Raw genomic sequence first — 65,851 nt, forward strand, 5'->3', positions numbered from 1 at the left:
CAAACTTCTAGCCATTTCTACAACAGTTCGATTTTTTCCTTCGACAACACCATTTTGCTTCGGTGTATAAGGTGTTGTCAACTCCCTATGAATACCATGTTCTTCAAAAAATTTATTAAATTCTTTAGATAAGAACTCACCTCCCTGATCTGTACGAAGAGTCTTTATTAAAGTACCCTTCTAATTTTCCACAAGCGCCTTGAATTTTTCAAAAATTTCAAAAGTTCTTGATTTGTTTACTAGAAAGTATACCCAGCTCATTAAACTAAAATCATCAGTACTAAATATTAAAAAAATATTTACTCCCACCAAACGATATAATTCTCATAAGACCACATAAATCAGCATGAATTAACTCAAGGCATTCTGACACTCTCTATTATTGCCCACTTAGAAAAGACTTTCTCATTTGTTTTTCATAAATACATCCTTCATATAAACCAGGAGAACTAATTTGAGATAATCCAAAAATCTTACCTTTCTGATTTCAAAGTTACATGCCTTTGATGTTGAGATGCCTATATCTCAAGTGTCATCTTGGATTCATTATCTTCGTTAGCAATAAAAGTTTGGTTTCCCATATTAGAGATCTTCAATGGAAACATCTTATTTTATGTCATTTACATGCTAACAAAACACTTTCCAGAATCTTTGTCAGAAATAGCACAAACTCCATTATCAAATACAATAGCATAACCACCCACCATCAATTGCCCAACACTTAACAAACTTTGTGCCAAACTAGGAACTACATAGACATTGTAAAGCAATTTTACTTTACTATTGCTAGTCTCCACAGCAATAGTGTCTTTGCCTTCGACTTGTATCTGCTTATTATCTCCAAGTCTTACTAAAATCTTCTGTGATTCATCAAACTCTTTAAATAATGATTGATTGTCAGTCATGTGATTCAAACATCCACTATCCAAAAACCAAATATCATTTTGAACTTCGTTAGAATGAGAATAAACCATAAATAACTTACTTTCCTCATTTTCTTCTTTCACATAATTTGCTTGTGAGTTATTTTTGCAATTTGCCTTTATATGCCCAAATCTTTTGCAATCATAACATTAAATGGAATTTTTATTCCATTTTTGAACCCTGTTGAATTACTTCTCTTGTCAATTAAAATGGTTTCTTCCTCTGCCACATCTTTTACCATGAAAACCACCTTTTCCATGACCCCTAGTAGTGTTTTTTTTAATCTATCTCCCCCTTCACTTGAGAAGCTTGAAATGCATTTTCTTCATTCTTCCTAGTGGATCCATTTCACCTTGCCTCATGAGCTTGCAAAGAATCCATTAGTTCATCAAAAGATAAAATCGAAAGATCTTTTGCTTCCTCTATCATAATTACTATGTAATCATATTTAGAAGTCAAATTTCACAAAACTTTCAAAATAATAATTGCATCAGTGATCTTTTCTCCATAAGATCTCATTGGACTGATAATCGAAATTATTCTAGATAAAAAGTCTTGTAAAGTTTCATTACCCTTCATAAGCAAGACCTCAAACTCACTTATGAGAGTCTGGAGTTTCACTGCTATCACTTTGGAGGAGCCTTGGAATTCTTTTTGCAATATTTCCCATGCTTCTTTGAAAAATGAGGCAATTGCAATTCTTGAGAAAATCGTCTCATGTACTGCTTGTTGAAGAATGAATAATGCTTTCGAATCTTTCCTTATTTTCTCCTTCAATCGACCTTCATCGACATCCTCGTCGTCAAAGTCTTTCTCTACTAAATCCCAAAGATCTTGATATCTAAATAGAGTCTTTATTTTGATACTCCAAAATTCATAGCACTCTCCTTTGAAAATGGGAATGAGGGGTTGACAAACTCTGTTGATTGCCATTGCATGCAAACTAGGACACGTCAAACCTGACGCTCTGATACCACTGTGAGATAAATGGGAGGAGGATTAGAGGACAAAATGGACAAGCGGAACACAATAATTTTTCAGTTTCTTAATTCATAAAACATGTAGCCTATTTATAAGCTACTTACATGACTCATGACAACCCACTAACTCCATAATTCACCCAACTAACTCAACTATTCTACCTCACTAAGACAACTAATGAAGCACATTGAACATAGACATTTTTCATTTAACTACTACTAATCATTGCCACCTCATCAATCTACTAACTCAATTATTAATTTTGAGTCATTTTATCAACACTCACTTCCTGCTACAAAGCAACCAACAGTCAAACACTATAGTAGTAGTCCCCACTAGAAACCCTTGCTTGCGTGTAGTACGGGGAGTGTGCAAGATACAGAGTTACAAGCTGGCAGGAGGCAACCTATATTGCGATACAAGAGCACTCTATAAAATGTAGGGGCAAGCAACCTATTGAGCAATGTTGTCTAAACCCCTAATGCTAGGAACATTTTTATCAGTAACTAATTAATTAATCTGACACCAGACCATATCATCCTTCGTCACTTAATTGTAGCAAATATGAGCCAAACCTAGAGCAACAAATGAGAAGAAATGGAATGGCCACTGAATATGCTGCACAATCACCAATGGGCGCTGCTCAAGTACGACGTATTTTTTAAATGCGAGGAGAGAGGAGAGGAGAGAAAGGTGAAAGGAAAGGAGCTTTAAGATTTTCTCAAGGTTACTCTCTGCTGCAAATGACCTAGTTCTGATTATAGCCTTTTGGTCCAGTGATGGTGGCTGTCATATTGTGGGTCACTACCCTCCTTGCAGCAGATGAATTACCTGCTGACTCTTGGCTTTGTAAATTGCCTGCCTTTTGGGTGATGTATCATTTTGTTGCTATGGGCTATTAGCTCGACTACGCCCCTTACTTCTGGTGATGACGTGTTTAGCCTTGTGCTCCTTGATTGCGGGCTGTGCGTTGTGTGAGTGTGTGTTCATTGATAAGAAAAATAGACGAGTCGAGGACACAAGGAGGATAAAAAAAAGTTTTTACACACTTTCATTGATCATTACATATCCTATTTATAGGCTAATATATCACAGATATTAAAAAACTCATTAACTCTACTAACACCACAACATTAACCACTTAAACCACATTACAACCATTATCCTATTATTTCTCCACTACTAAGTACTCAACATGCCAACTCATTAACCCACTAACACCACATTATGACCATTATCCTATTATTTCTCTCCACTAACTCAATTAAAATATGCCTACTAACATATTAATTTTATCAACAATCTCTCCCTTAAATTGATATTCTAAATATAATAATCAGTTTAAAAAGAGTCAAACTTTTAAACTCCATGTAAAAACACCAAGTAGCTTTTCGAGCTTTTGAAATGTAAAAAATTTGAGAGACTTGGTTAGTATATCAGTAATTTGATGCTCGCTTCTGCAATAAACAAGATTAATGACTTCATCATTTGTGAGATTTCTCAAGATATGATACCTCACATCTATGTGTTTACTTCGACCATGTAGTACAAGATTTTTAGAAAGTTTTATTGTCGAACTATTGTTATAATAAATCCGAATAGGTCCATCCTCTTTGAAGTATAATTCTGTAAAAATTTTCTTTATCCAACTAGCTTGACATGCACAACATGTTGTAGCAACAAGCTCATTTTACGTGGATGATAATGTAACAATTGATTATTTTTTCGAAGACCATGAAATGACTCCCGTACCCAACATGAAAATGTACCCAGATGTACTTATTTGATCCTCTAGATCTCCTGCATAATCACTATCTATAAAACCAAATAGATATGACTTTTCTCCCTTTTATAAAATATCCCAAACTCTTTAGTACCTTGCAAGTACCGAAAAATTCTCTTTGTTGCTAAGAGATGAATTTCTGTAGCACAATCCATGTATCTACTAATTATATTTACAACATGCATAATGTCTGGTATGTCGCCGTTAAATACATTAAACTCCCCACTATCTATTTGTAAAGTGTGGCATCAACCTTCTTTCCTCCAATATCTTTATGTAACTTCACTCCAAACTCAGATGGAGTATTTACAGGATTATAATCTTTCATTAAAACTTGCTCAGAATTTCTTGCACATATTTTTTTTGAGAAATAAAAATTCCACCAGAAGCTTGCACCACTTCAATACCAAGGAAATAATGCATCATACCAAGATAAGATATTTCAAATTCTGTCATCATAGATTTTTTAAAAATTTCTAAATATAGATATACTATTTTCAGTGTAGATTAAGTCACCTACATATAAACAAACTATCAATATTTTTTCTCCATCATCAATCTTAATAAAAAGAGTATGTTCATAAGAGTATTTTTGAAAGCCTTCCTTCAAAAAATAAGTTTCTATACGATTATACCAAGCTCGTGGGGCTTGTTTTAGTCCATATAAAGCTTTCCTTAATCTATAAACTTTATGCTCATTACCAAATTTCACATAACCTGGAGGTTGATCGATAAATACCTCTTCTTTCAAATCTCCATAGAGGAATGTTGTTTTACATTCAATTGAAAGATATGCTATGAATTTTGTGCCGCCATCACTATCACCACTTTGATTGTATCATGTCTTGCTATAGGTGGAAAAACTTCTTTATAATCAACACCAAAGTTTTGCTTATAGCCCTTCACTACCAAGCGTATTTTGTACTTGTCAATCTCACTATGTTCATTTAGCTTTGTCTTATTAACCCACTTTACACCAATTGTCTTTTGCCCTTTAGGAAGATCACATAATTCCCATGTATTATTTTTTTCAATTGCTGTAATTTCATCATCCATAGCCTTTCTCTATTTTAATTCTTTAACAACCACTTCAAAAATAGTGTGGCCACAATCTGAAAACAAAACAAAATGTGTAAGAGGATCATCACCTTTACAATTCCAATAACCTCATAATTAGACATCCATGTTGGTCTTCTTCGAATGCATTATGACCTTTGTGATTCTACTTCAACTGAACTTTGATCTTCTATAAGAATATTTTGAGAGATTTTCTCACGTTGCTCATCCTCCATAGACTGTTATACTTTCTCATTATCATCAAAATCTACAGGGATAATTTTTTTAATGTCATTTTGATTCCATGGCCAAGTATCTTTTTCATCAAAAATAACATCATGATATAATGATTTTCTTAGTGCAGGGATTATATAATCTATAAGCTTTTGATGTATTACTCATGCCAAGAAAAATACATTTTTCACCTTTGCTATCTAGTTTCTTTCTCCTTTCATCTAGAATATGAGCATACGAGATACACCCAAAAATCTGAAAATGATCAATAGTATATTTTTTTTTCCACTCCAGGCTTCCTCCGATGTCACATTTTGAATAGATAATGTGGGACTTCTATTCAATATATGGATGCTCCAATTAACTGCTTCTGGCAAAAAAGTTTTTGGAATACCACTTGTCGTTAGAAGGGTTCGCACCTATTCATAATAGTGTGGTTCTGCCTCTCGTATACACCATTCTGTTGGGGTGTGTAGCTGTTGTAAGTTGACTCTTGATTCCATGATTCTCATAAAAATTTGTAAATTCATGTGAGCTATATTCTCCACCACGATCTGTATGCAGAACTTTCATAGAGTTGTCAATTTCTTTCTCGACAAGTGCTTTATAATTTTTGAAAGATGTAAATGCTTCAGATTTTTCTTGCAACAAATAAATCTATATTTTGCGGCTATAATCATCAATAAAGGTAATTATGTATCATTTACCTCCATTAGAATGTGGTGTTATTAGTTCGTAAATATTTGAATGAACAAGCTTTAATGCCACCTTTGCTCTCCAAGATTTTCCTTGTGGGAATTGATTGCAGTGTTGTTGCTAACAACACATTCTTCACAAACTTGAGAAACAGTTGTAATTTGAGAAAGATCGATTACCATATTCTTCTATTTTAGTGTTTTCAATTCACCAAACTTTAGATGTCAATAGTGAAAGTGTCATAACCATGTCTCATCATCAAATTTTGCTAAAAAATATGAATGTGATGTAGTATAAAGATAAAGTGGAAGCATACGATTTGCTATCATGTTAACTTGCGCAATTAAGCCCAACTTTACATCTTGAATCCAACAAACTCCTTCTTTAATAGCAATTTCATATCCTTTTTCTTGTAATTGATCCACACTAAGCAATTAGTCTTTAAATCTGGCACAAAACGAACATTAGAGATAATATGGGTAGAATACCCTTTTGCTTGTATGATTACCTTTCCTTTTCCCATAATAGAAATTATAGAGTTGTCACCAATTTGACAGAACTATGAAAGGATTCATCTAAGTCTGAAAATGTATCCTTTTCTCTACATATGTGATTGCTGTAGCCTGTATCTAAGTATCATATATTCCGTTGAGTTTTCTCTTTCTCATGACATACCATTAAAAGGGGCAGCCCCTCTTCTTTTTCTACAAAGTTAGTCTGATCTCTATTTTGTTTCTTCAAATTAGTATAACATTCTGATCTATAATAGTTATACCTATGACATCAGTAACATTCAACATTAGACTTGTCTGCTGACTTTGTTCTATTAGTTATAGACTAATGACCTCCACACCCTCTATCTCTTCTTTGAAAATGACTTTCTTGGTGTTGATTTTGTTATTGGTTCCCATGATCATTGTTGTTTCTACCACCTCTTCTTCTTCCTCGACCTCTACCTCTTCCTCGTCCTCTATCACGTTTACTATTTTTTGAGTGATTTTCTAATAAAGCCTTCAATGTTTGCTCCATTTTTTTATATTGATTGATTTTTTGCTCATGAACTAATAATAAACTTTGTAATTCATCAATTGAAAATAGACTTACATCATTTGCTTCTTCAATGACACAGATAACAAAATTAAATTTTTGTATCATACATAGAAGAATTTTTTCGATGATGAGAACATCCTCTATCTTGTCGCCAAGGATCCGTATTTTGTTGACAATTGCCATCGTTCTTGAAAAAAATAATCTGAAACTGATTCTCCTAATTTCATTCGGAGCATTTCGAACTCCGAACAAAGTGCTTGAAGCTGTTGCTTTTAGCTTTTGTCGTACCTTGATACTTCTTTTTCATATAATCCAAATATCTTTGGCGGTATTCTTGCAGAGAATGTTTTCAAAGATTGAGCGATCAATAACTTGGAAGAGATAGTTTTTTGTTTTAAGATCTTTCAATTGCGCATCTGTTAGCGCAACACCTTCTATCAGTTCTGCTATTCTAGAAATCATGACCGTCCAATATTCTTTAGATCTTAAAAAACTCGCCGTGAGCATACTCCACTGCTCATAGTGACTATCAAATCAAGGAATGACAAGGTGTAAAAAACTTTCAGAAGACATAATAACCTTCTTTGAAACCTTGCTTTGATACCATAAATCAAAAAAATAGACGAGTCGAGGATAAAAGGATGATAAAAAATAAGTTATTCACACACTTTTATTGATCATTACATATCCTATTTATAGGCTAATATATCACACATATTAAAAAACTTAACTCCACTAACACTATAATATTAACCACTAACACGACATTGCAATCATTATCCTATCATTTCTCCACCACTAACTGGACATGTCAACTTATTAAGCCACCAACACCACATTATGACCATTATCCTATTTTTTTCTCTCCACTAACTCAATTAAAATATGCCCACTAATTCATTAATTTAATCAACATTCGTTGCTTCTCAATTTATGTTTAGCCTTGCCCTCCTTGGTTTCCATGGGCTATCGCTTGGGGCTCTCTCTCTCTCTCTCTCTCTTATTTTTGCTCCACATTCTGTGCAGCTAAAAGAAGCCGAAGAGTTCATAGAGTACGGGGTTGTCGGCGCAAACTGTTGAATTGGCGGAGGATGTCTAAATGGAGGAGCTGGTGGGGGTGACAATGCAGGATAGTCATTTCTTGGACCTAAATTTGTGCTCGAGGATGACAAGGACGATGTCGCAGAATCTGGACGTGGTGGAGGCCGCCGGAGCATTGCAGTCGATGGCGATGTCATCGCTGGCACAGCAGTGGCAAAAGGCCATAGAAGACAAGGCAAGACATTTAGTCCCGCATTGTCTGTTTTTTAATTTGTACCCGCCTTATAATCTTTTGAAAAAGGTGCCTAGATACCTTCGGGGGGTGAAGCGGCTTGGGGCATGGTTATCATCTTTGGTAACCCTAAACCCGTCAACGTCTCACTCGAGTTCGTTGTGCTCTTGTTGGTGATCTCCCCAGCGTCTGCACCTAAACTAGACGCTGATGCCCTGATTGCCATGTCCTAGTGGCTGATGGGGGCGATCGCAGGCGACCATTAGCTTGGAGTGTTGTGATTGCCGAATTCCATGCCATTAAAAGTAGCTCCCATTTTGTCTTTTTCCCGATATTTTATCTTTATCATTTTTATTTCTCACATTTGCTATACAATCTAAATCAAATTATTTGCCACTTGATTGATTAAATTAGGCGACCCGTTGATTCCTAATTCTTTTAAATAAAAATAAGGTTTTCACTACATAATTAGTTAATTAACTTCTCATCTAAATTACATATCTAATAGTCTCAACTTAGTCTCGCTGGATCAGAAATTTTATCAAAACTTTAAATCAGTCAACTTTAGTTGTATTAATATATAATAATAGTATTAATATTAACTAAATTACATATCTAAAAGTATTTCACACATGCAAAATGAAGGGATGTTATTTTTTCCGAAGAGATATAGAGATGGATAAATATGATTATAATTTTTTTTGAAAAATTGATTAGATATAGATGAACTGATATGACTATATCGATATGCAGAAGAGCTGAAACAGATGAATTGATGTGTTGTGATATAAAAAAGATACGAAGAAGAAAATTGTAGTAAAAATTGAAAAGGCAGAGGGGAGGAGATAATGATGAAGAACCAATGAGAATTGAGATGACGAGAAAAAGTGAATCATATAGTAAAAATTAAATTATATATATGTGATTTGAGAAAGATAAAATGTTAAAATTACTAATAAGTCTTAAAATTATTTTCGATATGAAAAAAAGAATATCTATACAACCTAATTTTAGAATTTATCAAATTAATTAAGAGTTATTTATCAAACGGTCAAGATTTTTAATTAAATAGTAAAATATACAATTTTTAAGGTGACCAAACATGCACACCAACTTTAGAGCAATTTTAATCACTAACCATTAATTAAATCATCATAATTAAGTTGATTGATTCACATATCTCAGAATTCTTTCTAAAACCGCCATTGCTCGTCTAGTGGACTCAAACATGCATACTCAATTGCTTTCCAATCGACTCGCGCGTCTAAATCAACCTTTAACTCAGCCTGCTAGTCTATGATTAGTTCATTTGAATTGTGATTAGTTTTGTTGTGCCTACAAAATTAATTATTTACACAATTAGTCAACTAATATAGCTATTCGTGACTAATCTTTAAATGTTTATCTTATGTTAGTCAATTGTTTTATGATTTAATTTGTTCAGTTAAATGTTCTTATTATGTTTTTGTTTTGTATTTAATAATTAAGGGGCTTTCTAGTTTGATGAGCATGTTTAATGCCCAACGTACAAGAGGCTCAAAGGAAAGAATGATCTACGAGGATTTAAGTCGTATCTTTCTTATATTATCCATACCAAGCTACACTATTGATATTCCTCTCCATCTCTACTCAAACAATTGACATGATAAATTAGCAAATCAACATTCTTAGAACCATATATATTTTAATTCGGCTGAGGCTTAAGTACGTATGTAATCTTATAACTGAATTCAATTTAAAAGTCAGATAAGTGATAACTACATAGTTATAGGAACTTGATGATTAAATAGCTAATCTTATATTTAAATAGTAGATTTAGCTTTAGGCATATAATAGATTGATTTTGCATATATTCTACCAATTTATCCTTTGCTAAAAATGGTACTGATAAGTTATCTTATAATATGAAAGAACTATTTATATATACTAAGTGGTCGGGGTGTATTTAGAGGTGATCCGGACATCCCAAAGTGAATGTACTCAAGATTTGAAAATTCTATATATTAGAAGTGGCAACACTATGCTTACCAATACTAATATCCAGGGGCATTCATTATTCGGATCAATCCATTAACCTGTCTGATCCAAATAACATTCGGGTTATTTGATTTGGTTAAATGAAATTCGGATCGGTTGAATGAACTGACCCAAAATGTTAATTATGTTAAGGATTTGATTTTGGATTTAGCTCCCCATCCGAATAACCCGAATAAGGAATTAATATATTGATGCGGTGATAAGAAAGAGCCTACCTGCATGAGTCAATTGCCACGGTGTAGGTCAAAGTCAAGGCGGTCAACACCATGGCTTAAGTAAGGATCTACGACATCTGAGCGGAAAGAGGTTCATCGGCCGATCGGAGGGATCGTTGTCCGATCGACCATCTAAGTAAACAGTATAATTAGTCGGGTCGGCGGGAGAACAAGCTACACGGGCCGGGAGCCCAAGCCAAGCAGACCACTCGTCTGACTCGAAGAATGGAGTTGGCATTATACATTTAATAAAGTAATAAAATGGAGAATTAATAAAGGAAAGAGAAAATCAAATAGAACACTCTATCTATCATTAAATGAGAAAAAGTCAAGACAAAAATATCCTCTGTCGGTAATCAATATTATTAAACAGGGGAAGATAGAGGATCACCAGAAAAAGTATAAAAAGGGCACACTAGGTATGTGTTAAAATGTCTAGAATAAATGACATTAATTTGTAATCTCATTAAGTGTGAGTCAGTGGGTGAAGTTAATGGTGAGTCAGTGGGTGAAGTTAATGACCTAGGAGTAAAATGACTTCTCTAGGACACTATATAAAGAGAAGCATTGTTTGAATGTAGTGACAGATAAAAAGAAAGAATTTCAAGAGAAGTAAAAGGGTGGGTCGGTAGTTACCCAAAATTTCGTCTTCAAATTCCTTGTTCCTTATTTCCATAAAACATCTCGCTGTGTCTCAGCAATTCCACAAAACCCTTCCTGTGATACAGCAAAGCACTGCTTTCCAAACATCTCCAACAGTATGAAGAAGGCAAGTAAAATCTTTATCCTGAGTACTTACCATTTTCCTTCTCTGTTTCTGACTTGAGCGTCGGAGGGCCAACGCCAGGGACCCCTTCCCTGGTTTGGTTTTGTTTTGCAGAGAACGAGGTCTTCATCTAGTCAACGAAACTGCCACCTTCCAGGCTATCCAGCTTCGCGCCTTCAGACAGGATTATATATATTTTATAATTTTTTACTATAATCTTTGGAATCTTTTGAATGTGTAAGTTTTTTTTCTTACAGTGAATGAAACTATTTTATGAAATTTGGAGCTTATTTTTTGTAAATGTAAATTATTTAGAGTTTATTTATTTGAAGAAGATTGAAAATTTGAAATGAAAAGAAAATTGAGTTAATTGGTACCTGAATCAAATAACTCGAATTAGTTTCGGCTAATTTGGTTTGGTTTATAGTTAATTTGATTTGGTTCATAGTTGGATTTTAAAAGTTATAAAATCTGAGTAATCCAAATAATTTGAACCAAATCAAATGAATACCCCTACTAATATATGATGGATAGTCAGAAAGGATAGGAGTGATTACTGGAGCGGAAAGAAAGACGGTGTAGTGTTTAGTGTTTGGTAAGAGCATCTCCAATGTAAACTTTTTAAAAGGTTTGTAAAATTAAAAAAGCTTAACAAAAAAGCTCTAATGAGTAGGAAGATAAGCTTTGAGGTTTTTATTTTAAGAGCATGATTTTTCAAACCTACTTTTTTCTCTTCAAGATGGAGCTATTAATCATTGAAAAATTAATATTGCATGTTTGACTTTTTAAAAGAATTAATTATTTTATTTAATAATTAAATTATATACTTTTCTTTTGAAAATAAATATATTTGATAAATTTAAAAAAATATAAATGACTATAATTAAATTAAAATTCATAAGTTAATTAAATATTAAATAAAAATTATAAATTAAATTAAATTAAAAATCATAAGTTCATTAATTTATTAATTAAAAATTACAAATAAATTAAATGAGAATTAAATAAAATATTAAGTAAAAATTATATAGAGATATTAAATGAAAAAATAATAAATAAAGATGTGTGATTTGTAATGTAGGACCCACAAAAAAGTTGTATGGAAGTTTTTCGATTGTGGAGAGAGTAGTAGGGTTTTTCACTTTTGATGTGGCATATTGAAAATTACAAAAAAGCTTAAGATGAGATTTAACTATTGAAGATGCCTTAAGTAACGAAGCTCGTTCGGGAGTAATTAAGTAGCTAGAAAATTGAGTCCGAAGGTCAAATGGATATTTTTATGGGATAATGGCCTAACCCATAATTGATTAAGGATTATTGGAGTGCTCAACGTCCCACAATTTGTGTAAAAGCACAGTTGAAGGTTTTTAACAAATTTAGTACAAGAAAGTTTCTAAATATCAAATTTGTGTACTAACCAATGGCCTAACCCATAATTGAGTAAGGAGTATTGGAATGTTAAAGGTCCCACAAATTTGTGTAAAAGCATAGTTGAACGTTTTTAACAAATTTAGTACAAGAAAATTTCTAACCATCAAATTGTGTATTAACCAATGGAGCGTTAGTAGTTTTGATAAGCTGGGCAAGAAGGAAAGACAGTAAAAGGGTTTCATCAATAGTAGAATTTATAGCTCCATTATTGAGGAAAGCATGTAGAGTTGTTGGTATAGGGAGCATCAAATAATCGAATTTAGTTTAAATTTTAGTAAAGGTTTAAAGTTAAAGTTAATTGTTATCTAATAAACTTAACTAAGTGTGTAGGAAAATCCTAGTTGAGCCTAGACAAAGAAGTACTAGTCGAGTGGACTGGGCAAAGAAGTCTTGATCGAGTGGACTAGGTAAAAGTCTTATCAGATCAAGGATATCGGATAAAAGTTCTAAGGGGTCGAGGACACTAGACGGGAAGCCATGGGGGTAGTGAATACCAGGAAAAAGTCTAGACGGGTTGAGGATTAGATGTCTAGCGAGAAGTCTCGAAGGTCAAGATCAGATGCTGAGCAAAATTCCAAACCTGTCTGGAGGACCGGATATTTGGTAAACAGGTAAACTCTCTTGAAAGGAGTGTGTATGACCGTGTTAGGCTTACTAGAGGGGGGTGAATAGTCCTAAAAATAAGTTATAAAAATCTCTTACTATTTGAATTAAGCAACAACACAATATTAGCAAAAATAAATAACTAACATAAAAGAAATAACAAGAAAAAAGGTAAAAAAGCTCACAGAATTACTTGGTTGCAACCTATATAGTTGTTAATCTAATATAATGAAAAACTCACAAAAAAAACTCCTTTGTTGAATGCGGAGTAACCTCTTATAAGCGTTGATAGGTCAAGAAATTAACTAAAAAATGAATATAGTGATTGTTGTTGAATTTCTAACTTCAGGGAATTTTTTATAGCCTCCTAAGATAAGGTTCCTATTGCCAGACATAGCTTGGAGGCGCATCCAAAGGGATCTAGGGCGCCTCTAGAGTGGATAAAACTTTATCCTAAATACAACGGTCACCAATGTCTCTGCCATGTTGGAAGGCATCTTCATGCGAACTGAAGGCACCTTCACACTACCTCTGCTTAAGACACCTTCGTGCCTTTTCACCTGAGGCGCCTCAGGCACATTGGAGGTGCCTCGAGTCTCAAATACAACAACTTCTCTGTCGAAACTCGAGGTGTCTCCAACGTCATTGGAGGCGCCTCAAGAACTATTCATCCGAACTGTCTTTTTCCCGTGTTCGCTTGGGTGATGCTTTGGCTGTCCGGAATTGAGTTCACCCAAGCCCAACTCTTGTATTCTTCTCGAGCATGTTTCCTCCCCGACTTCTCTTCCCTCAGATGCGCCGCGCGCTTCCTTCGCGTCCTCCGATGTTCTTTTCGCAGCACCTCGTTCGACGGATGTACCAAGGTCATCGACTTGTTTTCCATGCTATCCTTCTCGCTAGTTGCGTCTTTTGCTCAACATTTTATGTTCCTAATTTTCTGCACACTTAGACACAAGACATCAAAAGAGCAGGATCTAACTTAACTCGGTTGACCATATCAAAACTAACCCAGGATACTTACAATCTCATACTTCTAATGTGTATCCCCAAGCTAAGTTAGGGTAAACAAAAAATAAAACATTTTAAGCAAATAAATTTGCAAGAATTACTATTAATAAGTTTGCAATAAAAACAAGTAAATACAAGTATAGAACATGAAATTTTATACTAAGTTTACCTCCCCTAACTTATTCCCATTTCCCTTTGATCAAATCAAAAAATAAATTAGGAAAAATCTGAAAGAATTAAATAAAAATATTGAAAAATATTCTCAGGGTTATAAATAGAATTTCCAGAAATATGTCATTTTACCAAAATTTATTTCCAAACGAAATAATTTTTATCAATTAATCCTCTGTTTTGATAAAAATAATTTAAAATTTATTTTTAAATTTCTAAAAATTCTGAATTTTTTTTTAATGACAAACATAAGTATTTGAAACATGAAAAATATTTTTATGAATAGAATATTATTAATTTAACCATAATAAACTTTTAAATAAAAATAATAATTTTTGAATTTAAATGTTTAAAAATAGATTTTTAATTCAAAAAATCTTATTAATTTTTCTCAATATTCAAAATATAACGTTCCTTAGATAAAAAATTATGTTTTTCAAAATTTATCTTTAAAATAATTTTAAATTTTAAATTGCATTTTTTTTTTCAAAAATTCATAAAAATTCAAATAATTACTAAAAAGATCTTGAAATTTTTATTCTAATAGAAAACCTAATTCACTATCATAAAAAAAATAAATTTTTAGAAAATAAATTTTTAAAATATTTTTAATTATCAAAGTTTATTTTTTAAAAGAAAACTTAAAAAAATAATATAACGGTCAGTAAATTTTGGAAAAAATTATGTTAGTAGATAACATTTTTATTTTTCACAAAATTTTTTTTTAATACAAAACATGAAAAGGAAGCATACAAAATAATTAATTTTAAATAATGTTAAAAATTAAAGTAAATTAAATTTAAAGCATGTGTAAAAAATTAATTTTAATCATACTAAGCATGATTTTAGAACATAAAATAAGTTCCTGAATTTATCAGTAATTTCTAGTAATATATTTTCTAGCTACTTTTATAATTTGACCCCTATGATTTTGTAAATACCAAATAAGTCTTTTATTGTTTCTAAAATTCTTTTGTGGAGCATATGAGTTTGAACATGCAGAATTTTCTAATAGTTTCATTTTACTTTTTAACTTTGCATTTTCATCCTGCAGTTTATCAAAATTTTCTTTTAAGCATGCATAATTATTTTTTGTATTGATATATTTTGTCCTATTTTTACACAGACATCTAGAAAGCATTTGAATTGCATAATAAAGTTAGTTAGGAGGTAAGAATCATACCTCACTTACCGTGTCAGACTCATTATTTGAAACTCTTCCTTCATTGATGCTCTCAATGCTCATCTCGAATGAGGTTTTGTCATTTTCTTCATCTTGGTGAGTTGCCATTAGGGCAAGTCTTGTGTATTGCTCTGTCTCGGATTTGGAAGATATTGTCTCATCCCAAGTTGCCTTGAGGTTTTTGTACTTTGACCGTCTTAGCCCTTTGTCCTTCTCTTCTTCCATTTTCTCCAGCTTTGGGTAGTTGTCTTTTACGTGTCCGTCATCGCAATTGTAGCACTTTATTTTCCCTTTTCCTTGAAGAAGCTTCTTGGCCTAAGACTTGTTAAATTTATTAGACTTAAAAAACTTTGAAAATTTTCTTACCATGTATGCTCTTTCATTTTCGTTGAGGGATGTGCCAGAATCTGATTTGTCCTTCTTAGCTTTCACGCTGATGTTGTTGTTCGACTTTTCTATGTCTTTAAGACCTGCACATCGAGACTCATGAATTTGAAAGTTGAAAAAAAAATCTCTAGAGTACTTACCTCGAGGTCCTTGGAGATATAGTAGGAGTCTACTATAGACGTCCATGTCGATATTCTTGGAAATGCATTTAGGCATACCTCAATGAATCCCTATTTGTTACTAATTCTTTGAGGTTATGTTGAGTTCTGTGATCAGTTTTTTGATCTTGGTGTGAAGTTGAGTGACCTTTTCCCCTTCTTCCATCCGGAGGTTGGTTAGTCGATTTCGGAGGATGCCTTGTTTTGCTAGTTTGGCCTCCGATGTTTCTTCATGAAGCTCCAAGAATTTCTTCCAAAGTTCTCTAGCTGAGTTGTAGCTGCCGATGCGGTTGGCTGCATGAGATGGTAACATAGTTAGCAAATAAAATTATACTTTTTCATTGGCCATAAAATCAACCTGCTCCTTGTTCCAAAGAAACTCTTCTTTTTCTTCTCTGTGTTGATCTTTGGGCACTGTAAAATCATATTTGATTATTATAAATCAAAATTTATTTTGAAAAATACCTCTATTTTCTTTTTTTCATGTTGTGAACTCCCCCTCAAACTTTAGCGGATGAATGTTAGATCTTACCATCTCCTTGTTACTTCGATTGGCGATTAGTCCTTCTAAAGCACACCTTGCTCTGATACAAATTGTAGGTTCACATTAGGCCAGCTAGAGGAGGGTGAATAACTCTAAAAATAAGTTAGAAAAAACTCTTGCTATTTGAACTAAGCAAGGACACAATATTAGCAAAAATAAATAACTAACATAAAAGAAATAATAAAAAAAGGTAAAAGGCTCAAAGAGTTGATTACAACCTAATTGGTTGTTAATCCAATGCAATGAAAAGCTCACTAAAAAACTCCTTCGTTGAAAGTGGAGTAGCCTTTTAAAGATGTTGACAACTCAAGAAATTAGCTAGGAAATGAATACAATGATTGTTGTTGAATTCCTAGATCTAGGGGGTTTTTAATATAGCCTCATGAGATAAGGTTACCGTTGGCTGACGTGGCTTGGAGGTGCCTCCAAAGGGATCTAGGGCGCCTCCAATGTGGATAAAGCTTTATCTTAAGTGCAACGGTCGCCAACGTCTTTGCCACTTTGTGCAGATTGAAGGCGCCTTCGCGCCTTTTCATCTGAGGCTCCCTAGGCACATTGGAGGTGCCTCAGGTCTCGAATATGGTAGCTTCTCTGTCGAAGCTCGAGGCAGCTCCAACACCATTGGAGGCATCTCGAGAACTGTTCATCCGAACTGTCTCTTTCCCATGTTCACTTGGGTGATGCTCTGACTGTTCGAAAGTGAGCTCCACTCGAACCCAACTCTGGTCATCTCTTCGAGCAGACTTCCTCTTCGGCTTCTTGTCCCTCAGATGAGCCGCACACTTCCTTTTCATCTACTGGTATACTCTTCCGTAGCACCTCGTCCCTCGGATGCACGCTACAAAAAAAACACCCATATAGGGGCGGTTTTTTTTTTTTTTACTTTCAAGAGTGGTTTTCAACCACTCTTACACTTTTACCAATGGTTTGAAAACCGCTCCTCTTGTCGCCATCCCTATATCCTATAGAAGCGATTTTCATAACCGTTGGTAAAAATTAAAAACCGCTCCTATTATACTTTATAGGTACGGTTTGAAACTGATCTTACACGTTGTACATATAAAAACGGATTCAAACCACTTCTATAGCTATAAATATAGGAGCAGTTCAAACCACTCTTAAACTCTTTAGGTGTTAGAATGGTTTAAAACCGCCTCTATATGTCATAGATATAAGAGTGATTTTGAAACACTATTAATGCTAGACATTAAGGAACGATTTTAAACCACTCCTATATGTAGGTATAGAAGCACATCAAAACCCTATTAAAGCTTGGAATTTAGGAACAGTTTAAACCGCTCTAAAACACGTTGGATGTAAGAACCATTTCAAATCGCTCCTATATGCCATATATGTAAAAGCGATTTCAAAATGCTATTGATGCTAATAATTTAGGAGCAAGTTCAAACCACTCTTAAATATGATGGCTATAAGAGAACTTCAAACGTTGTTAAAGAGCACTTTTGAAACGTTATTGATTCTTGAAAATTAAGAGCAATTTCAAACCACACCTAAATGCCATGAGTATAAGAACACTTCAAAACATTGTTAAAACTAAAATTTAGAAACATTTCAAACGACTCTAGCTTTAAAACCCATTAGATGTATACATAATTTTCAACTAGAGCCCAACAGGTGTAAATACAATTTTCAACTCATTATAGAAGAAAATCTAATTGTATATTCTTCAAAGATCTCTACTCAAATACATCTTGCAAACTTGATTACATAAGTCCAAATGAAATTCTCCATATGCCATTTTCAAATTAAAAGTTACAGCAAGTTAAGAAACTTCCATCCTCCAAAATAGTTTCAACATTTACAATATTGTTTGATTTCTGACTCCAATTGTTGCAAGAACATTTAGTTTCTTTATTGAGATTGATGACTTCTCGTGTTGTTTCCCTACCTTAGAGAGCCAAGATCTGCACATTTCCTCAAAGTTATTCATGTCCCAGTAATCATTTTTTGAAAATTCCCAATTTACCTCAGATTGGAGCTTCTTGTTGTGCTGTTTTAGGGTCTCATTATGTGATTTGAAGGCATCAAATTAGGTCTTGAGTAGCTCATAATTCATCTCCAACTGCTTGGTCTTCTACCTGGCCCTCCTGTTCTAGAACCAAATAGCCACCTGCCTTAGATGCAGCCCAAGCGCGGCAGCCAACTTCAGTTTCCTCTCTAACTCCAGTTTGTTCCCCTACAGATCAAGCTCCTTTCCAGTGCCCTCACCTATTCCATGATCAGCCGCCTCTTCTTCTCCCCTGATTGCATGCCGTCATCAGAGAGGTCATCAGAGAGCTCATCCTCGACCATTGTAATGTCGTGTATGTTGCAGTACCGATCCCGGCACAGCAAGGACATGGATCTTTTCCCCCACATGGGATAGAGTAGTGGAGTCACAGCTGCAGCAGGATTAATTGCTAGTGATTGAATTAAAATTTGAAGGAGAAAGCATGGCTCACCAGTGAGGTCTTGCAGGTTGTGGCATGGAGGCATGGCTAGTGCAGGGAGTTGCCAATGTTCAACTTTTGGGGGGCGGTTGGAATTGTAGCATCTGCTTCATCCGCTCTTGAAGTCCTACGCGATCTCACACACAAGGCACCGGAACAACAGTTTTCGGATCAGCAACTCCATGTTATTCTAGTACTTCCTGATCTCTCCCTCAGCGCCACTGTGCTCGGAAAGAAGCAGTGTGGCTTCTTTACGTCGTTAGTCGCTAGAGCCGACTTCCTCGGCGCCTTGTCGCCAGTAAACTTCACGCCATCTACTTAGTAGAAGAATGTGAGATTAGGGTTAGATCCGATGAAAATCAACGTGCGTCTGTAGAAGAACGCGAAATTAGGGTTGGAAGCCACGACGTGCGATGAAAAGAGGGCGTGCATTTAATTAGGAAAGAAAGGGGTGTGCGTTTAATTAAGAGAGAATGGGGCGTGAGATGATGGAAAAAAGGTGGCATTTAAATTGAATAGAAACGACATTTTGATGTAATTTTCAACCATTGGATGGACTTAATCCAATGATAAATAATATCAAAATCACAATAATCCATGACACTTATCTTATCCAATACATGATTGCCACATAGATAGATTGTTAGATAATTACTTTTGATCCTTATTAATATTTGGATATTTTAATTATTACAATTTAATAGGTCTGTTTCTTTTTTTTTTTTAAAAAAATATAATTTTAATAGGCTGATTGTTGACAGCTCCATGATTGATCGGAGAATTCATTAAGGATTAAATAATAATAAAAATATCATCATAATAACTCATTCAAATATCATTAAATATAAAGTGGTAGCTTTTCAACAAGGCATCCCAATAAGTGTACATCACAAACTTCTCTAACATCACAAAACTCTCCTAAATACATAATGATTAAATAATAAAAACCTTGATATTTAATATTTCAATCCACAAAATTAATATATAATATTATTAAACAATTATCCTCTAAAACAATAGTAAGAATACTCCAATTGCTAATATAAAATGAATAAAATTATTTCAAATTCAATATATAATTAAAAGTACTAAGAGACAAATATTTTTTTTTTCAAAATTCTATCTATTTTTTATCTGACTCTGATAATGAAGGAGATCTACAATCACTTTCATATGCATTTGATGGAGAACTTGTATACCGCTGCATAATATCTCCCAAGATAGTTGCCATATAAAAAATAAATTTAATTTAATATATCGTGCTTCTATATAAGTATTTTTTGAATAATAGTATTCAATATGTGACTACCTATGTAGGCAATAATTCAGGCCCACGAGATCGCCCAAAAGTTCCAGATATCATACTTTGGATGACATTGGTAAAATTTTGAATCTGATGTTCATGCATTTGCCTCATCTGCTCCATTTCTGCCTTCCTCTACGCTTCCATAACTTTTATTTTTTCTTTCATTTCTCGCAACTTATCAGTAACTTCAGAAGTAGGAAGATTACCATGTCTAAAAATTATTCTTCAATTACACTACTCAGGGAAAACTTATCTAGGTAATTCACCAGCTCCTAGACATCGAACTTGATCAGAATGCTCTGACCCAAATACCTCACTGAATAAAAAATATATAATTAATATTGTACAATATATAGTAATTTTAATAAAAATGAAATTCTACATGGATACCGAAATATATCCTCGTGCACTTCTGTTGTTTGTGTTCCCTCAAGCAAGTCCTGGAGATGGTGCTGCACAACTTTATTTAATTCATCCTAACATAAAATATTTGTTAATAAAATAAATAGCATATTGAAAAGTTATTTACAATTATTACCTCTACTCGTATTGCTTTTGTTAGGGTCGAAATGTAGCTAGAGGAGGGGGGAGAGCTGTTAGTCAGGCCAACCCGTGGCGGGGCAGGTTGGCCCATGGCAGGCCAACCACTGGGTGGGGCGGGGCAGGCTGACCCGTCAACTTAGCGGGTTGACAAATTTCCAATCCAACCCAATGTAAGGCGGGTTGCGGGTTTGGCGGGCCAACCCGTGGGCCCATCAATTTAAAAAAAAAATAAAAAATATTTCATATCTTCAACGTTTTACTTTAGAAAGATTTTATCAATTAAATGTATCCATAAATATATATTTTAAATATAAATGGACACAAACAAGTACTTATGTGGGATAGAAAGTACTATTTTTATTTTAAAATTATAACAAAGAAAGATAATAAATTGATATAAAAATTAGTTTGCATGTGTTTCTCAACCCATGGGCCAACCCAAGCCTGTCGCGGGCCGACCCGCGCGGGTCGCGAGCCTAGGCGGGTCGGCTCACGGCGGGCTTGGGTTGATAAAATTTGAACCCAACCCTCTTAAATTGTTTGGCGGGGCGGGCCAACCCGACGGGCCAAACCCAAATTGACGGCTCTAGAGGAGGGGGGTGAATAGATCGTCGCGCTTGTAGCTTGCTTCTTGGTGATGATATGCAGCGAAATGTACAAGAAAGAAAAATACAACGCTAACACAAGGATTTACTTGGTATCCACCTCAAGAAGAGGTGACTAATCCAAGGATCCACACACACGAGCACTCTCCACTATGAAAATAATCCTTTACGGTAACTACCGAAGACGGAGAAGCCTTGTACAAACCCACACAACAAATACAACTCATGCAAGAAGAAAATACAAAAGATACAAGTAAAGAACTTCTTCTTCTTGCTTACTTGTTGCTTGTTGTTGCCTCTTGAACCTTGGGAGTGTACCGACACTTGTCTCCAAGAGCCTTCAAGATCTGGCTGTGAGAGTGGAGAAATCGCTGTAATCGTCGTTGTGCTCGCGTGGAGAAGAAAGATGAAGAAGTACGTAGAAAATCACTCGCCAACGGCTATAACCTGCGCAACGATTGAATCCCAATCGATTGAATGACTCTTAATCGATTGGGGAGGCTTTGGATCAATTGGCTGACAGATCCAGAGTGCCTCTGTGCTCTGTAGAAATCGCCTGATCGATTGTCTGATCGATCCAGAACTTATCGTGCAAAATCCCAGCTCCCAATCGATCGGTCGATCGATTGGGAGGCTTTCTGTGCGATCGACGATTCTCCCCAATCGATCCACTGATCGATTAGGGAGGCTTTGTGCTGCGGGACTCACCCAATCGATCAATCAATCGATTGGGCATGAGGCAATCGATCGATTGATAGATTCAGCTCACATTTACTTGCGAAAACAAATCCAACACCCCCTAAAACCAATGTCCGGTCAACCATGATCTGTTGGTGAATCATGCATAGCGTCTGGTCACCCTTGACCCTCTAGAACTTCCTCACCAAGTGTCCGGTCAACCACTTTGACCCACTTGGACTTTCTTCTTGTGCTAAGTATTCGGTTAAACTTTTGACCTACTTGGACTTCTCAATACCAAGTGTCCGGTCAACCTTGACCCACCTGGATTTCCACGTGCCTGGCTTCACTCACCAGGACTTCCCTTCTGCCTAGCTTCACTCATTAGAACTTCCCATCTGCCTGGCTTCACTCACCAGGACTTTCACCTAGCTTCACTCACTAGGGTTTCCCATCTGCTTGGCTTCACTCACCAGGACTTTCACCTAGCTTCACTCACTAGGGTTTTCATACTGCCTAGCTTCACTCACTAGGTCTTTTCACCTGGCTTCACTCACCAGAACTTTTTAGTTAAGTATCCAGTCAGTCTTGATCTACATGACTCTTCTTCACATCTGACTGGCCAACCTTGACCAACGGAGAATTGTACCAACAATCTCCTCAAATGAACGATTGCACCTGCAATTTTCATGTATTGTCAAACATCGAAACCCAAACATCAAGACTCAAGCTTGAGCCAACTCAAGCTTAGTCAACCAGGTCAACCTTGACCTAGGGAATATTGCACCAACAATCTCCCCCTTTTTGATGTTTGACAATACCTTTAAGTTAGGCTAATCCCATAGCGTCAACTTGAGCCAACTCAAGCTTAGTCAACCAGGTCAACCTTGACCTAGGGAATATTGCACCAACAATCTCCCCCTTTTTGATGTTTGACAATACCTTTAAGTTAGGCTAATCCCATAGCGTCAACTTTCCTTCATGCCAATGTAAGAATGAGGGTTCCCTTCATTCTTCCCCTTCTCTAGAGGGCAAACTCTTTCTTTAGGTAATGAAGACCTAACTTAAACCACACATTCTCCCCTTATTGGCATACATCACAAACTCTCCCCCTGAAGAGTTACCCAACGTTGTTCACAACTTCACTCGTTGTTCACACCACCACAATGAAGGTCTCATACCCTTCATTATCCGTCAAAGCTCACCCTTGAGCATAAACAAACAAACAATGAGGATATTCGCTCCCCATTGTATTTAAAATGCTCAACCTTAAGCATTTACGCTAGGGAAGGTTAACCACCTTCCAAGGTGTATGAGAAATAGATTTTCATGTCCTTAAAGAGTAACTCCCCCTAAAGACATGCACGTAACTTCTGTCATTGTACCAACAATGACTTGGAATCCCTAAACACATAGGAAACCCAAATTTAGAAGTTTTTGAGGTTCAAAAATTCAATAATGAAACAAAATCCCAACCTAAACCTCTACTTAGTCTTCCTTAACCAATCCATCCTTGTTTTCATCATGAAAACTCCTATTAAATATTTATAAATGTATTTCATGGGGTTAGGAAAGGTTTTATACACTAAAATTTGTTTAGAATGCTAAAAATAAGCTTTCCCAGCCAAAATCAGCATTCCAATCGATTGGGGTTGGGTCCCAATCGATTGAACCCAGTTGAATCAATCCACTGATCGATTCAGGAGTTGTGGATCGATCAGTGGATCGATCTAGCGAGCTTCTGCTCGCAAGAAACTTCTTCTCAATCGATCACCCGATCGATTGAGACACTCCAATCGATCGGGTGATAGATTGGAACTCTGAAAATGCTGAAATTCACTTTCAGTGAATTTCAAAAATTCTCCAAAAATTCTACAAAATTCTAAAAATCACAAAAATCATGTAGACATTATTTAGGGTATATACTATCAAAGAAAAATAAATTTCTATGAAAATACTTCCTATTTTCAAAGATTGACATAAACTTGAAAACTTGTAAAAACTTTAGTGTTTTCTTCTAATTTGTGTCTAACTTTTCAATGATGATTACTATCAAAAGATTGTCTTCATCAAGGTTTTCCAAAAGCATTTTAAAATGATTTTCATAGTCAATATCGAACCATGTTCTTTGGGCTCAATGCACATGACTTGTACATTAGCTTTTCCAATGATTGGAAAACACATAACTATGCGTTTTGATGAACTTAAAACTCAAAAGAATGGACTAAATCAACATCTTGAGTTTTGTCCATCGTCCTAACATCTCACTTGTATCTAATATGCACTAAAACACATACAAGTCACCTTGTAAGTCTTTGTGAGATGTAAAGTTTGATTTTGCTCTAAACTAGGGATCATACATATCTATCTAGGTATTTTGAGAATTTTGAACATCCACCAAGGATGTTACTTGTTAATAAATGTCATTAGTCCTTAATTGCAAGGAGTTAAAAGTGATGCATGATTAGTTATGGCATACATCCAAATAAATAATTTTCAAAAGAAAATTTGCTATAACTACATGATGTATGTATGACATGACATGGTATTTTTGTGTTTTTCATAATAAAGCATAAATGCAAAAATGATGTCATGACATGTGATGGGCAAATAAAGCATGATAGTTTAGCTTAAATAAAGTACCTAGATTATCTATCTAACTGCCCTTAAATCCTTAGCTAATCCTAAAATTAACCTAGATTGCCCCTTAACTACTTATGAAAAATGCCAAAATCCAAATTGACATTTATTTAACCCATGATTAAATTGTGTCAATTAAAATTAAGTATATTCCTCACTGTTTGACACACTTTACTCTTTCAAAGAGTCATAACATTAAATTAAGGCTTAGATTTGCCTTTAATTCCCCAATAAAATGCTAAAATCCCAACTTGGCATTTCTTTACATTTGATTTCTTCTGCCAATTTAAAAATTACCTCAACTTTCTCAAATTATGGCACATTTTGCTCTTCTTCAGAATAAATGAAAATCCACTTCATTTTCAAAGGTTAATAATAATCTTTGAAAATGCTCTCCGAGTGTCAACTTTATCAAAGTTGGGCTAACTATCCTTCCAATTAGAGTTGACACTCTCTAACCCATCTAAGGGGTAGAGAAAATGCTTCTAGGAACCCAAAACCTATTGGTGCTCCTTGGATGTTCTAGGTACTCATTAGGGATAACTTCCCTAGATACCTTTCTAGTGACCTTGTTAGGCTTCTTAGAAGCCTTGGTCACCTTTTCTAGGTCAACTCTAATGATTGCTTCCTTTGTGACCTTCCTAGTGACTTTCTTAGATCTCTTAGAAGTCTTAGTCACATTTGTTGTTGCAAAGATTCTCCTAGGGATAACTTCTCTTGTATCCTTGACTTGACCGCTAGACCTAGGGTTGGTTCCATAGCTATATGGAGCCCTATGATAAGAAGGCACATCCTTCTTGGTTTTAGGTTTGTATCCCAAACCCCGATGTCCATTGGATGACTTATGTGATCCTAGGCCTATTTTATGCTCTTTTTATCCTTTTAGGATATTTTCCATCCTTTTTAGGGTCTCTTCCATTTTATCAAGCCTTGACCTCAAGACTTGATTTTCTTGCCATAAATTCCTAGATTTTGGTCTTTCACTAAATCCTTGAGCATTTTTATTTCTAGGCTTATAACCATGATCCTTGGTTTTCTTGCCTAGCTTTTTATTTACCTTCCTAATCCTATGTGTAGTAGTTTTAGCAAGAAGAGCTACATGTTTTCCCTTAATGCTATCATGCTTTCTATTTTTATAGTAAATAGCATTAAAATGAAATAAATTAGAGCTAGCATGCTTTTTACCATTATTTAAAGGGGTAGGCTCAATAAATGATACCTTGGGTTTTACCTTAGAAGCTCCCCCTTGACTTGTGCTTCCTTCTTTAGCATTGACCGCTTTCTTCCCCTTTGGACATTGACTTCAGTAATGACCTTTTTGATTGCACAAAAAATACACAATGTGCTCCTTGCTCTTCTTGGTTGTGGGAGCGGTCTCCTTGGACTTCTCCTTGCCCTTTGGTGCCACTTGACCATTCTTCTTGGCCAATTTAGGACACTTGCTCTTATAATGCCCATGTTCCCTACACTCAAAGTAAATAATATGATTTTTATTTTTAATTGAAATAATTATACTTTCGCATGTAGGGATGACACCCTCCATTTGATGTCTCTTGATTTTTGGAGGATGCATCATCTTCTTCTCCACTTGACCCGGATATAAAAGATTCTCCTTCTTCTTGATCCGGTATCAATGAAGGTCTCTCTCCCTCAATCCTAGAGGTGGAGGCTCCTTCATCTTCATCTTGTACATGGAACAAGGAATATGCTCTTTCCTTGCTCTTTTCATTACATTCCTTTGAAGATGAGGCTTCTTGGACTTCCTCTTCGGAAGTTGAGCATCTCTCAACTTTGGAGTCCTCTTGTTCTTGACCTTGATCCACTGAGTCACCCTCTTTAGATCCTTCTTGATTTTGTACAGTGGAGGGTTTTTCATGAAGCTTGGCTAATTTGCTCTACAATTCTTTTGCATATTCAAATTCTCCAATTTTACATAGAATTGTGCCATGCAATAAATTAACCAATAATTTGGTTACCTTGTCATTCGCCTCGCACCTTTGGACTTGCTCTTGGCTCCACTTGCTCCTCTTGAGGATTCTTCCTTTTGAATTTGTTGAAGCCTCAAAACCTTCCATTAGAGAAAACCATTGCTCTATCTCCATCATAAAAAAAATTTCGATCCTTGATTTCCAAGAATCGAAAGTTATCATTGTGAATGGTGGAGGTACCCTTATGTCGAATCCAAGTCCATCTCAGAATTCCATCTTGAAGTTGAGCCTTTTGATGAAGTCTTCGACTTTTGAATTTTCTTCAACTTTTTCACCCCTTAGCCTTGTTGCCCCTTCCGGCGATGATTCCGGTGAAGAGCGACCTCGCTTTGATACCACTTGTTAGGTTCGAAATGTAGCTAGAGGGGGGGGGGGGTGAATATCTCGTCGCACTTGTAGCTTGCTTCTTGGTGATGATATCAGCGGAATGTACAAGAAAGAAAAATACAACGCTAACACAAGGATTTACTTGGTATCCACCTCAAGAAGAGGTGACTAATCCAAGGATCCACACACACGAGCACTCTCCACTATGAAAACACTACTTTACGGTAACTATTGAAGGCGGAGAAGCCTTGTACAAATCCACACAGCAAATATAACTTACGCAAGAAGAAAATACAAAAGATACAAGTAAAGAGCTTCTTTTTCTTGCTTACTTGTTGCTTGTTGTTATCTCTTGAACCTTGGAAGTGTACCGACACTTGTCTCCAAGAGCCTTCAAGATCTGGCTGTGAGAGTGGAGAAATCACTGTAATCGTCGTTGTGCACGCGTGGAGAAGAAAGTTGAAGAAGTACGTAGAAAATCGCTCGCCAACGACTATAACCTGTGTAACGATCGAATCCCAATCGATTGAATGACTCTCAATCGATTGGGAAGGCTTTGGATCGATCAGCTGATCGATCCAGAGCGCCTCTGTGCTCTGTATAAATCGCCTGAATCGATTGCCTGATCGATCCAGGACCTATCGCGTAAAATCCCAGCTCCCAATCGATTGCTCGATCGATTGGAGACTCTCAATCGATCGACCGATTGATTGGGAGGCTTTCTGTGCGATTGGCGATTCTCCCCAATCAATCCACTGATCGATTGGGGAGGTTTTGTGCCGCGGGACTCACCCAATAGATTAACCGATCGATTGTGCATGAGGCAATTGATCGGTTGATCGATTCAGCCCACATTTACTTGCCAAAATAAGTCCAACGTCCTCTAAAACCAACGTCCGGTCAACCATGACCTGTTGGTGCATTATGCCTAACGTCTGGTTACCCTTGACCCTCTAGGACTTCCTCACCAAGTGTCCGGTCAACCACTTTGACCCACTTGGAGTTTTCTTTTTGTGCCAAGTATCCGGTTAAAACTTTGACCTACTTGGACTTCTCAATATCAAGTGTCCGGTCAACCTTGACCCACCTAGATTTTCACGTGCCTAGCTTCACTCACCAGGACTTCCCTTCTGCCTAGCTTCACTCACTAGGATTTTCCATCTGCTTGGCTTCACTCACCAGGACTTTCACCTAGCTTCACTCACTAGGGTTTCCCATCTGTCTGGCTTCACTCATCAGGACTTTCACCTAGCTTCACTCACTATGATTTTCATACTGCCTAGCTTCACTCACTAGGTCTTTTTACCTGGCTTCACTCACCAGGACTTTTCAGTCAAGTATCCAGTCAGTCTTGACCTACATGACTCTTCTTCACATCTAACTGGCCAACCTTGACCAACGGAGAATTGCACCAACAATCTACCCAAATGAACGATTGCACCTGCAATCTTTATGTATTGTGTCTCCATGTATCGTCAAACATCGAAACCCAAACATCAAGACTCAAGCTGGAGCTAACTCAAGCTTAGTCAACCAAGTCAACCTTGACCTAGGGAATATTACACCAACAGCTTCATCATCAACAAGAGCATCTCCTTTTTTTTTTATTTGTTGACTTACATAAAATATTTCAATGCGAGTTGGGTTTCTACCATTTTCCTGAATCTAAACGTAGAAAAAATCATTTTGGATTGAATATGCAAGTAATAATAGCTCAACGCTATATACATTGATATCAACATAACAAATTGAACAAATGCTTACAAATTTGTCTTCCAAAGAGGGAATATTTGTTCATCCTTGTGCATGAATTCCTCATTTTTTACTCCCATTTTCTCGATTTATTTTTGATGTCCTCTGGAAAAAAAATTACATCAGACTTATGCGTACCAATATATAAAAAATAATCAATACAAGAACTACCTCATTAGATTTCTAGTAACAACATAAAGTTTTCCAAACATCTGATGTGAGATCATGGGGAATGGGACGGATACACATAAGTTCATTTAATGGAATATTTGGATCATAAGAAGTAGCCCTAATTTCAGCCTTCCATCGCCTCCATGAACCTCCCATCATTCGCATCACCCTAGCTTTATGTTGGTTAGACAAAGTCCGGGCCGACCCCGAGATACTTAATCTTATATATAGCTCTTGATATACGTTCGACCGGATAAACGCCGAACGGACATAAGGTTCTCTGTGAACACCTAGTCGGGTAAAGCCCGGACAAACCCAGAGATATTTAATGTTATATATAACTCTTGATATACATTCAGCCGGGTAAGGTCGAACAAGCATAAGGTTCTCGGTAAACACTCGACCGAACAAGGGTCGTGCGGGATTAATAATATTTAATCTCATAAAACATTTTATATATATACTATCATTCAAATGAGGATAGATTGAACTTATGACTCTATGTATATACCTGACCTGGTAAAGGTTAGACGAGTTTAAAATACCTGAATATATAGTACCCATAAAATATAACTCTAGCATACGTGCTTTATTATATGACTTCTCAAGTGAACTTATGACATAATATGTGTATTATATTAGTTTTTGAACAGGTTTTTGCAGTATTTAATGTATGATCAGGCAGATTAATACAATAGCAAATAATGCGGCCGACCTTGTGGAGCGGCTAAGGTGCATTCAACAGGCAAATAGTAAACAACATTTTGACAGCCTGTAATAATTGTAGGGGAATATTTTCTTGAAATCTCCTTTGAAAATTATTTGGTTTCCCATTGCCGAGTCAGTTATAACAGCGTTTTCCTCCAATAACCTAAGTAATGATGTGAAGTATAAACAACAAAAGAGGTACATTTGTGGGTAGGAAAAAGATTCCTCAAACTATCATGAAACACCTAGGTAGTCCTTTAATTTCTTCCATCACCTAACAAACTCTAACAAATCGGGGATTACCTCACTATCGCAGAGGTTATGTGAGGTGGTATAAAAAGGAGGATGCTCTTCGCTGGCGAGGTACGCAAACATTGGCATCTAAGCCTGACTTTTTTGGCAATTACTTTACTGTTCTTCTTCCACCTTCGAGAGAGTAGACTGACTTGAGCGTCGGAGGACCTAGTCAGGGATTCTCATCCCGGTCTTAAGTCACTAATGCTTTATTGCTTGTCTAATTGTGCATAGGATCATTAAGGAATTCCTTCAGATCTCGAAAAGCTTATTACTCTTCGCCCGACCATCCATCGGAGCTAGTACGATATCTCATAGCCTTCCGACAGAATATATATATATATATATATATATATATAAATGATATTATGCACATCTTTATCTTGCACATTCCTAGGTAATTCGTATCGATCCGGATGCTCGGGTGCCCTGATTTACTTTTTGAGATAAAAAAATCTAATTATTGAATAAAATAATTATATTAAAAAAACTAATACGACTCACATTGTATAAAATATTGAACGTTGCATGATGTTTACATAAATGGTAAGCATGGATCATCTGGTATACAAATTATGAATCAAAAGATGAATCATTTTGTGAATAGTGATCTATTTTAATAGACCCTATCATTTAAATAGATAGGATCCATCAGAATCCATTAATCATAAGTAATGAACTATGATCATCCTCTCTCAAATGATATGGCATAAATGTTTCATGATGTTTACATAAATCAATCTCCAATTCTTCATGCTTACTGTCTAATCAGACACTACCACATATCTGGATGTTATTATCTTTATTTAAAATTATAATCAATATTCATGAAATTTTAGCTCGCCTGTCCCCTATCCCACTCGTCGTCCCAGTCTATCATCGGTGGCCTCCGATCGTCGTCCCGATCATTCTTGGGGAAGGTGAACCTAGGGAGTCGCCATCGGCACGATTGGTGTTGGAATCCGGTCGGATTTGAGCAGGGGTTTAGATCGATGACTGAGGAAATTAGTCTGTTCAGATCTGGTCAGATTTCGACATCGATCGTACCGATGGCGATCCCCTAGGTTCATCTTTCCTAAAGGTTATAAGTGATGTCCCCTCGGGACGGTCTAGTGACTAGCCGATAAGGTGTTGCCACCATGAGGTCTGGAGTTTGTATCTTGGCAAAGTCGAGGTAAAAGTCTTCGTTATGTGCTAGTCACTATTCTAAAGGCTAGTAGTCGCCTGTGATTTATCTCCTCTATGTTGGTCCAAAGATAAATTGGCGGTAGTGCTGGGATGAACGTATTCCTCTTTTGTCATCATGAGTTATAATAATGATCGGGATGATGACAAGAGACCGCATGGAGTGACGAGTGAAACATGAAAACAGATGATTTAAAATACAGAGGATTTAATCTGCTTGTTTCCAGTCTGCTGCATTTTATTTTTTCTTTCACTTTTCCCCGCGTGAATTTCTAATGGCTGTTTGAATTTTATATACGAATCATGCACGCGACGACTACCGTTGTAGGTTTCTACTACTCACTTCACCCCCACAGAACCACAAAAGAAAAAGAAGGCGAAAATAAAGATAACCTCCACGCTCAAAGTTCAGCTGCATCGGATCTGGCGTATAGTTACAACCTTAAAAGCCCACCCAGTCCCATTCAAGAGAGACACATCGTATGGAAAGTGGGGACAGAACAGGTTCCTAAAGTCCAAAGTAGCGAGATTGAAGGATACGAGTGAACAGCAGATTAATGAATTCCCTGGATCCATCACAAGGCACGAGAATTAAAGACATGCCTTCACCGTCGACGCGTCTTCCGAAGAGATAGAAGGGGGGACAGAGCAAATCATGGTAAAGAAAAGGGAAAGAGGAATGCACGTGGGTCGGAGCTCACGCGTGCCGGCATGTGTCAGACGAGCTCGGGTTTCTATTATTCCTATCCATTGATGGCGTTCTTGTTTCTCGAAAGCCACCACCTGGTCGATCCCCGCCTCGGATCTGTTTCCCATCGGATTCTCCATCAGACTCCTTCTTCGCTTTCGTTAAAGAGTGGGCCATGCAGCACGGCAACAAATGGACAAAAGCGGGTCGGATCTAATGACAAAGATCCTCAATCAAGTGCATGGCGAAGGACAGAGGCAGTGTGGAAGAAGGGAAAAGAAGATATGCGCTGTCTCCATCGTTTCCTCTGCTCCTCATTCTTCGGGATCGCCTTAGCTTTTCTTCCTGTCTCCTTGCTCCACTGTCACCTCGCCTCTCTCTCTCTCTCTTTCCTTCTGTCTTTCTTCACGTCTCCGATCCCACAACGCCCTGCTCTGCTTTAATAGTCATTGGGAACTAAAGAACGAAAAGATATACACACAGAAGGGACTCCTTTTTCTTTCCACTCATCTCCTCCTTCCCCTTCCACGCATTAGATATTACTGTGTCAAGGCTAAAGAGGAGGTTCCAGTTCCCGGGACCATGTGTAATGAAGGCTTTTGTTTGGCTTCCCAGGGAATGCTAAGAAAGAGGTCATTAGTGAAGACTCCGAAACACCTCTTCGTCCTTATCTGCCCATCAATTATAGCTTACACTGTACTCTAATCCGACCAAAAAGTTGGAGCTGTTGCTTATGTCTGCATTATGAATCAGGGTGAAAGCTAGCAGTTAATGAAGACTCATGACGCGAGATATATATGATGCCCACTGTCTGCACATGTCTACTGTGGACATTAGTTAATACAGTTATCTTCCAACTGATAAGAGCATACTGCTTTGAAATACTAAGAATAAATGAAAAACATATTGTTTGAAGTGCCGTTGAAATGAACAAAGGTATCTTGGTCTACAACGATTGTGACCGGTCATGAAAAGAAACACACCGCGCAACGCTGAAACTTTTTTATTTTTTTCTAAACCTCAATGTTCCATCTTCCCATATTCTCATGTACTCTCTATCTTGTATATTGAATCTAGTGAAGATAGCATGCTCTAAGGCCTCAGAAATTTCGCCTTCAACAATTAAGAATTTTCAAATGACCATTCTACACCCTTAAAACCTAGCTACCAAAAGGTTCCACGGGTGGCAAATGATTAGTGCATCACTTAACACACATTTGTACTCCCCATGCCTACTTCCCTTAATTTAGTCAGATACTAACAATGGTTTCCAACTAAACTACCACCAACGAACAATTAGGGTACGCCCAAGGCCAAATAGATGTGGAGACATGTTTGATGGAGTTATGTCAATGGCCCATGTAGTTCAGATCCCAATGCTATCTATATGTACATAATTAAGGTTCGTTTGACGGAGTCATGTCAATGGTCCCTGACCATGTAGTTCTGATCCCAATGCTATCCATTTTATTACTTCATATAACGTCATATAACAAAGTAAATCGACTGGTTTACTAGCATTTCTAGCAGTTTATGAAGTGATTAACGATTTAAGTTATCATATAAAATAAGGGTGTAAATGAATCAAGTCGTTGGTGACCTATTCGAACTTCGATCGATTCGATAAAAATTCATTTGAACTCGTTTAATGAGGCTAGTTAAGATAAATAAATCAAGCTCAAAATCGTAATACTTAACTCGTTAGCTCGTGAATACGTTCGTTAAGCTCATGAATCAACTTTTAAATAAAATAATAATAATTTTTATATTGCATTTATAGATTTTACACTCTATATATGAAAAATATAGATAAATATATTAAATTTATTTATTAGAATAAAATTATAAATTTTAATAAAATTTTTATAATTTTCTATAAATATATAATTTTTTTAATGAATATTTAAATTTATAATTTATATTTGTTAAATTTGTTTAGACTCAACAAAAGTTTGAATAAACTCGTAAGTCATGAATATATTCGTTAAATAAAACTCGAGCTCGATTCAATTATAAACGAATTAGGCTCAAATAATCAAGAGTTTGGATTGATTCGATTCGGCTCGATTACGCCCCTAATATAAAACAAATAATACAGAAAATGAAGCGGTCACAGAATTCCTACTTTGCACGATAAAAATGCTTTAGATGCATGTATGGCATTAAGTACATAGGCAAAGAGTAGAGGAATCACTCTTTCTTTTCTGTGACGACGTTCACCAAATATAAATAGCAACCGCAGCCGTTAAGGGAAAAGAAGAGGATATCACGAGTCGCTCGATTGATTATTAATTTCATAAAATAGTTCCTACCAAACTCCACTTACGAACTTAGAAATTACATTGTCAATAAACTACATGCGTGTTCGGATAGAACTAGAAATAGAAGGCATACTTTCATTAGAAAGAAAATGGTGGAAATTAGAAGGGATCATCGTACCTCCGTTGCGTGACGGAAGCCGTTCATCACGAATCCGACGGACTCCAACGACCGGGTCCGGGGAGTAGAGGTGGGATGAAAGAAGGGGCGGAAATTCCACGTCAGCGTGTACTCGCGCTTGAAGCTGCCTCAAAAAGGCGTGCTGTGCGCGAGTTACCTGTTGCCTGAACTGCTCGCTCGTTGCCCACCTCTCCTCCTCCTCCTCCTCCTCCTCCTCCTCCTTCACAAGTTCCTTCGTTGCTTCCTCGCCTGTGGAAAGGAAAGTCTTGGATTAAGCAAGGAATGGGAGAGCGGCGGGTGAGGGGTAACTACAAGGCCGGTCACCAGAACCCCTCCTTCTCATCCACCCTCCTCGACGCCATCTACCGCTCCATCGACGAGTCGGACGGTAACGCCGCCGCCTTGGGGAGTGTATCCTCCCGAGATAGGTTCTGCGCTCCCGAAGACATCCAGAAGAGGTCTCCACTGACTCTTCTGCCTCCCGTGGCGGCGGCGAACCAGGGGGCGGCCAGCCGTTGCCGAACCCTTCCGCCTATCTGCACATCTAGCTCTTCCGACATCTCCAGCTATGGCGGATTTTCGTCCTCTTCGGATCCAGACTCAGTGGCCGCACGGCTCCGCCCGATCCGGACCGGAGCGGCTCCTCTCTGCTCCGCCCCTCTACCGCTTCCGCTGGCGGAGGAAGGCGAGAAGAAGAAGAAAAAGAAATCCGGTTCGATCCACGGCAAGCTCCACGAAATGAGAGGTTCGAGATCGGCGGCGCCGGCGTCTCCGGGGGCTCGACTTGCCGGCTTCCTCGGGTCTCTGCTATCGGCGGTGTCAGGGACACGGCGAAAGCAGTCGCCCTCCTCGTCAACCACCACCGCGGGCGGATGCGACGACTCCGCCTGCTCCACGGCGTCGTCCCACTCGCGGTCGTGCTTGGTCAAGAATCCATCTACGAGGGAAAGAGCGGCGGACAGGGGCAAGCGGACGGTCAGGTTCTACCCAGTGAGCGTGATTGTGGACGAGGACCTGCGGCCGTGCGGTCAGAAGAGCATCTTCGAGGCGGATTCGTCGTCTCGGCGGCTATCGGCGGCGGCATTGGAAGCAAGGAGGAGGGTAGCGGAGATGCTGAGAGGGATGGAGGAGGAGGAAGAGGAGATGAGTGATTCGAGCTCCGATCTGTTCGAGTTGGAGAATTTAACGGCGACGGAAAATGGAGGAGTCGGTGGCGGCGGCCGCATGGACGAGCTTCCGGTGTACGAAACCACTCGCCTCGTCTCCTTTTCTCAATCTCAACGTTTTCTTAAAATATAAAACCCTCAAAATTTTCTGTGATTTTTTGTTTTCTACTTTAATCCTCTTACTTTTGGGTGCTAAATAGTGTTGAAGTTATAAATTACTATCTTACTATTGCGACTGGTTTTGGGTGGACTGTTGTATCAATATGACTAATGTAATTGCTGCTGCACATGAACTCCTATGGTGATGGTTAGTGCATTCAATTTCTCCATTGAAATCAGTTGGTAGGTTGGCGGGACGTTGCTCCAATTGGTCGAAGGTTCGAGTGTCACCAATTGCAATGAGGGATAATATCCCCGTCTGCTGGTCTAAATGCCTCGAACCCCCGTCAACCTCCAACCCAGCATTCACCCTGATTTACCTCCTCCTGCACACCTGTGGGGCCGGGCGCAGGGGGCCGCTGGGGTGGGCGGTTCCCACCTTTTGCTCCAATTTCTCCATTGAAATCGATATAACCTGATTATGGAGATGGAATCCCGATGCAACCAATTTGACTAACTTGTCCGGTCCCATAGAAATTGCAACGAGTGTTTGAATTTCACAGTTCAAAACACTTAACATTTTGATCGTGATTCATATGTACTTTTCGATTTATAGTAAATCGTAAAAACTAGATATATAAGTAGATTACTAAAAAGAAAAACTTCATAAACAATTGAAACCCAAGGCCAATCAAATACTCATTGGAGGAATATGAATGCAGAAGCAGCATGTCAGAGGTCCTAACAAAATTCTCATGTTCTTCATACAATTCCCAGGGCCCAGCTCGACGCTAGCAAATTTACAACAAAATGGACCACAAATCCACAGCAACAAAGGGCATATTGCTGCTCCATTATAATACCTGCTTCATGTCCTCTAGCCTTTGCTGCATGTCCATCTACGCCTACAAAGCCTATCTATCTTTCAATGTCTTTCCGTGGAATGGTTCCATGGTGTGGTTTGTTTAATGAAGAAGATGATAGATGATAGGTGGAGAGGAGAGTTTAGTATTATATTTGCGTGCATGCTTCTGCTGTCTGTCAGATGATTATTCTTATGATGGCCCAGAATTATTCATTAGGGTGCTTTTTTAGGCTTATCAATGGCCTATATCTCAGTGCCAAAACCAGAATGATTGCTGGTTAGAATTTAGAAAGATTTTAAGGTTCCAACTGGAGGTGATTAAGTTGCAATTTAGAAAGGCTACGTTTTAAATGAGAGCACTCCACACAATATCGTACGGAGAGACAAAGATGGGACTTACACTCAGGCAAGTCATCGAACGTAACGGCGGATGACCCAAACTCTCTAAGTTGCGGCAACACGAGGTAAGCTCGTTGATAGGTCGAATCTTAGTCACTAACAGAGAGACTTGTGTTGTGTGGTAATCAACTGTGTGGATTTCAAGTAGAAGTATCAGGAGGTGGAGAACATCATGCATTACTTTATGGAAAGATCATAAACAGTCTCTACTATGCATTCCTCTACGGCGTCTCAAGATTTTATGAGGCTCTAGGTAAAAAAAAAAAAAAAAAAAAAAAAAATATTTAGTCCTTTAATATTTTTTTTAAAAAAATTTTCCCTTATCTTTTTTCATTTGGACTTGGGACCGACAATGGTGGGTTTTAATTTTTTTTAAAAATAAAATATTAATTTAAAATAATTTTTTATGTAAAATTTAGTTTTTTAACTTTTTGAGATGCAAAATTATTAATTAAATTTTTATATTCGAGTTTTGATAATATTTGTTTTCAATTGATAAAATTGCTAGATTATTTAATTTTTCTTAAGACATTTTGAACGTAAATAAGACTTTATTAATTTTAATTTTGAAAAACTTCTTTCTACTGAAGCTACACTAATAAGTATAGTTAATAATATTCTATAAGCTATCCATGCATTAGGAATTTTTTAATAAGTTCAATACCTCAAGTGCGGTTTTTAATTCTGAATTTATTATTTCTCTTAAAACTTAGTTTTCAAGATTTGAACATTTTATTTTTAAAAACTCATCATCAAGCAATTTTAACTTTTCTACATCATATAAAAAATTAAAATTATCTTCATATATTTTAAATTGTTCAAATCTACTTTGAAGTGAAGAAATGACATGGTAAATAATATAATTAAAGTAATTAATTTTAAAATATTCTTCAGGTGAAAGCTTCACTTCATTAATTTTATTCTCATCAAATCGTTTATTTCTTCTAATTACACGTTTTTCACGAAATTTTGGTTCTATATTCATTTCATTTGCAATCTCTTTAGCAGAAATCACAACAGATATAAATCCATTTTCTCTATAATCATTAAAAAAAGAAACAAGACCTTTTAACTGATATAATGCAATAGCAATGTTCATATCTTTATATTGTAAAAATTTACTAACAGTGTTAACTGCAAATAATATATCATACCAAATAACCATACCTAATAAAAATTCAAAATTTTCAAACTCATATGTTGCTAAAGAATTTACTTCACTTTTTGTTTTAGGATCATCACTAGTTTCTGCAAGTTTATATAAAGCTTCTTTTATCTATGGAGCTTGATATTTTATTGCTTTAACTCTTTCAAGATGACTTTCCTAACGTGTTTGTGATAATGGTTTAAGAGTTAAATTAGAAACATGGTCTTGTAAAATTTCCCATCTTTTTGTAGAAGAAGAAAATAATGAGTAAATACGTTGTATCACACAAAAAAATGTTATAGCATTAGGACAAGAATTAGCCATATCACATAGTACTAAATTAAGGCTATGACAACCACATGGTGTATAAAAAGCCCTAGAATTTATATCTAACAATCTCTTTTGTACACCTTGTTGTTTACCTTTCATATTAGCTCCATTATCATATCCTTGTCCTCTTATGTCATTCACATCCAGTTCAATTTTTTTATTATATTAATAAGCGTATCAAAAGGACCTTTTCCTGATGTATCATCTATTTTTAAAAATTCTATAAAATATTCTTCTATTTTGATTGGACTTGTTGAAATATCTACACAATCTTAATATAAGAGATATTTATTCTTGATGACTTACATCATGAGTACAATCAAGTATAACTGAAAAGTATTTTGCTTCTTTTATTTTTTTAATTATAATATTTTTTACTTCTTTTCTTAATATTTATTAACTCATTTTGTATATTATGACCAAGATAATGATTATGAATTTTACCATTTTGAATACGTTTAAGGTGTTCTTGTATTATAGGATCAAATTCTGTTATCATTTCAATTAAACCTAAAAAAATTCCATTGTTATCTTGATAAATTTTCTCATTTGTGCCATGGAATGCCAAATTATTTTTTGCAAGATTTATAACTATAGCAATAATTCCTATTAATATATTCTTCCAATGTTCTTTTTCATTATTTATTTTTTCTTGTAAATTTTGATCAATGGTTTTATTTTTCTCATTTCAATATCAAACCAAATATTTATATTTATAATATGTTCACAGCTTGTTTCATGACTTTTAAGCTTAACACTAAGATTTTTCCAATCATGACACCCTTCATTTGCTAATTGAATTGTAATTGGTTTTTGACTAAATAATTTACAACAAAAAACAAAATGCTTTATCTAATTCTTTTGAATATATTAACCATTTTCTATCATGTTTTTCTCCATTTGGTAATTTTCAAATGTAATGAATCATAGAAAAATGTCTAGAATTTTCATCATTTGGAAAAGAAATATTGATTTCTCTAATTGGACCCTTTTTAACTAATAAATCTATTAAATTTGTATATATATTTTTCCATTGTGCTGGATCATATATATTTTGAATAATGGTTTCATCAATATTATTTAAAAAAATTATTTTCATGATTTATTAGTCATCTTTTTCTTCTTCTAAATTATAATTATTTTCTTCGTTAATATTAATATTTGATGAATTTGTTTTGTGATCATTAGAAAGTTCTTGATAGATTTCTTTTTGTCCTAAAGTGTTATCTTCTCGTGAAAATTCAATTAGTTTTTCATTTAAATTTTCAATTATATTATTTTCTGAGTTTTGATTTTGATTATTAATAATAAATCTATCGAGTGCACCTTTTTGAGATTGAATAAATTCTTCTATTTTTCTTTTTTTTTTTACATACGTTTCATATATCCAGAATCATATTTTTTCATAGACATATTTATATTAAAATAATATTAGAAAATAAAATATAAGTATCTATTATTTTATCAAAATAAAATTACTTAGAATTAAATGAACAATAAAACCTGATTTACGCCGTGTAGTTTTAATTTGATGACATTTCAAACTGATTATTGAGTATTACCTGCACAAATATAATAAAAAATATAAAATATTAAATTTGATTTGAATCGGTTAATTTAAGCAGTTTATATTTTATAATAAACTATACTTAACAAATATATAATAAATGAGACAAGTGCATAAATCAAGTTTGTGATGGTAGTAATTTGTTTGCGAGAGAGGAAAAATGAGAAATTTTTTTTTTCATACAACCACTAATAATTCAATTTTCCAACCATATTTCATATTTGGGTCCATTTCATCAATAATTTATTATTTATACAGAACAATAAAGAACATTTCAAGAATGAAGAAAAAATTTAAAAAATATTACTTGACGATTAAGGAATGCGAGGGTGTTTTGTCGTATTCAGTATTCTGAGACTGAAAGAATCACCGTTGAGATGATGAGGGACAAAAAAAATATAGATTATAGAGGATGAAATTTAGATGATGAAAATATGAGCAATATGAGACTATGAGACTTGAGTAAATCAAATTCTGTAGTGGTTTTATATAGAATTCTAGGAGAATTGTTTTATATAATTAATTGAAGTTTTGTTTTTCGTTGGAATAGGTGGCTGTACAGTGCATTACTGTGCATGGAAATCGAAGCAGCAGTCTTCAAAGATGGTTGTACAATGTGCACAGTAGAAAATCGAAACGTCGGCGGTACAGTATATATTACTGTGCATGCCTGCATGGAAATCGAAGCGCCGAAGCGGCATTCTTGAAATGAAACGTCCCGTTCTAATTAAAATTAAATTTCAATTTTAAATATATTTTTAAAAAATATAATATTAATGAACCCCAATTATATTGAGGCCCTAGGCATAGGCCATAACGCCTATGCCTTTAGCCGAGGCTTGATTCCTCTATTAAAAAACAAACAAGGATGAACCAGTTCGAATTAGTCAATATATTCTACCTATTTTATTTTATTTTTTTTCAACATCTCATTCATGTAGACTACTTCTAATTCTCCATTTGAAATAATTCTAATGTTTGGGATTCTATGCTTATCTTGTTCAATCAAAATTTATTTTATATATTATATTATTTTCATTGACCACTCAAATAAATTCACTTGATATTTTTTTATAAAAAGAAATCTTATTTATTTGATATAATTTGTCATTTTTAGGTCAATATTACTTTAGTCACAAAATACTTACTCTTCATTTTAACATGGGGACGAGAGTATCCAAACTCTTCATCATCTTGTCTCCTCTAGTTTCAATCATTGAGTTTTGTGCCCTCATACTTCCAAGCAAAATGGTTCCATAAAAAAAATTATCATGCAATGGAAACAATCTAACTCTTCTTCATCATACATCACTCTCTAGTAAATTTTAGAATGAAACTATCAACACTACAACAAACTATTATAAATTGACTTCCTACTCCACTATATATATAACAAAAAAAACCTCTTAGAAAAATTATATAATCAAACATGTAACTATACTTTTTCATGTTTGTTGGTACAATATCCCTATGTCAATGTTGACCTGGTTGGCTGAGCTTGAATTGAGTCAAGCTCGAGTCTTGATGTTTGGCTTTCGATGTTTGACAATACATGTAGACAACACATGAAGATTGCAGGTGCAATTGTTCATGTGGTGAGATTATGAAGGAGAGTCAAGTAGGTCAAGATTGACTGGATACTTGACCGAAAATCTTGGTGAGTGAAGCTAGGTGAAAGTCTTGGTGAGTGAAGCCAGGCAGATGGAAAGTCCTAACTGGGAAGTTAGGCAATGGGAAGTCCTGGTGAGTGAAGCCAAGCAAATGAAAATCCTGTTGAGTAAAGCCAGGTGAAAGACCTAGTGACGTGAAGCTAGGTAGTTGAAAATCCTGGTGAGTGAAGCCAGGTGAAAGACTTAGTGAGTGAACCTAGGCAGTTGAAAATCCTGGTGAGTGAAGCCAGGTGAAAGACCTAGTGAGTGAAGCTATGCAGTTGGAAGTCCTGGTGAGTGAAGCCAGACATGAGAAAATCCAGATGGATTAAGGCTGATCGGATATCTGGTGTTGGAAAGACCAAGTAGGTCAAAGGGATTGACCGGATACTTGGCATGAGGTGGAAAGTCCAAGTAGGTCAAAGGAATTGACCGGATACTTGGCACGAAGAGGAAAGTCCAAGTGGGTCAAAGGGATTGACCGGACATTTGGTAAGCGAGTCCTAGCAGGTCAAGGGTGATCGGATGCTAGGCATGATGAGCCAACAGGTCATGGTTGACCAGATGTTGGTTTAGGGGACTTTGGACTTGTTTTTGGGCAAAAACAAGGAGCTGAATCGATTAACCGATCGATTGGCACATGCCCAATCGATCGGCCGATCGATTGGGTGAGTCCTCGCAACAAGCCTTCTCCCAATAGATTAGTGGATCAATTGGGGAGAAGCATCGCGCGAACAGAACAGCTCTGGATCGATCAACCAATCGATCTAGAGCCCCCAATCGATCAGGCGATCGATTGGGAGCTGCGACTTCGCGCGATAAGCCCTTGATCGATTGGCCGATCGATCCAGGCAATTCCCAAGAGCACAGAGGTGCTCTGGATTGATCAACTGATCGATCCAAAGCCTCCCCGATTGATTGGGATCAATCCAATCGATCGAGATCCTACCGTTGGCGTCATATTTAGCTGCTGGCGAGCTGTTCTCTCGGAAATTTTTCCACGGCTTCTTCTCCAGCGAGCACAGATCTTCACAGAGCCTCTCCTCAGAGTTCTCACCGCCAGTTCTTGAAGTTCTTGGAGGTTCTTCCAAGTCAAGAGACAGATCTACAGCAAGAAGAAGAAATCTAAGGTTAGGGTTTTCTTGTGCTAACTTGTAAGCTTTTAGCTTGTATTTTGTTCCCTTTCCCTTTCTTCTTGTAGTGTGAACTTGTAGGGCTTCTCCGCCTTTCGTAGTTACCATAAAGGAGTGTTTTCATAGTGGAGGGTGCATGAGTGTGTGGATCCTTGGATTAGTCACCTCTTGTGAGGTGGATATATACCAAGTAAATCCTCTTGTTAGCATTGTGTATTTTGTTTCTTTGTATTTTCCGTTGCATATCTTGAAGAAACAAGCAACGAAGAGCATGACGAGCGCAACGAGCTATTCACCCCCCTCTAGCTACATAATCGGTCCCAACAATGTTATCTTTACTCTCATGTACTTTTCTTAGCTATAACATTTTGTATCATCTATCATGGCCTAGAATATATTGATGGAGTGTATATATCTTTCCAAAGTCGTACGTGTGTTCGACATAGCCTGAAGCAAATAATAAAAAGTGACTCTTTGGTTGAGGTAAATAATTGTAAAGTTCAATTTGTAAATAATAAATACACTAAATACATAGATAAATAAAAAATAATATATTACATCAATAAAAAATTAACAAATATTTAAAATAATTATATAAACACTACTCGTCTAACTATTTTATAGACAAAAATATTTATCAAATATGAATAATCTAATTGTTGGACTATTTCTTACTCAATCGATAATATTACTAGCTCATTTAGTCTATCCTGTGACATTGAGACCAATGCAGCGGCTGCAAGCAATGGTAGGTGGTAGCCACCGTGCGATTAGGTTGCACTTCACATGAGCAGTCAGCATAGCATGTGACAACCACTGTGCCACGCAATTAGGTCACGTGAGTGGATGTCGGCTGCTACCCCATGTCCCATACGACAACCACTGCTAGAATCGATGCGATTAGGTCGAACAAATGATCACCATTGGCAATTATGATGCAATTGGTGCCCGTGTTGCAGGATAAATAAGATGGTCGGAGAAGAAGATTAAGATTATCCATTGTTCGTTGGATCTATGCCTTGGTGGAAAGAACATCGGAGAAAACATTGCATGCAAAGAAGAGTTGTGTGATGCGTGTCTTGGAGCCATGAGAATAGGGTTTAGCCATTTTTTAAGGTCTGTGCCTTTCATTTTTTTGTATAATTTTTTAAAAAATGGGTCCTTCCCTGGACTAGGCCCTGAGGCGGTTGCCTCCCTAGTATTTCCCACACTACAAGAAAACTAGTTAATAGTGACTAATACAAGGAGTATCGGGAGTCTCTATGTGGATCTTGAAGGTCAATAGTCCTGCTGAAATGAAGGTCAAAGTCCAGATAGGTTGACCCGACGGGCTATCCGAGAATAGAGAGGTAGTCATTCAGTTCAGATAAATTGAGATGACTCTTTACCCATCTTCGGTCAGTCCTACCAATTGGACGATCGACTCCACTCAGCCCACATCCACCTGACACTTTGCCTGTCTCCACTCTACGTATTCATCTGTTGCAAAGATGATAGACTGACATTAAGAATGCCCTTCAAAGGTACACCTGACTCTAGGGGCTTAGCTCCCCGACAATCTACTCTGCTCAGTAAGTTCCACTTGGTTCCTCTAGTCAGTCCATTTGACTCTAGGGCTCAGCTTCCCCTTAACTCCCCTGACAACATGCTCCACTCAATTAGTTCTACTCGGTTCCCCCAATTGGTCCACCCAACTCTAAGGGCTCAGCTCCCCTAACAATTGATGTGTTATAACCACAAGTGCAAATTTATCATCAAGTAATAAAAATATTGATCACACGAAAACTATTGATTAAACACTAATTAAATTTGCAAAGCTAGTTATCTAGAAAGTCAAAGTTGGTTGAGTTCATGAAAGAGACTGAGAGAGAGAGAGAGAGTTGAGAGCAATTGAGGGAGAGTTAAGAGTAATTGAGATGGTTGAGAGAGAAATTGGATTAGGGGAACGATTTTAAAACTCCAGTTTCGCTACGATATTTTTTGACACCTTAAGTATTGTTCACTTTCCTACCTCTATATTTACTTTCATGTAGGGGTTTTATCCCAAATTACTAATATAGATTTAGGAGGATTACACTAACATGCCTATCCAAACTTAACTCCTCTTTGTAAGGCGATAATGCTAGAATGCCCATTTTACGATACTACCCCTATCATAAGGTTCTACTGTTCATCTAGATTATCACCTTTATATCGTGACATCAAATTGGGACAAACTCGTTAAGCCCTATGATAATTATCCCCTCATGGCAATCTGGTTTACATTCAAGGTGATAATATTAGAAGTCCGCATTACGAGACTATCATTGTCACTAGGGCTCCATGATTCATGTAGATTATCACCTCTACAATTTGACCGGCTCTCCACATCCTACGACATTCAAAGCATACACAATAAAGCCCAGAACAAGGAATAAATATGTCATACAATAGAGAAAGTTAACAAATACTTAGTTCATACATCAACAATCATATCGTAGCTACTTCCTACTCCTAGAATCTAGAGAACTACTCTATAGAGGATAAGAAGCAACCAAAAGACATAAAAGATAACATTCTACAACTCAAAACACGAAATAGAGAGAAGAGAATATTTATCCAATCGATGTTGGTATCTTCAGATGAATGCCAAGCCCCAATTGTAGATGGATCTTTGTGACGGCTGAGAAAATGGCTCCTCTAGGATTCCCTAGAAAGGGAAAAAAAACCCTCCTCCTCGAGTTAGTAGGCTTCTTAGGCCTTTATAGCCCTCTTAACCATTAAAAATGGTTGGACAATACCTAACATCGAGGGAATCTATCACCTGACATAGCCGTGTTGGCTTCAACAAAAATCTAGAGCCAAGGAACGACCATGCCTTTTTTGGCATGGCCGAATCGTGTTGGCCACGACAAGAATTCGGCGACAAGGTATGACCATGCCTTTTAGGCACGACCGAACCATGTTCGCCTGGCTAGAGGAAAACAAGTGATGTTGGTCTTTGGATAAGGCACAGTCAGGCTTGGGAGGTATGGTTGTACCATGTTGACTGCTAGAGACTCCATTTCCACTTTATTCTTCTAATTTCACATGAAGGAACATGCCCATGCCATGGGACATAGCAAGAGAATGCTCATTACTACAACTTCTCATTCCACGGCTTGAGTGCTCCATTTTTTCTCCAAAAATACATCTTATTAATGAAAATAAGAACAGAGCAGTTATTTATACTAAAAGAGTAAAGGTAATAAAAAAAATAGAAAGAAGATGTGTGAATGCAAAATATACTCATAAAATGAAATAAAGTGAATGCTAAACAATGCTTAAAAATACGTATGAAATACACACATCACATTCCCAGACTTAAACTTTTGCTTATCCTCAAGTAAAACCTGCAATCTAGATTTATATGTATAAATGATTTCTTACAATCCCTTGTGAATCAGTCTAATCCTATCATATAATTTCATTAATGAGAAAAATAATAACATTATGTTAAAACCGAATGAATTTAGATAGCTCTTCAATGGTATGATATTGCTTATTTTGGACCTAAACCTTCATGGTTTTATTTTTAGGCTTTAATCAAAAAGTCTCATACTAATGGAGATATTTTTTCCTTATAAACCCATGATATTTCCCATGTGTTTTCAATGTGAAACTTTATTTACAACCCTACAATCCCAATAATCTCCCTTAAACGAAGGACCACATGCCCCCTCAATTGAAAAGTCTATCTGTTTGATGTTTGATCCTTGACCCACTGATAACCATCATTTGGTCATGATATTTTGATTCATGTAGGCATAATTTTTAATCTTCTCATGTGTTAATTTCATGTTTACATCATGTTTCATGAGTTAGAGTCATTTTTGGACTTAGTTGCAAACTATCTCATAATTACGATGTTTGATGTTAATATTTGAATATGATCTTTGTAGGCATCAAAGGGCAAGGACTCAAGTTGGATCGATCCAAATTAGGCTCAATTCTAAGATTATTTGGGGAGATTAAGCTTTGAAGAAATCTAGGCCACCCATTCGAGATCCAGGGAGATCTATGCCATCCATCAAACATATATTTCATCCAAGTCAAAGAGAGGATAGATCAGGACCATAGATCAAGATCTAAAGTCTTTGAAGTAGATCTAAACTGATCCAGCCGTTGATCAAGATTTAGATAATTATGGACCGTTGATTCAGATCTGGGAGATTTAAATTGAGAAACTACAGTAAGAGCATCTACATTAGCTACCCTATCCAAAGATTTTACCCTAAATTTTGGATAGAGTAGCTAAAAAACCTTTGCATCAGCTACCCTATCTATTCCCTAAATTTAGATTTAATGAATAGTGATTCTCTAAATTTAGGGAATGAAAACTCTACCCTAAATATATAATAATATTTCTTTTCAATCTCTCTCCTTTCACTCATTCTCTCTCCTTCCACTCATTTTATAAATATAATAATAAAAAATAGAAGAAAGAGAAGAAAATAATAAAAAATTGAAGATAATGGAAATTTTAGGGTAGTTGATGTAGTGTGTAGTGAAAAGTGATTGTCTAAATTTAATATAGTGAGCTATTTACCCTAAATTTTAGATATAGTGATAGGGAAACTGATGTGGATGCTCTAACAGAAGGGGATCGTGAAATTGCTACTAGCCGAGATCGTGCGTGAGGAGGCGGAGGAGAGGAAGAAGACAATCGGAGCACCATCAACGGAGGTTAAGGGGCTTTTCTCTTCCTCAACCATCATTAATCGGAGTCTACTCCCTTCTGAAGCTATCCACCAGTGATCGTGATTTTGACAAAGGAATGGAGACGCGAAGCAGAGGAGATCACCGATCACTGATTGCCTTCACTGCCAGCCACCAGAGCTTCGCCTTCATCCACCAAGGTCAAGGGTTCCCTTCCTCGTCCATCCTCATCTCCATCAGAAGCTCCGGTGTTCCATCATCTTCACCGGGATCAAGATTTTGTGACGGAGGCGTGAACAGGGGAGGTGACATCTTCTTCCACATTCCGCCGTCGATCATCGCCTGAGTTCCGCATCCACCCACCATCGAGAAGAGTCAAGGGATTTTCCTTCTCCATTACCGATCCATCTCCACCAGAGTTTTGGGATTTTTCATCTCCGACCACAACTCATCCTCCTCCACCATTGATCCACCATCTTCTACCATCTCGATCCACCTATCACCTCCATCAGAACTAGGTCAAGGGTTTTTTCCTTCCTAATTCCCAATCCATCTTCCTTCCATCGATGCCATCCTGTTTTGCCATTGCCACTGTTGTCGATCACCATCATCGCCAAGTTATCTTCTCCGATCCGGATCACTTCAAGCTAGGGTTGCCCTAGTTTGCTCTGTAAGGGTTTTTCATTGTCAAATCTTCTTCCCAGTTAGTTGCACTTAGATTTCATAGAGACCTTTACATCCAATTCAGTTTTGGTTAGCTACTGTTCATCCAGATTGTTAGTTGCTTAGTATTATAAGATTTGTCTAGGGTTTGATTGTCATTATTTGTTACTCCAATGCAGTAGTTATGGAAAGATTAATTGCTTGTTTTCTTTATTTTACATGCTTGGCCCACAATTGTAGTTTAGTTTCCTTGTTCTCATCTACTACAAGTAGATTAGACCAAACTTGATTGTTGTGCTTTCATTGCCATAAATTCTTTTATGATCATAGTTAGTTTGAATCTGTCTACGTTAATTTCACAATTTTTGTAGTTAGCAAATCTCCATTTCTATCCATTACATTCATGTTTATTCTTTGATATTATCTTTAGCATTCGAAAACCCCAATCCTAGTCTGAATAAGCTCAATCTTAAGATTTGAATTCATTGGCCACTTTCCTTGAGAGACAATCCAGGCCACTCCCTATTCTACACTAGTGTAGGAAAGAGTTCGATATTTTATTTGATACCCATTTCATGATAAAATTTGGTTTATCACCCACTAGGTCTTTCTACTCCTTGGTCCAACCGACCTACTAGGTCCTCCTGTCCCTTGATCCACCCAACCTACTAGGATTTCCTTGCCCCTTAGTCCAACTAACTTACTAGGTCTTCCTTACCTAGCTACAACTAGGGCTTCTTTACCTGACTGTCCACTAAGAGTTTCTGCCTAATGTCTGGTCCTCTTGATCCAAATGCAGGAGACCCCATTTCCTTTGTTCAAATATTTTACTGACATGATTTGATTAGACTATAACTCTTGTGTACAGTCGATGATTAGACTTTCTGGCAGTCCGGACTCTAATACCAATTGTATGAACCAAAGAAATTTAGATATCTCTATAATGGAATAATATTATCCACTTTGATCCAAAACTCTCTTGATTTTATTTTTGGGGTTTACCCAAAAGGTATCATACCAATAGAGATATCTTTTCATTATAAGACTATGATATTTTTCATGTATTTTTAATGTGAGACTTTGTTTGCAACCTTAAAATCCCAACACATTCTTTAAGTATGGTCTAAGTGGAAGGTCTCCGTGCTCAGTGATCAGTGCTCAATGCAATGAGTAGCTCAACATTTTCAAGTGTCAATCTCCAAGCCTAGTCAAGTCATCATCAAATTGTATTCCTCATGATTCTGGTGATAAACACTTACCTGCCACTCGTAAAATTCTCCCCCCTTAAAAGCTATACAAGGTCTCAAAAGAATACTCTATTTCAAGAGAAACATAAAATTTATTTTCTCAGTAACCTAACTCGGTCTCAAATGGATATCTTATTAGTTTCCACTCATGACAATTGTTTTATATCCCTTTTTTCCATAAGGTATAACACTTGAAATGTTTTTTCCTAATGAGTACTATGATCTAAGTTTATCGAGTAACCAAAATACAGTTGAGAGGTCACCTAAGAAATAAGAGTACTAATCTATTCTATAAATCATGATTATTTTCAAATGTATCTACTATCAAAGTCAAGTATAATGTGAAAATATCTTAAAATTTGGTCAACACTCAAACTTTTTTGGTAAAAATATTGTTACTTCATGCTACTATGGATAAGAAAAAATAGATCACTAGGCATACTAGCATACTTGTCACAACAACATAAATATTTAGAATTAGTGTGCTAGTGTTTTGCTATGAGGAACAAACAAACAACTCAATGTATGACGATATGCAAGCATGCTAAATTTTATTATGCAAAAATATAACTATAAACTAAGCTAAAAGACTAACAAAATTAACTCAACAAGACTAAAGATTAACTAAGCTAACATAGGTACACCCCAGACTTAAATTCTTCATTGTCCCAATGAAACATAAAAATAATAAAGAAGAGAAGCGAGTTAAGAAGATGATTGTTTAGAGTGTTCTAAAGGGTCGGGGTCTGGTGAAGAATTGAACAAGAGCCAATTGAATATGCTTTTAATTGTGGCGTGTTCAACATTTGATGATGGAAGGGGTATATTGTCTTTCAAAACTAATCTATAATACCCTCCATCCCTACAAATTATATTCAACTCCAAACAAGCCTCAAGGTTAATTCTCGAAGTACCATGAATCATTTTAAGTATGTCAAGATCACATCCTAAAGTCATGGCAATCTAAGTGATTAAGCCTCCAAGAGTAATAGTTTCATTTGAGGCACTACTAATTGAAGGATCGAGAGAAAGCGATAGAGGGGAGTGAATATCGCTCGTTAAAAACTCTTTCTTTTTCTCATAAAAGCAAATCAGAATAAGTAGCGAAAAATATAATAGCAAAAGAAAGACAAGTGACTCGAGTGGTTACTTGGTTCGGAGTCTATGTTGACTCCTACTCCAAGACTCGCGATCCTTGATCGCACCGTTGGGCAATTCACTATAATTTTTCTTTTTGAAAAACCTCTAGAAAGAAGCAATTCGTACAATGAAAAGTATAAGATAGTAATAGCCTATTATCTTATTTGTAGTTAAGTACAATGCAAGCTAAATTAAAGTATATCGAAAAAGAGTATAGATGAAGATTGTTGGCGTCTTGTCAGAGCAGTAGTTTGCTTAAAGATGTGTTGTAGAGCAGTAGAACAAACAGAGCCTTTGCACAGAGGTGAACAGAAAACTTTGTTACTACCTCAGACCTCGAGCTCTCCTTTTATAAGCATGGTTCGGTCAATTGATAAACCCATCGGTAGATTGATTCATTCGGTCGACCGAACCTCCTATCGGTCGACTGAACCCTGTATTTTCCTTCTTTCCTGAGATCTGTTCCTTGTGCATTTATGAGCTTTAATGGTTTGGTCGATCAATCACCTTGTTCGGTTGACAGAACAGTGAACTTTCTCTATTCACCGAGATCCACACTTAATTCATCATTAATAAGGTGATCGTTCAGTCGACCGATCCCCAAGTTCGATCGACCAATCCCTATGTTTGGTCGACCGATCAGCCTGACTTCTTTCTTTGCTTCAGCTTGATCTGATCTGCGCTCAGTGCCATATCATCAATTTTCGGTCAACCGATTTGGCTTTGATCGGACTCTGCTTTGTTTTACTTTGGTTTGATCTTTGGTCTGAGTTGATCTGGTTCAGTCGATTGATCCATTGGTTCGGTCTATCAATCATGTCGGTTCCTACAAAACAGAGTTAAACAGTATATATCCCTGTAAAATAAAGGTTAGCATAGTTATATGATGCATGAGTAATATTTGACAATAATATTGTCTTGATCTCAACTTGAAAATCTTTCCAATTTCTTCAGTTGGATCAGCGACCTAGGATTTGTTCCTTTTCGGAACACCACCTCACTGTCGCTCCTCTCCAGTTGCTTACCTCAACCTACTTGCCAAACATTGGTCCTTCAGATCTGTTTAGACTTTGCCTGCTCAGTGTCTGATCTATGATCCACTAAGGCTTTTCTTGCAATACTACATTAGCCAATAGCAATAATAGTAATACAGAATACTATAGTAAAACTAAACTTAGATTTACCGAGATCTGCTGATCCGGTCGACCGTGCGCGGTTAACCGAAAATCATCCGATCAACCTTACTTCGAGTTCACTCCTCCAAGACTTCTCGTTACCTAAGGTTACCTTCCCCCTAGGATATTCTCGATCTGGCTTTACTTATCAGAACCTAGAGTTACCTCCCTCTAGGGTTTTCTCCACCTGGCTTCACTCACCAAGACTCAACATTGGATCGACCCACCAAGGATTCGATATTGGGTCCTCCAAACCTATCAAATCCTTCTACCTAACTTCGACGATCTATTGAGATTTCCATTGCCTAGTCATAATTAGGACTTCCGTTTCCTAACCGTAATTAGGGCTAGTTACTCGGTTGACTTCTCAGCTTTGTCTAGCTGCGACTAAAGGTTCTCTCGTACGACCATGTCTCAGGGGGCACAGTCATGTTGATTTTTGATATCTGAGTTTTTTTAGACAAAGCATGTGTTAGAATGTATACTAAAAGCCTAGCTTTTGGTATAAAACATTTATCTAGAAATAAGAATCACATTAGTCAAATGTCTACATTTGTGATAAATGTAGTTGTTCAATTAATTTATATTGTAGATAACATGGTGTGTGGTGTCACACACAGAAGATCATGTTATCAGTACCTTATAAATTATAAACAATAGCTCACGACCATGATGGAAAGGAACAAACCATTGGAAGGTCGTAGTGTAATTAGGTGTTAGTTTATCTTAACTATATAATTACACTAGTACACTAAGAGTGTATTGAGTAGGACCATTAGAGGTCGTTTCTTTTATACTGACTTTATAAAGGAACAAAGACCTCAGTTATTATGGAAGTGTGTGCTCTTAATCTTAATATAATAACAAGCACATATATTTGATATTTATTTCTTTAATTTATCAATGGGTGAGATTTAGTTCAATGAATCAATAAGCCCGATAAGTTGGGAAATGATATCACTTATAGTGTGTGTTGTTGATTATAGAAGGAAACTGTGTCCTAGTAATCTAGGTTGAGAATTTCCCCAAGAGGAGCTCATAAGAATTGTCATGTTAAACCCTGCAGGTGGACTTAGTCCGACATGACGATGAAGTTGAGTGGTACTACTCTTGGAGTTAGATATAAATTAAGTGAGTTGTCAATAACTTACTTAATTAGTGGATATTTGTTATCTTAAACACAGGGAGACTAACACACTCATGATAAGAAGGAGCCCAAAATGTAATTTGGGATTGATGCGGTAGTTCAATAATAGTTCTCTAGTGGAATGAATTATTATTGATAAAATTAAGTTGTGTGTTTAGGGCGAGCACGGGATGCTTAATTTTATCGGGAGACCAAAACCAATTCCTCCTCTCGGTCCCTATCGTAGCCTCTAGTATATAGAGATTTATACCCACCGCATACCCACCTTCTTACCCATCCAATGGGGCCGGCCAAGCTAGCTTGGAACCCAAGCTAGGGCCGGCCAAGACCAAGTGGATGAGCCATGTAGGTGGCCGGCCAAAGCTTGGGTCCCAAGCTTAGGTGGCCGACCACTAGAATATTAAAATGGATTTTTATTAAAATTATTTCTTATGTGGATATCGTGATTTTAAAAGAGAGTTTAAAAATTAAAAATTTCCTTTTATAGCTTTCTACAAAAGATTAAGAGAAGAGATTAATCTCTTTCCTTATTTGTAGTTTAAAAGGATGGTTTTAATTTTTGGTAAAAACTTTCCTTATTTGTAAATCATCTACATGTTTAAAAGAGAGTTTAAAATTTGAAATCTTTCCTTATTTGTTGATTAAAGGAGGATTTTAAATTTTAAGAAAACTTTCCTTTTTAACCATGTTCATGATTTAAAAGAGAGTTTAAAATTAAATATTCTCTTTTATAAGTTTCTACAAAAGATTAAGAAAAGATTTGATATCTTTCCTTATTTGTAGATTAAAAGAGATTTTAATTTATAGAGATAACTTTCTTTTTATCCACATGTTTAAAAGAAAGATTTTAATTTATTAAATTTCCTTTTTATAAACCAATCATGAAGGGATAAAATTATTGGAAATTTTTTTATAAATTTCCGGAAGCAAATAAGGAAGTTTTAATTGGTGTTTAAAATTTTATTTGCTCAGAGAGTTTATGTGGTGGCCGGCCATTACAAATTGAAAAGAAAAATTGTTTTTAATTAAATAAATTTTTCTTTTCAATGGCAAAAGAATTAAGGAAGTTTTTATTAATTTTTCCTTATTTGCCAAGACCAAGGATTATAAAAGAGGGGGTAGAGGAGGCTTCAAGGCTAAGGACTCTATTCTATTTTTCTCCCTCTTTTCCTTGGTGTGGTGGCCGACCCTTCCCTTGTTAGGATGTATACTAAAAGCCTAGCTTTTGGTATAAACATTTATATAGAAATAAGAATCACATTGGTCAAATGTCTACATTTATGATAAATGTAATTGTTCAATTAATTTATATTGTAGATAACATGGTGTGTGGTGTCACACACAAAAGATCATGTTATCGGTTCCTTATAAATTATAAACAATAGCTCACGACCAAGATGGAATGGAACAAACCATTGGAAGGTCGTAGTGTAATTAGGTATTAGTTTATCTTAACTATATAATTACACTAGTACACTTAGAGTGTATTGAGTATGACCATTTGAGGTCGTTTCTTTTATACTGACTTTATAAAGGAACAAAGACCTCAGTTATTATGGAAGTGTGTGCTCTTAATCCTAATATAATAACAAGCACATATATTTGATATTTATTTCTTTAATTTATCAATGGGTGAGATTTAGTTCGATAAATCAATAAGCTCGATAAGTTGGGAAATGATATCACTTATAGTGTGTGTTGTTGATTATAGAAGGAAACTGTGTCCTAGTGATCTAGGTTGAGAATGTCCCCAAGAGGAGCTCATAAGGATTGTCATGTTAAACCCTGCAGGTGGACCTAGTCCGACATGACGATGAAGTTGAGTGGTACTACTCTTGGAGTTAGATATTAATTAAGTGAGTTGTCAGTAACTTACTTAATTAGTAGACATTCGACATCTTAAACACAGGGAGACTAACACACTCATAATAAGAAGGAGCCCAAAATGTAATTTGGGATTGGTGTGGTAGTTCAATAATAGTTCTCTAGTGGAATGAATTATTATTGATAAAATTAAGTTGTGTGTTCGGGGCGAACACGGGATGCTTAATTTTATCGGGAGACCAAAACCAATTCCTCCTCTCGGTCCCTATCGTAGCCTCTTAATTATTGAGTACTATACCCACCTATACCCACCTTCTTACCCATCCCATAGGGGCCGGCCAAGCTAGCTTGGAGACCAAGCTAGGGCCGGCCAAAGTGTGGTTCATGGGTGCTTCAAGGTGGCCGGCCCTAGCTTGGGTTCAAGCTTAGTGTGGCCGGCTCAAATTAAAATAAAAGGATTTTTATTTTTAAAATTTTTTCTTATGTGGATAACATGATTTAAAAGAGAGTTTAAAAATTTAAAATTTTCCTTTTATAAGATTCTACAAAAGATTAAGAGAAGAGTTAAATCTCTTTCCTTATTTGTAGATTAAAAGGTTGATTTTAATTTTGGTAAAAACTTTCCTTTTAATTATGTTCATGATTTAAAAGAAAGTTTAAAAATTAAAAATTCTCTTTTATTAGTATCTACAAAAGATTAAGAAAAGATTTAATATCTTTCCTTATTTGTAGATTGAAAGGAGATTTTAATTTTTAGAGATAACTTTCCTTTTTGAAAATTATCCACATGTTTAAAAGAAAGATTTTAATTTATAAAATTTCTTTTTATTAACCAATCATGAAGGGATTAAAATTATTGGAGAAATTTTTATAAATTTCTAAAAACAAATTAGGAAGTTTTAATTTTTGTTTTAATTAAAACTCTCCTTGTTTTGGGGAAAGAGGTGGCCGGCCAAATAAATTGGAGAAGAGAAAATTATTTTTAATTAAATAAATTTTCCTTTTCATGGCAAAAGAATTAAGGAAGTTTTTATTTAAATTTCCTTATTTTGCCAAGACCAAGGATTATAAAAGAGGGGGTAGAGGAGGCTTCATAAAAAAATGACTCTATTCTTTTTCTTCCTTGGTGTGGCCGGCCCCTAGAGGTTCCCCTTCTCCTTCTCTCTTCTCCTTCTTGTGGCCGAGACTTCATCATCTCTTGGAGGCATAGAAGTAGCCGGATTTAGCTTGGAGAAAAGGAGAGAAAGGAGTCTTGTTTCATGCATCCCTTGGAGCTTGGTTGGTGGAAAAAGATCTTCATCTTTTGGAAGCATTGTGCTTGGCTGAAACTTGAAGAAAGGAGAAGAAGGTGCTTTGGTGGTTTCTCATCTCGGAAGATCGTTGCCCACACAACGTCCGGGATTAGAAGAGGAATACGGTAGAAGATCAAGAGGTCTTTCTAAAAGGTATAACTAGTATTTTTCCTTTCCGCATCATACTAGTTATTTTTGGAAATAATACCAAATACAAGAGGCATGCGATTCTAGTATTTCGAATTTATTTTCGATGTTGTGTTTTTTTGTTTTTTCTTTTCCTTGTGATTTGATTGTTCTTTTCGGTTGACCTAAAGTTATTTAAGGAAATTAAATATTAGCTTTCCTTAAAAGGCTTTGTCTAGTTGGTGGTGGTTGCTCCCATATCCAAGAAGGCCATGTGCCTCGCCACGTCAGTACTGGAAGCTAATTTAGGAAATTAATATTTAATAGAATTAATAACCTAAGTGATTTGGATCGAAAGTGTTAAGTTCCGCAGGAGATCCAAGTCTAAACCTAAAAGAACAAATAAATTAAACTTAGGATCAAACGTGTTAAGTTCCGCAGGCGATCCGAGTTTAATTTAAAAGAACACATGGTAGCTAGGAAAAGGTTCAGACCTTTGTACAAAATTTTTGTACAGTGGAACCATTAGGTTTTCCGAGTAGCAACCAACAATTGGTATCAGAGCTAGGGTTTTGCCTCTGTGTATTTGGTATTAGTTTAATTATGCACATGTCATACATAATTTAGGCAGGTTAATAGTAGGATGTGCTAACTTTGTGGATGCAGGATCCAACTATTATGGCTTATAGTTATTATGTGTGTGATTGGACCCTTGGACATGTCAAGGACATTTTATTCTGTGTGCATGATTGTATTATAAAATACAGCAGGAGCTGTATTTAGTTTTATTAGGATTTTATTTTTGATCTAGTTACATGTACATTCCTTTTATGGAATATAGGATCGATGGATGTAAATTTTATTTTATGTTCGATCTAGTTTACATGTACATTCCTTCGAGGAATATAGGATCGAAAAATGTAAAATTCTATTTATGTCGCGGATTGAATCTTGCAGGGCGTGGAACCTTTTGAGAACCAGAGGCGCAGCAGAACAAGGAGCAAGATGGATGCGACAACTAGACCCGGTGGCGGTGGCCAAAGATGGCAGCAGCTAGGGTTGGCGACACACGGAGGACAGCAATAGATAAAAGTCATAATAGTTGAAAATTAGTTTTTCTATTTATTGCTTTTTATGCTGTGTTGTGTGTGCTTGTTAGTATGCATGCTAAGTAGGCTAGCATAGTCAAAATTCCTCACTTTAAATAACTAAGTGGGAGAAGGATTTATTTTTAAAATAAATTCCACTGTCTCCATTATTGGTTTATAAGTGATGCAACAAGCTTGCGCGTTGGCTCTAAGTGTCTTCCTCCATATCGGATGAGCTTGTTTGCGGATCACTAGCTTAAACTTTCATTTTGGATGACTATAGGAAGTTAATTAAGAGCGTGTGATCTTCCCCATCGGAAGGGGCACAATCTTATTAATGGACTCAGTGTCAAGTAATGGTATACACTTAGGCACGTCTAATAGTATCCTCCCCATCGGAGTCACTGCTATTATTTGTGTGACCGAAGAAAACCAACTATTAATTTGTCAAATAAATAGGTTGACAAGATAATAAAATTAAAAACTCCTCTTACAAATGATTGATTTTGTATACGTCCATACTATCGTGGCATACAAAATTTAACGGTGTTTGAGGTAATTTTATTTTGTCATAAAGATTTATTGACAAGATAATTAAAGGGTAAACCCTCCTCTTACAAATGTTTAAATTTTGTATACGTCCACACTATCGTGGCATGCAAAATTCATGGTGTTTGAGGTGTTGGTGAATTTAAATAATATTGTTTGAGGAATCAATGTTATTTTAAATTCAAAAAGTTTTGACCAAATATTTGATCAAAGACAGATCAACTATTAATTTTATTCGTTATAAAGTAAAGTTGACGAGATAATAAAATTAATGGATAAAATCTCCTCTTTGATTTTGTATATGTCCACACTATCGTGGCATACAAAATTCATGGGGATTTTAAAGTCTTGATCTTGACCAAATATTTTTGTGATTCTTAGGATTTAAAATGTTTGTCAATCCCCTAGTTGTTATACTATAGAAAAGACTTAGTAGTCCCAATTGTAATGATTGGAAATAGGATTTGGACATTAAGGTTGACTGTCTTCTTAGAACTAAGAACAATATAGGTGTATTTAATTCATTAGTTGAAACATGTTTAGTGGTGTTATCTACCAGAACCTGAAGTGTAGATACAGATGTCATTAATCATGTCCGCAATTAATTGCAGGGTTCCAGGAAACTCGACAACTAAATGAAAATAAAAACACCGTCCACATGGACACTCTGTAAAAGTGGCAGCTGTTGCAGTGGGAGATGTGTATCCTTTAATAGGAATAAAATATGGATTATTAGAAATTATCTTTACGTACTAAGTTTAGAAAAAACCTGATTTCAGTTTCTAAACTATTATAGAATAGATATTGTGTCTATTTTGATAACAAAGCTGTTATCAAGAAAAATAGAGAAGTTATCTATTCTGGTATGTTGGTTGACAATTTATAATCCAATAATTCCCACGATGCAATAAATGGAAATTATAACACATCTTCTAACTTTAAGAGAAAGCAACCTTCGGAAATGAACCAATTATATCTTTGACATCTAAGGCTAGGTTATATTAACTTGAGTAGGATTCATTGGTAGCTGATGAACTTTTGGGTTCATTAGTAGTGGAAATCTTTCCAACCTGCGAGTCTTACTTGGAAGGAAAAATAACCAAGAAGCTTTTAAGTCAAAGGGGTATGGAGCCAAAGATATATTGGAGTTGGTTCATTCTGATTTGTGTGATCCTATGACTATCCAGGCAAGAGGTAGTATCGAATATTTCATCTATTTTATATAGATAACTATTCAAGATACAAATACATTTACTTAATGTGCCGCAAGACTAAGTGCTTTGATTAGTTCAAAGAGTACAAGGCTGATGCGGAGAAACGTCAAAGTAAAAGTATTAAGACACTACGATGAGATCGTAGTGGCAAGTACCTCTTGGGAGAATTTAGGAGTCACTTATCAAAAGTAGGGATTCAATCCCAACTAACTGCACCTGGTACACTCCTACAGAATGGTGTAGAAAAAGGAAGGTATAGGACTCTTATAGAAATAAGTAGATTGATGATGAGTTATTTAGAAAATTACCAAATTCATTTTAAGGATATACTCTGGAAACGGAAGTGAACATAGTACCTTCCAAAGTCAGAACTCTCTACTCATATAGAATTGCTGAATAAGCGTAAGTCTATTTTGAAGCATATTCGGATTCGGGTAGTCCAGCACATATGCTGAAGAGAGACAATGATAAATTGGACAGGAATTCACTTGTTTGTAAGTTATCCTAGAGAAATGAAAGTAGGTTTATAGTCTTAAAAATCAGAAGGTCATTGTTAGCATAAATGATTGATTTTTAGAAAAGGACTATGTAATAAACCACAAGCCCATAAGTAAATTTGTTCTTAAAGAAATTATAAAGGACATGTCTAATCTAGTACCAACTGTACAAGATGAAATATCACAAGAAACTGCAACACGTATCACAAATTGATACACAATTATAGACAGTACATCATCGTAGTGGGAGGGTTGTCAAACAACCAAAAGGATTCATGTTTTGGGAAAGTTTTTGGACTTGATCCCAAATGAACATGAGTCTAATCTCGGAAATATGATGAAGCACTCCAAAATAAAGATGCAGCATCTTGGCAAAGAGCAATGAATACAGAATTAGAATATAAGTATTCTAATCAAATCTGGAAGCTTGTAGAACCATCAGATGGTGTAAAAGCCATTGGGTGAAAATATGTCTACAATAGGAAAAGATGGATAGACAGGAAGGTGGAAACTTTCAAAGCAAGGCTTGATGAAAAAAGAAACTTTTTTACTGGTAGCTATGCTTAAGTCTATCCGGATTCTTTTATCTATTTGGCAAGTGGATATCAAGACAGCATTCCTTTATGGAAGTCTTGAAGAAAGCATCCATATAAAGCAACCAGAAGGGTTCATTGCAAAGAGCAAAGAACATCTTGTGTGCAAGCTCAATCAGTCTATGGACTGAAGCAAAGCTTCAAGGTCTTGGAACATCCGGTTTATCAAAGTAATCCAGACTTTTGGATTTATTTAGTAACCGGATAAGTCTTGTGTATACAAAAAGTGTGATGGAGATGTGGTGGTATTTCTTGTATTATACGTAGATAACATTTTTGGTAGTTGGAAACAATATCAAAGTGTTGTCAGAAGTAAGGGTATGGTTGTCCAAACAATTCGATATGAAGGACTTGGGAGAATGTATATACTCTTTGGATCAAAGTAATAAGGGATCGCAAGAAAAGAATATTTTACTTATCCCAAACTTCATATATCGAAAAAATCCTTGCTCATTTTAAACATGCAGAACTCCAAGAAAGGTTTCTTACCTTTTGGGCTTGGAGTAGTTTTATCTAAAGAGATGTCTCCGAAGACATCAAAGGAGATAGAGGAAATGAAGGCAGTTCTTTATGCTTCGGCTGTTGGAAGCCTAATGTATGCTATGCACGAGATCAGAAATCTGTTTTGCCAAGGGCATAGTTAGCAGATATCAAAGTAACCCTGGACAAGGACATTGGACTACAGTAAAGCATATATTCAAGTACCTTAGAGGCACTAGAGATTATATGCTAGCTTACAAGGCAGTTAATTTGGTCCCTGTGGGTTGCACGGATTTTGACTTCCAATCGGATAGGGACAATATTAAGTCAACCTCGGGGTTTTGTGTTTACTTTAGGAGGTAAAGTCATAACTATGGAAGAGTGATAAGCATAGGTGTTTTTCTGGACTCTACCATAGAAGTTTAGTATATGACAAGCCTCTGAGATAGCCATAAAAGCTGAATGACTCAATAACCTTAAGATAGACTTATATATGATTTGTGGTTTGTCCAAAGATTATTACAATTTATTGTAATGATATTGGTGCAGTAGCAAACTCGAAGAAACCATAAGTCTATAAGGCAAGTAAACACAATAGAGCGCAAGTACCACCCAATACAAGAAATCGTATAAACGAGGAGAAGTTGTTGCCGCCTAGATTGCATCAGGTGATGAACTATAGATCCTTTCACTAAGGTCCTTAAGGCAAGAGCTTTTGATGGGCATGTTGAAGGGTTAGGAATCAGATGTATGGTAGCAGATATGGCAGCTTAGTCTTTTAGTATAAGTGGGCGATTGTTAGGATGTATACTAAAAGCCTAGCTTTTGGTATAAACATTTATCTAGAAATAAGAATCACATTGGTCAAATGTCTACATTTATGATAAGTGTAATTGTTCAATTAATTTATATTGTAGATAACATGGTGTGTGGTGTCACACACAGAAGATCATGTTATCGGTTCCTTATAAATTATAAACAATAGCTCACGACCAAGATGGAATGGAACAAACCATTGGAAGGTCGTAGTGTAATTAGGTATTAGTTTATCTTAACTATATAATTACACTAGTACACTTAGAGTGTATTGAGTAGGACCATTTGAGGTCGTTTCTTTTATACTGACTTTATAAAGGAACAAAGACCTCAGTTATTATGGAAGTGTGTGCTCTTAATCCTAATATAATAACAAGCACATATATTTGATATTTATTTCTTTAATTTATCAATGGGTGAGATTTAGTTCGATAAATCAATAAGCTCGATAAGTTGGGAAATGATATCACTTATAGTGTGTGTTGTTGATTATAGAAGGAAACTGTGTCCTAGTGATCTAGATTGAGAATGTCCCCAAGAGGAGCTCATAAAGATTGTCATGTTAAACCCTGCAGGTGGACCTAGTCCGACATGACGATGAAGTTGAGTGGTACTAATCTTGGAGTTAGATATTAATTAAGTGAGTTGTCAGTAACTTACTTAATTAGTGGACATTCGACATCTTAAACACAGGGAGACTAACACACTCATAATAATAAGGAGCCCAAAATGTAATTTGGGATTGGTGCGGTAGTTCAATAATAGTTCTCTAGTAGAATGAATTATTATTGATAAAATTAAGTTGTGTGTTCGGGGCGAACACGGGATGCTTAATTTTATCGGGAGACCAAAACCAATTCCTCCTCTCGGTCCCTATCGTAGCCTCTTAATTATAGAGTACTATATCCACCTATACCCACCTTCTTACCCATCCCATAGGGGCCGACCAAGCTAGCTTGGAGACCAAGCTAGGGCCGGCCAAAGTGTGGTTCATGGGTGCTTCAAGGTGGCCGACCCTAGCTTGGGTTCAAGCTTGGTGTGGCAAGCTCAAATTAAAATAAAAGGATTTTTATTTTTTAAAATTTTTCTTATGTGGATAACATGATTTAAAAGAGAGTTTAAAAATTTAAAATTTTCCTTTTATAAGATTCTACAAAAGATTAAGAGAAGAGCTAAATCTCTTTCCTTATTTGTAGATTAAAAGGTTGATTTTAATTTTGGTAAAAACTTTCCTTTTAATTATGTTCATGATTTAAAAGAAAGTTTAAAAATTAAAAATTCTCTTTTATTAGTATCTACAAAAGATTAAGAAAAGATTTAATATCTTTCCTTATTTGTAGATTGAAAGGAGATTTTAATTTTTAGAGATAACTTTCCTTTTTGAAAATTATCCACATGTTTAAAAGAAAGATTTTAATTTATAAAATTTCTTTTTATTAACCAATCATGAAGGGATTAAAATTATTGGAGAAATTTTTATAAATTTCTAAAAACAAATTAGGAAGTTTTAATTTTTGTTTTAATTAAAACTCTCCTTGTTTTGGGGAAAGAGGTGGCCGGCCAAATAAATTGGAGAAGAGAAAATTATTTTTAATTAAATAAATTTTCCTTTTCATGGCAAAAGAATTAAGGAAGTTTTTATTTAAATTTCCTTATTTTGCCAAGACCAAGGATTATAAAAGAGGGGGTAGAGGAGGCTTCATAAAAAAATGACTCTATTCTTTTTCTTCCTTGGTGTGGCCGGCCCCTAGAGGTTCCCCTTCTCCTTCTCTCTTCTCCTTCTTGTGGCCGAGACTTCATCATCTCTTGGAGGCATAGAAGTGGCCGGATCTAGCTTGGAGAAAAGGAGAGAAAGGAGTCTTGTTTCATGCATCCCTTGGAGCTTGGTTGGTGGAAAAAGATCTTCATCTTTTGGAAGCATTGTGCTTGGCTGAAACTTGAAGAAAGGAGAAGAAGGTGCTTTGGTGGTTTCTCATCTCGGAAGATCGTTGCCCACACAACGTCCGGGATTAGAAGAGGAATACGGTAGAAGATCAAGAGGTCTTTCTAAAAGGTATAACTAGTATTTTTCCTTTCCGCATCATACTAGTTATTTTTGGAAATAATACCAAATACAAGAGATATGCGATTCTAGTATTTCGAATTTATTTTCGATGTTGTATTTTTTTGTTTTTTCTTTTCCTTGTGATTTGATTGTTCTTTTCGGTTGACCTAAAGTTATTTAAGGAAATTAAATATTAGCTTTCCTTAAAAGGCTTTGTCTAGTCGGTGGTGGTTGCTCCCATATCCAAGAAGGTCATGTGCCTCGCCACGTCAGTACTGGAAGCCAATTTTGGAAATTAATATTTAATAGAATTAATAACCTAGGTGATTTGGATCGAAAGTGTTAAGTTCCGCAGGAGATCCAAGTCTAAACCTAAAAGAACAAATAAATTAAACTTAGGATCAAACGTGTTATGTTCCGCAGGCGATCTGAGTTTAATTTAAAAGAACACATGGTAGCTAGGAAAAGGTTCAGACCTTTGTACAAAATTTTTGTACAGTGGAACCATTAGGTTTTCCGAGTAGCAACCAACATCCCTTTCTCTTCTCTCCTCTTATTGTGGCCGAAATCTATCATCTCTTGGAGCTTGGAGGATGTGGCCGGATCAAGGAAGGAGAAGAAGGAGAGAAAGCATGCATCCCTTGGAGTTTGGTTGGTGTAAAATTCTTCATCCTTTAGAAGTTCTTGTGCTTGGCCGAAACTTGAAGGAAGAAGGAAGAAGGTGCCTAGGTGGTTCTCATCTTGGAAGATCGTTGCCCACACAACGTCCGAGGTTAGAAGAGGAATACGGTAGAAGATCAAGAGGTCTTTCTAAAAGGTATAACTAGTAATTTTTCTTTCCGCATCATACTAGTTATTTTTGGAAATAATACTAAATACAAGAGGCATACGATTCTAGTGTTTCGAATATGTTTTTCGATGTTGTGTTCTTTTGATTTATTTTTCCTTGTGGTTTGATTGTTCCTTTCGGTTAACCTAAAGTTATTTTAGGAAATTAAATATTAGCTTTCTATAAAAGGTTTTGTCTAGTCGGTGGTGGTTGCTCCCATATCCAAGAAGGCCATGTGCCTCGCCACGTCAGTACTGGGAACCAATTATGGAAATTAATATTTAATGGAATTAATAACTTAAGGTGATTTGGATCGAACGTGTTAAGTTCCGCAGGAGATCCAAGTCTAAACCTAAAAGAACAAATAGATTAAGTTTTGGATCAAACGTGTTAAGTTCCGCAGGCGATCCAAAATTTAATTTAAAAGAACACATGGTAGCTAGGAAAAGGTTCAGACCTTTGTACAAAATTTTTGTACAGTGGAACCTCTAGGTTTTCCGAGTAGCAACCAACAATTGGTATCAGAGCTAGGGTTTTGCCTCTGTGTATTTGGTATTAGTTTAATTATGCACATGTCATACATAATTTAGGCAGGATAATAGAAGGATGTGCTAACTTTGTGGATGCAGGATCCAACTATTATGACTTATAGTTATTATGTGTGTGATTGGACCCTTGGACATGTCAAGGGCATTTATTGTGTGTGCATGATTGCATTATAAAATACAGCAGGAGGTGTATTTAGTTTTATTAGGATTTTATTTTGATCTAGTTACATGTACATTTCTTTTATGGAATATAGGATCGATGGATGTAAATTTTATTTTATGTTCGATCTAGTTTACATGTACATTCCTTCGAGGAATATAGGATCGAAAAATGTAAAATTCTATTTATGTCGCGGATCGAATCTTGCAAGGCATGGAACTTTTTTTGAGGACTAGAGGCGCAGCGGAACAAGGAGCAAGATGGATGCGACAACTAGACCCGGTGGCGGTGGCCAAAGATGGCAGCAGCTAGGGTTGACGACACACGGAGGACAGCAATAGATAAAATCCATAATAGTTGAAAATTAGTTTTTCTATTTATTGTTTTTTATGCTGTGTTGTGTGTGCTTGTTAGTATGCATGTTAGGTAGACTAGCATAGTCAAAATTCCTCACTTTAAATAACTAAGTGGGAGAGGGATTTATTTTAAATAAATTCAACGGTCTCCATTACTAGTTTTAAGTGATGTAACAAGTTTGCGCGTTGGCTCTGAGTGCCTTCCTCCATATCGGATGAGCTTGTTTACAGATCACTAGATTAAACTTCCATTTTGGATGACTATAGGAAATTAATTAAGAGCGTGTGATCTTCCCCATCGGAAGGGGCATAATCTTATTAATGGACTTAGTGTCAAGTAATGGTATACACTTAGGCACGTCTAATAGTATCCTTCCCATCGGAGTCACTGCTATTATTTGTGTGACCGAAGAAAACCAACTATTAATTTGTCAAATAAATAGGTTGACAAGATAATAAAATTAAAAAACCCCTCTTACGAATGTTTGATTTTGTATACGTCCACACTATCGTGGCATACAAAATTCACGGTGTTTGAGATAATTTTATTTGTCATAAAGATTTATTGACAAGGTAATTAATGGGTAAACCCCTCCTCTTACAAATGTTTAATTTTGTATACGTCCACACTATCGTGGCATACAAAATTCACGGTGTTTGAGGTGTTGGTGAATTTAAATAATATTGTTTGAGGAATCAATGTTATTTTAAATTCAAAAAGTTTTGACCAAATATTTGATCAAAGACAGATCAACTA

The 65,851-nt window shown here is 36.1% G+C and overlaps 1 protein-coding gene across 1 annotated transcript; it reads left to right on the forward strand.

Moving 5' to 3' along the window:
- The first annotated feature begins 34,403 nt into the window (after positions 1-34,403).
- Positions 34,404-35,733, forward strand: LOC122024959 (protein BIG GRAIN 1-like). Its single transcript, XM_042583701.1, has one exon. It carries the CDS (start codon positions 34,557-34,559, stop codon positions 35,571-35,573), a length of 1,017 nt encoding a protein of 338 aa, XP_042439635.1. The 5' UTR covers positions 34,404-34,556; the 3' UTR covers positions 35,574-35,733.
- The last annotated feature ends 30,118 nt before the right edge of the window (positions 35,734-65,851 follow it).

The sequence above is a fragment of the Zingiber officinale genome, chromosome 9B (genome assembly GCF_018446385.1).
Source record: "Zingiber officinale cultivar Zhangliang chromosome 9B, Zo_v1.1, whole genome shotgun sequence".
Taxonomy (NCBI): domain Eukaryota; kingdom Viridiplantae; phylum Streptophyta; class Magnoliopsida; order Zingiberales; family Zingiberaceae; genus Zingiber; species Zingiber officinale.

Coding starts and splice junctions, on each gene's coding strand:
- LOC122024959 (XM_042583701.1), top strand. CDS start 34,557: ATGGGAGAGCGGCGGGTGAGGGGTAACTACAAGGCCGGTCACCAGAAC.